The 72089-nt window shown below is 35.9% G+C and overlaps 5 protein-coding genes and 1 non-coding gene across 9 annotated transcripts; 4 read left to right on the top strand and 2 right to left on the bottom strand.

Annotated features, from left to right (window-relative positions):
- Window positions 1–31362: 31362 nt before the first annotated feature.
- Window positions 31363–38983, top strand: LOC113322841 (phototropin-1-like). 2 transcript variants are annotated; one of them, XM_026571004.1, is made up of 22 exons: window positions 31363–31952; window positions 33314–34031; window positions 34135–34317; window positions 34404–34495; window positions 34577–34871; window positions 34965–35193; window positions 35281–35351; window positions 35584–35690; window positions 35791–35945; window positions 36093–36152; window positions 36232–36321; window positions 36468–36544; window positions 36628–36712; window positions 36834–36914; window positions 37027–37130; window positions 37288–37337; window positions 37420–37526; window positions 37607–37729; window positions 37847–37898; window positions 38014–38126; window positions 38267–38407; window positions 38587–38983. In XM_026571004.1, the coding sequence occupies exons 2-22, from the start codon at window positions 33316–33318 to the stop codon at window positions 38695–38697; spliced, it is 3042 nt and encodes a 1013-aa protein (XP_026426789.1). In that variant the 5' UTR covers window positions 31363–31952; window positions 33314–33315; the 3' UTR covers window positions 38698–38983. The 2 variants fall into 2 exon arrangements, with proteins under 2 accessions (XP_026426789.1, XP_026426790.1); XM_026571005.1 differs by lacking the exon at window positions 31363–31952 and having other exon boundaries at window positions 33055–34031.
- Window positions 38984–41441: 2458 nt separating this feature from the next.
- On the top strand, window positions 41442–43826 carry LOC113321990 (thymidine kinase-like). The gene is made up of 4 exons (XM_026569985.1): window positions 41442–41857; window positions 42131–42275; window positions 42856–42977; window positions 43301–43826. Exons 1-4 carry the CDS (start codon window positions 41571–41573, stop codon window positions 43575–43577), a joined length of 831 nt encoding a protein of 276 aa, XP_026425770.1. The 5' UTR covers window positions 41442–41570; the 3' UTR covers window positions 43578–43826.
- A 384-nt stretch (window positions 43827–44210) lies between these two features.
- LOC113324699 (high-affinity nitrate transporter 3.1-like) lies at window positions 44211–44947 on the top strand. Its single transcript, XM_026572994.1, has 2 exons — window positions 44211–44316; window positions 44505–44947. Exons 1-2 carry the CDS (start codon window positions 44211–44213, stop codon window positions 44945–44947), a joined length of 549 nt encoding a protein of 182 aa, XP_026428779.1.
- A 2451-nt stretch (window positions 44948–47398) lies between these two features.
- TRNAA-AGC lies at window positions 47399–47471 on the top strand. Its single transcript has one exon. It is a non-coding gene; the product is annotated as a tRNA-Ala (tRNA).
- Window positions 47472–47661: 190 nt separating this feature from the next.
- Window positions 47662–50007, bottom strand: LOC113321989 (transcription factor IIIA-like). The gene is made up of 6 exons (XM_026569984.1): window positions 49777–50007; window positions 49535–49672; window positions 48732–49023; window positions 48381–48616; window positions 48117–48260; window positions 47662–47993 (listed from the first exon to the last, which is right to left on the bottom strand). The coding sequence occupies exons 1-6, from the start codon at window positions 49918–49920 to the stop codon at window positions 47811–47813; spliced, it is 1137 nt and encodes a 378-aa protein (XP_026425769.1). The 5' UTR covers window positions 49921–50007; the 3' UTR covers window positions 47662–47810.
- An 8401-nt stretch (window positions 50008–58408) lies between these two features.
- Window positions 58409–63303, bottom strand: LOC113322994 (thylakoid membrane protein TERC, chloroplastic-like). 3 transcript variants are annotated; one of them, XM_026571211.1, is made up of 15 exons: window positions 62798–63303; window positions 62635–62715; window positions 62053–62286; window positions 61874–61950; window positions 61385–61472; window positions 61118–61198; window positions 60929–60985; window positions 60647–60728; window positions 60444–60493; window positions 60142–60198; window positions 59930–60008; window positions 59649–59707; window positions 59246–59303; window positions 59027–59143; window positions 58409–58868 (listed from the first exon to the last, which is right to left on the bottom strand). In XM_026571211.1, the coding sequence occupies exons 3-14, from the start codon at window positions 62191–62193 to the stop codon at window positions 59052–59054; spliced, it is 921 nt and encodes a 306-aa protein (XP_026426996.1). In that variant the 5' UTR covers window positions 62194–62286; window positions 62635–62715; window positions 62798–63303; the 3' UTR covers window positions 58409–58868; window positions 59027–59051. The 3 variants fall into 3 exon arrangements, with proteins under 3 accessions (XP_026426996.1, XP_026426994.1, XP_026426995.1); XM_026571209.1 differs by having other exon boundaries at window positions 62053–62204; XM_026571210.1 differs by having other exon boundaries at window positions 58409–58864; window positions 62053–62204.
- Window positions 63304–72089: the final 8786 nt, after the last annotated feature.

Below are 72089 nucleotides of genomic sequence, written 5' to 3'. Positions count from 1 at the left end.
TCCGAATGTACGATGGCCCAAATACTGGCCCCAAAATGGGATTTTTCCTATATCAGAAATTTTGAGATTTTTTCAATATATACATTCGGTAGTGAGTGTTCTTCCGAATACTGTGTGTCTACTTAAATATATTCGGTAGCCAAAAAATTCATTAAACTACCGATTATTAGCAGTTTGTATCCAGGAAGATATGGCCACCAATATTCGGCAGATAATTGTAAAATCTTTCTCCCGAATACTGTCGATGTTCTTGAGAAATGAAGAACACGACTATATTCGGAAGTAAATAAGCATGAATATCGCCCAAATCTGGATAAATAACCGAAAACCCTAGAATTTTTTTTTCTCGATTCGACGAATTAAAGCGAAATAAACCCCAAAAATGATAGATTCTTACCTAATTGGGGCCATTTGAAGTTGACGAAGTGTTTGACTATCGGAATCGCCACCACCGACTACATTGCCGGGTACGCGTTCTTCGTGTTCTTATACAGTTGAAATGAGTAGAATTTTTTGATTTGGTTTTTATACAGTTTTACCAGAAGGGCATTTATGTAACTTCAATATCACATAGGGTACCCCTTAACTAGAGTCTTTGGCTGGGTATAAATTGATGGCCCCTAAATCCTTTCGGGTGGCCCCTAAAAACGCGAGGTTCTACATGACTACCCTGTTTTTTTTATTTTCTTTCTACATGACTATCCTGTTTGGTGACTATTCCCTAAGCAATCTACTTAATATGCTTGCTTCATTCATCCGAATAACACCTTATATGAATGATCAATTTTTTACGCGAACGAAGCGCATCAACATCCTGGTTTCAAATTCTTGAATTTTCTTAAGCAATTTTTTTGTGGTCCATATTAGCTGCGGCTAAATCAAGCACTACTTTAAAAAAATTATTCAATTAAAATTCTATCTCTTTTATTAACTATAAATTTAGATAAATTTGAAAAAGATGTCTTCAAACGGCGACTGGAAAAAAAGAAAACTAATTTCTTTCTCTCGCTAAAAAATACGAAGAAGAAGATCAGCTGATGCGATACGAAAAACTAACAACAAATTTTATCAATTCAATGTCAACAATTGATTTGATTAATTTTTGAAATTGAGTATGTGTTGGTTCTTCATTTGTTACGTTAGGGCTTTCAAATTCGCCATTCCATTCCATTCGCATCCAGTATCCCCATCCTTCCATTTTCGGATTTCAACTTCTACTAGGTATAGGATTGAAGGCGGATAAAAAAAATCAAATTAGCCCGACGGACTATACGCGGGTAGCACCAAATATGTGTCCACCCACCTTCTGCTCATCCCTTAGTATCGTGATAAAACTTTAAGTTGGCTCATATGAAAAACATGAACACGCCTAATATATGAGTGAGCCTCCAAGCATGTTCAGTATGATAACTAGTTCATCTGTTATTGAATTTTACATTCATGTTTCTTTGGGTGATAAATTTCATTCATATAAATATTTCGGAATTAAGAGAAAAATATGAATAACCAGGTACATAGATAATTTATGTGCTTTTTGGATATTTCTAATTTCATAGCACAAGGGTAAGGGTGAGAGACATTGGAGTAAACTAGAGATGTATGAAAAAGAGAATAAAAATGATTATAAAACATGTTTTCTTGGAAAATAAATATAAAATATAAATTCACAAGAATATGTTAAATCGTAGCTCAGGAGAAAATGTAAGTAAATTTGCCCTACTGATGGAGAAACCAAGAATTGATGGAAAGAAAGAAGAAATCTTATTTGTTCAAAGGGATTATTGGCATTCAAATTATAGATGCTCTCTCTTTACGAAATTGGGTTGTTCCAAATAAGGTTTGTTCATAAATTTGTATTAAGTATAAAAATGTGCATCGGTTTTCTAATCTAATTTATTCGGTAACCAGTTATGGTAGTTTTCCAGGGTAATTTAATCGATTCCTGAAATCATCTAACCACTTTAAAATTCTTTTCACAATTTAAACTCGGAGTGAATACTTAGTATTACATATGAATCGGATTATATAGGTAGTCGAATATGCTAGTTTAAAGAGTGTTTGGTGAGTGCAAATGATTCCCTAAGCAATCCACTTGGTATTTGTTTTTGTTCTTGCTTCGTTAATCCGAATAACACCTTTTGAGAATGATCTTTATTACAACCGGCTATATTATATGTTAGTATTACTAGGAAACAAGTGAAGTAATTTGTTACATATATGAAGAGCAACATCATCCTCGGCTTCGAATTTCTGAATCTTGTCAAGCAATTCTTCTGTGGTCGAAATGTTCATATTATATAAGGCTAAATTAATACTCTCTCCATTTCCTAAATTACCCTTATTTATTTACCATAATTGTTTTCAAAAAGACATGTAAAGATAAAAGAAAATATAAAAATATAAATCATATTATTTACTATTTAGATAGATAGTTTTAATGATTTTAAACAAGATCTTATTAAAAATATATTTATAATTAAAATAAAATAATGGTATATTCGAAAGTTTATTGAACAAGTATGACTATAAACAGAAGTATAACATAATTTTGGAATCGGCAAAAATAATATAGAGAACAGAAATTTTGAAACAGAGAGAGTAACTAGTTTAAGATAGATTATTCAATTGAAATCTTATATCTTCAATTAACTATGGATTAAGGTAATTTTTAACATGATGTGCTCGAAGGAAGGACGATTAAAAAGAAAGAAAAGCTAATGTTTTTTCTCTCACCAAAATCTAGTGAAAAAAAGAAGATCGACCGATGCGATGCGACAAAAGAACAGTGAAATTTTATCATAATGGTGTTAACAATCGATTTGATCAAAATACAAAATTGTTCATTTGTTACGTTAAGACTCTTTAAATCCTCCAATCCATTCAATCCAGTCTGGTCATCCTTCCACCCTCATATTTCAAGTGTAGTAGGCGTGGGATTATATACGGTTCAAATCCGCCATTTAAATGGATCGTAAGTGGGTAGCACCAAATCAGTGTCCACCTTTCCGCTGCTCGTCCCTTAATATCACGATAAAACTTGAAATTGGCTCATATGAAAAATATGAATACGCGTAATATATGAGTGGGCCTCCAAGCATGTTCAGTATGATAACTAGTTCACGGGTTATTGAATTTTACATCCACATTTCTATGGTTGATGAATTTCATTCATATAAATACTTTGGAGCTAAGAAAAAAATTTGATTAACCAAATATCTAGATATTTTACATGCTCTTTAGAAATTCTGATTTCACATTACCAGGGTAAAAGGTCTATGACATTGGAGTAAACTAAAGATGCATAAAAAATATAAATAATTACAAAACCTGTTTGTTTGGAAGAAAAATGGTGAATAAAAATACACACCATATACTTTAGCTCTAGAGAAAATATATGAAAAGTTGCAAAGCTTGGAATCAGAAAATATAAATAATTGGCTTGCTCTTAAATGTATGTTGTCTGCTAATTATGGAAATTTCTTCTTTTTTTTTCTGAAGCATATTATGGCAATTTCATAATTCTTTTGTAGTTTAATTAGAGCTGTCAACGGGGCAAGCTAGGGTCAAGCCGGCCCTAGCTTGACAAGCCATAAGAAATTACCACACCATAGGCAATTACCACATATCTACGTTATCTTTAGTATTTTTTTCTATAATCATCCATTTCGAGCTTTTTGAAGTCCCGTAATCTTGATTTGACCACCATGATCTCAGATTCAGATGAAGCAGGTAAACAATAGTATGGTTAGCAACGGATTAGAATAAGAATTTTTTGGTGCCCTCCCATATATTACGGGAACATGATGCACAATATCAGATTATTCGATTGAAATATTATGTTTTTAATTATCCATGAATTAAGGTAATTTTAAATATGATGGGTTCGAAGGACGATTGAGAAAGAAAAGAATAACTAATGTTTTTTCTCTCAATAAAACCTATGAAGAAGAAGAAAATCGACTGATGTGATATAATAAAAGAACAATGAAGCGACGACTAAATTTGATTTGATCAATTTTTAATTAAGTATTTTTCGTTTTTCATTTGTTGTGTTAGGACTTTTCAAATCCCTCAATCCATTTGTATCCGTTCTGGTCATTCACTCACTCTCATATGTCAAGTATGTCAGCATGGGATAATATGTGGAATAGATTTTCAAATCTGAACGGACTATATGCAGGTGGCACCGATTTTGTGTCCACTCGTCCACTACTCATCTCATGTACCATGATAAAACTTTAAATCGGCTTATATGAAAAAACCTGAACATATCTGATATATGAGCGGGATTCCAAGCATGTTCAGTATGATAACTAGTTCATTTGTTATTGAATTTTACATTGACATTTCTTTGGGCGACGAATTTCATTCATATAAATAGTTGGGAATTAAGTGAAGAATAGGAATAACCAAGTACCTAGATATTTTATATGTTCTTTAGAAATTCTATCTTCAAAGCACTAGAGTAAAGGTGAGAGAGACATTGGAGTAAACTATAGATGTATAAAAAAGAGAGTAAAACCAATCATTAAACTTGTTTTATGGAAAGATAAATGGTGAATAAATACAGTTGCCAAGCACGGAGAAATAAAGAATTGATGGAATCAAAGAAGCAATAATATCTCTCCAGGATCAAACACTTTCGGGTTACTGAGGGTTCATCTTTACAAAATTGTGTTGTTCCAAGTAAGGTTTTGTTCATGAATTTGTACTAACATATAAGAAAGTTTTGTAGTCTAGTCTAACCAAATGTGTCAATTGGGATAATTGGACTTTAGTACTTAAGTTATGTCCAACACTAGTGATGTGATTTTCAATTGAGTTGTAGTAAAAATAGGTTCGTTGAGACTTGTGAAAGCAAAAGATTTTAGATTTAATGAAATTTAAAGACAAATAAAACTTAATTCAAGATTATTAGGAATAACCAAGACACTGATTCCACTATCACACGTGAATAAAATATGACAAATAATCCAAAACTCTAATTATCTTTTAAGTCCCTTATTTCTTAATTCACAAATAATCAGGCAAATTCTCAAATATCAATTGTATTCCCTAAGCATAGATTATCAATTGACTAAACAAAGTATAACCTATCAGATTGAATCACAACTAATTAAGAAAATTATGCAAACAATTTAAAACTCTGCAAAAGCAGTGATTGAGTGAGTTATAAATTATAAATTAGAGAAAATAAAATAGTTACCAATTATTCATGCGTAAATAGCTTCCTCGGTGCCTTAGTTGTGGGAGAATTAGCTCATCATCATGTTGGAAACACACTCAAAATTCATTTTTATTGCTCAAAAGGTGTTTACAAAGATGAAATGGAGAAAAACTATTTAACCGGGTTTTATAATAGTTATATTTGTTACAAACTGAAAAGAACGATAGAACAGTATTGTCGCTGATTTTGTAGCTCTCGACCCACGCATGTGTGTCGTTTCCACTGTTGAGAAACGACTACTGTTGCTCGCCTTATGTTCTTGGTGTTCTTCACAGCAGCAGAAATGGTGATTCTTCTGCAACTTGACTTTCATAGCTCTGTAATCTCCCAAACTCTCTGTAACCCTTCTATGATATCCCAGCACCTATTTATAACCCAGCAACAGCAAAATCTCACGTAATAACTTCATATAATTCTCCATTATTCTTCACGACCAGTTTAGGAAATAATTCAGATTTTTCATCTCTACACGCGTTCTGAAGCTTCCAAATTGCCATATTTAACTCCTTCACACTCCAAATAGTTGTTAGGGTCTTCCAAACACGTGCTAACTCCTCTGCTGCTCGCGCAAATCCCTTGATAACCTCTTCCGAGAATAAACTCTCATGTTTTCTTCTCGCGAGTTATCTAGCCAAATTTAGCATATTCCAAATCCCATACCAATCCTGTCTCGACCAAAGGAACATTCCCTAACAGTTTCAGCCATTGAATCTCAAGAAATCACGCCCAAACCACTAACCCTAATTATGTTCTTCCGCTCCAAAACTTTCCCTCCAAAACTTGGAATTTGAATGAAGAAGATGACCTGCCCCTTATCCACGACAGGGGTGCGAATAGCAGGTGGCTCCCTGGGATGCCCCTTAGTAACTGGGTGCCCCTTATCCAGAGAGTCCGCATAGCAAATATCGTCCGGGGGTGTTCCGCATAATTTTCGAGCCGATTTTTCCAAAGATGTTTATTGGCCAAAAATACCTACACACACATAAAACACCATAATTAGTACAAAAATCGAGCACTAACAATAAGACATCGAGGACAATTCAGACACAAAAATATGTCTATCAAATACAATGTTTAATTGAAGAAGAACCCTAATTGACGTTCTTCCCCAAGTTGAGACCCCAACCAAACTGTTGATTGATTTTCATCCCCAAATTGAAACTCCATCCCAACTGTTAATACAGATTGAAGAACTCTGATATGTTACAACCCAATCAACATAATTTATAATCATTCAAAAAATCTTAATTGGGGAAACAGAGATAATTAAACTCTACAATTTCATTGAACTATGGAAACTCAATACAATTAGGCTAATTGAGTGAAACAGACCCAAATTACAAACCATGACGAAAAGACTCAACAAAACCCAATTTGAGAAATCCAGTGAAACCCTAGCAAAATCATCCAAAAAAGATGAATAAACAGGTTACCATCAATAGTTGACACGAGCAAGATTCACCATTACGTGCAATCATCAACTGATAAATTATAAATACCTCCATCTATTGTCCTTGTTTATACCTGTAGAAGAGATTCATCATTAAAATAGTGATGGCGGCAAATCTTCCATACTCGCTGCTAAATATGAGATTTGATAAGACAAAGAAGAAATTCAATAATGAATCATTGGTTAACGGTAACGAAATGGGAAAAATTGTTGTTTCTACTGTGTTGAGACACTAGAGGCGATGGAGATGTTTGTGCTGCTGAAAAATACTAAGAATTTTGGGAAGAAGAAAGTTAAGGACACGGTGAGCCAGTGTTACAAAAGATAAAGTTAAAATAGTATTTAGATAATTTAATTTTTATAGAGTTAAATATGTGTCAACGTCGGGTCCAGATACCAAGCTCTAACATTGAACAAATGTTAGACCAAAGCCTAGTGTTGGACATAACCTAAATACTAAAGTCCAATTATCCCACGGAGGTCAATCATGATGCATTGTGTTATTTTTAATTTTATTTTGAAAAAAACGTATTATAGGTCAATCACCACGTTTCTACTCTTTATCATTGTCATTTCAATAATCATCCATATGGAGGTTTTTGATGTCCCATATTCTTGATCAAACCAATTGAAACTGTTGGCACAATTAAGGTTTTTGACCTCCAGAGTTGCAAGACCAGATTTTTCATATAAATGAGTTTGAAACTGTTGGCAGAATTGGAGCGACTTTACAACCGGATCAACAAAGTTGTATCATAAGAGCTTTGGAGATTGCCGAGGCAGATCAAAGCATTGTTGGCATACCGTTAATAGGTGGGCTATATATCTTTCTGTTTGGTTTTTAACAAATTTACCATGCCGACATGAACATTTCTAACTTAATCATATTTTGTAGCTTGTTTTACTGTATCTGTCAGTTGATTTCCCAACTTCAATACCGCCATAAAAAATCAAATCAGTTAGCCAGATTAGTCAAAGAAAAGAAAAGATGATGGGTTATGGATTAAGTTAATTTTAAACATGATGGGTTCGAAGGACGATTAAGAAAGAAAAGAAAAATTAATGTTCTTTCTATCACTAAAAACTACAAAGAATAAGAAGATCAACGGATGGGATATGATAAAGAACAATAAAATTAACGTTTTGGTTTGATCATTTTGATTTGTTGTGTTACGACTCTTCAAATTCCTCAATCCATTGGCATCCAATCCGGTCACCCATGCACTCTCAGATTCAAGTCCGTCAATATGTGATCATATGCAGATTAAATTTTCAAATCCGGATGGACTGTACGCATGTGGCACCGAATTGTCATCCCTTGGTATCGTGATAAATCTTTAAACTTGTTATATGGAAAAACATGAACATCCCCATATGGAAAAACATGAACATCCCCAACGTATGAGTGCGTGTCCAAACCCTAGTTAGCAATTCGGGATTCGGCAAACGTACGGAACGATAAACGTACGAGTATTATACGGTTTTGTAAAATCCAGATTCGGTCCAAAATTCGGTCAACGGGACGTGATTCGTCGTTAATTCGGAACGGCATACGTACATGTATAATTCGATTTATAAATGTGAGTTCGGCTCTGAAAATTCGGTATCTATATATAACAAATAATTTGTATTTATAAGGTCATAGACCAATTTTTATGCATATGTATGAGTTATTTAAGGAAAAAATAAACTCAATATGATGATATTAATAATATATACAACATTAGTTATCCAAGAGGACGTCATATGGTGGTTTAGATGCTTGGTTAGTGAGTTTGAGATCTCTCTCACCTTCACCTTCAAATCTCTTCAGTCGTTTTTGTTTCATAAAAATTACAACACGTCTAATATTCGGTCGTGTATGTTCGGGAGGCAGTAAAGCCCAAAAAATGGAGTCTTTGAAAAAGCTAAAGAATTTATGGCGAATTAAGCGGACGTATCATTCGGGATAAGTAAAATTCGTGAACGATTCGCGAATAATCCGGGAATGCCACATAATACGCGACTTGGGTTCGGAGTTGCAAACGTACGCGAATAAGACGGTAAAATTCGTGATACGGAAAAATTCGCGAATGATTCGCGAATCATTCGCGAACTTACTAACTAGGGTCCAAACATATTCAATATGATAACAAATTCATATTTTATTGAATTTTACATTCAGATTTCTTTAGGGGATGAATTTCATATAAATACTTCGGAATTAAGAGAAGAACGGGAATAACCAAACATAGTTTATATGCTATTTAGAAGTTTTAATTTCATAGCACATGGGTAAAGGAGAGAGACATTGGAGTAAATTAAAGATGTATAAAATAGAGAGTAAAAATAATTACTAAGCCTGTTCTTTTGGAAGAAAAATTTGAATAAAAATTCACAAAAATATCACGTATCTACGGAAAATGCAAGGATAGTCGGCGTGCATCGAGAAACCTAGAATCGATGGAATCAAAGATACAAGGGCCTGTTCACAGATTTGTACTAAATATAAAAGATATTTGTTGTCTAATCTAATTTATTTGGGCAAGTTTGTCATTTAAAAAATATTTTTACAGGTATTATCATAATCAAACCATACTTAAAAAGTTAGTTGTGATGTGTTAGATTAAAAATATTTTCCAATTTTTTGGCGTAGTTTAATGTGGAAATGAGCTAACAGATTTAAACAAATTCGTTTTACGGAGTCTTGCATTGCATATAATATGGGTTGCTTTTGGAAGAATGCACAGCATAGGCAGGAAACATCCATATGGTATATGTTTGAAGTCCCATATTGTTGATCCGACCAGCATGATCTCAGACTCAGATGAAATAATATGTTATGGTTAACAACGGATTAGAATAAGAATTGTTTGGTGCGCATATTATGGGACAGCAGCATCAGATTCATTCAGAATCCCCCGCCCTCTCCCTCCATGTTACGCAATGTGAACCATCAGTAGTTTTGATGGACCCGACTCCTTTTAACTTAATCAAGATCTTATTATAAAAAAATGAAAGAGAAAGTACATTTTCCACCCCAACATGAAAGCGTGATGTGACCGTGCAGTAGATTGATGGATTTGATTGTGAACGGATAAGATGAGTATCTCTATAATCACGTGGGATATGGGTTCCACCATTGTGACGAAAAATAGCCCGGTTGTCAAGGGAGTGATGAATTTGCTGGATGGGAATTCAACCCCCCCCCGTACAGAATGCAGCCGAAAATGCTTCTATGCTGCTAGCTACCAATCCCACATGGGTGTCCAATGCCCTGTTCACCGGGTAGGATGTCTCTCCAAGTGAGTTTTCTCAAAAAAGAAAGACATATCTCGCCTCCAAGAACATGCAGATCAGTCGGCTCGAGTTATTGGTTGAATCAATTAGCTTAATCATGGTCGATCCTCTCGAGTTATTGGTTCAACTTCAGGCGTCCATCGGTTCAAATAAAGCCGCTAGGCCAAAGTTTGGTCGTCAACGGCTACATTTCTAACCGTTGTCTGACGACTACATTTTTCTTTTCTCTATATAATCTCCTCCCATTTAATTATTAACACACACAACTGCTATCTATTTTATATATTTCGTATATATTTGTCTAACTTTTCCAATATATTATTTATTTTCAATTTTTTAAAATCATTTTTTACCTTAATTTGGAAAATCAGGAAACGCATGCAAATGCACTAATCTTTCTTCAACAACAATAAGTGTTTATGCAGTAGTTGTATCAAATGGATGAAGATTCATAAGATCGAAGAATGATCACCAATCCATGATACCTTTATACACAGGGAAAATATCGTGGGCTCAAGGATGAAGAGCAGTAATAACAAGAAGATATACGTGGAGATTTCTAGAGGAAGGACACCAATTGATTATATGTGATTATTTTTTTATTGATGGATGTGTGTACTCTATTGAGAATTTTCGACGTCATCTCTGTGTGTCGCTGTACCTGGTCATTAGAATTATTGGAGATCTTTGTCGGGTAAACCTAAATATGCACGAAACATACGCGGAACATACAATGCATAATCCTGAACAAAAGGCCATTGCATCCATAAGGATTCTATCTTGTGGGTGTCTATGTGATGAGTACATTCGTATGAAAAAAATAACTGCATACGAAAATCACAATATGTTTTACGAAACAGTAGTAAACCATACTAGAATATCGCTGCTACGGTGGAAAGGCCGATAAAAAAACAAACAAAAAGAAAAACGAAATATCGTTGATTGCATAACGCTTTATATATCATTTTTTTTTGTTGGAATGTTATTTTCGAAGCATATACGTCATTTTAGTGGTTGCATAACCAAACTAATGGATGCATGAACCAAAATATGACTGTATAAACTATTATGCATCCTTTGTGGTGGTTCCATAATTCATTATGCATCTTTTTTTTTGTTGGAATGATATTTGTAAACGTATATTACATCAGTTTCAGAAAAAGAGATACTTTCACAGATTCATTTTTACCTAAAATAGGAAAAATTGAAAAGATGAAAGTATCATTTTTCCTGAGACGGGATAAAAGTATCACTTTTCCTGACACGGGGTGAAAGTATCACTTTTCCAGAAACGGGGTGAAAGTATCATTTTTCCTGACAGGGATTGAAAGTATCATTTTTCCTGACACGGCGCGAAAGTATCATTTCCCTGACACGGAGTGAAGGTATCACTTTTCCTGACACGGCGTGAAGTATCATTTTTCCTGATACGGCACGAAAGTATCATTTTTCCTGACACGTAGCGAAAGTATCACTTTTCCTGATACGGATGGAAAGTATCACTTTTTCTGACAGCGAAAGTATCACTTTTCCTGACATGGGTGAAAGTATCATTTTTCCTGACACAGAGCGAAAGTACCATTTTTCCTGACACGGTGTGAAAATATCATTTTTTCTGACACGAGGTGAAAATATCATTTTTCCTGACAAGGAGTGGAAGTATCATTTTTCCCTATTTATATAATTATTAAATTAAAATCAAGGAGGGGCATCTTGGGTTATTTAACCTGAATAGTCATTCGGTATCATCTTGCGTTGGTTGTCATGATAAGCATGGAATAGTTGACCGACCGACCAGAAGGCTCGAAGGAAGGGAGTCCCTTTTATGGCCACTTTTTTATAAAATGAAGCGTAACACAAATGTGCATTTTGATAAAAAGGATTAGAAATGATTACTGACTCTTCAGGAAAAATGTGAAGAGGGGCTTTCTCGGAATACTGGGTTTCCTTGATTTCATGCGTCAGGTATGGTATGAATGTCCTTATACTTGGAAAGGTCATTGAATAATGGCCATGACACAAAACCAATTGTTGTTCAAGATGCGCGACAACTTCTGGTTCTTGCATATGCCATGTTTTTTATAGACGTCCGTATTCAAATAATTAATATTTTGCATAAATTGTCTTTGTTTGAAGAACTGAAATATGGAACTGCTTCAATTACAAATTTTACTGTCAACGGTAATAACTATAACATAGATATTTCATGTCAATGGAATTTATCCAGATACACGAACACGAAGAGAACCGTGATAAAAGTTATCTTCACATGAAATAGATTGGGTGTAGGAAGGATGTCGAAATGAGCATTTGGAATTTTGAAGAAGAAGTTTCACATGATTTGTGAACCATTTCCTTCATTTAAACCATTAAAAATGAATAATGTTACTCTCACCTACATCATTTTTCCAAAATATAGTAATCAAGAAAAGCCCAAGGGTTACAAGTTAGACAAGTTATCCAAATACAAATTTGAGGCATGATGTTCAACCACGTCAAGGAATACCCGCATGAGAGTATAGAGTGGTAGAAAAGAGAATTTAAATAATAGGTTTATACGTAAGACTAATGGATGATCTCACTGCGTATAATTGAGCTGAATTCAAAAGAAAAAGGATTTATTTTTATTTATTTTTACTTTTTAATTGTTATTTCAATCATTTTGTTCTGATTTAATTTAATTTGTGTATAATGAACAATCCTTTCTTGAGACTGGATTTTTAAGTATTACATTTGAATTAAACACTAGTAAAATTCAAACTAAGATTTATATCAAAACTAAAACTAACTATTACATCAAGAAAAAAACGAACTAAATGTTACACCCAAATTAACACTAATAACTAAATCAGTATAATATCATCATTGGCATCCTCATCCAAGGAATCTTCCTGAACAAAACGACGTCAACTACTCCTTGGTGTTGCAGGTGATGCCTTCGTTGCCTAAAGTTTATCAAATTTGGCTTGCCAGATTTGTACGTAGTTGCGCAGAATCATCCTTGATGTATCCATCCCAGTATTTTTCTCAAGAAAAAAAATTCAACCGCCTTACGATCTTTTCTTATATCTGCAACTATTTTCTTACATTTTATTATTTTTACAATATCAATTTACTTTTGTTTTTTTTTTCCAAAAAGTCTTGAATGTTGAACTATGAAGTTGATTATTGTGTGGCATCTTAAGCTACTTTTCTGTTGTTTTTTTCTCTTTTGACACCCAGTTTATCCCATTTATTAACATAGTCATTAACATTAAGGTTAGAATTACCATATTAGGATCCACCAGTGTTGGGTTAAGGGGTTTGAGTTTTTTTTTCTAGTGAGGAATAAGGAGACCCACACTGTTGAGTTTAATTATAGTTTTTTTTTTTCCTTTGGTACTTGATATCATGTTAACAAATCAAGGTTAAATTTGTTCAACTTTCTAAGGATACTGAAGTTTCGTATTTGAAAACTCGTATTTTTTTTTCGCAATTCCTCTCGAGTTTGCGTTGCTGCAATTTGGAAATTTTATAAATTATTTATTATAACAAACATAACACATTTTGAATATCATTTAAACAAATTCAAATACGAATTACCACATCGACTTCACTTTTACCGTTCATTCTGGAAAAAACCATTCATTTGCATCATCAAAGCTACCCAATTGTTCTTGTCTTTGTTGATTGTATTAAAATGACCTTATAACCCAGCAACATCACGATTTTTTGGATACCCAGTTTCCTGACTAAATTGCTTAAAAATATTTCCTCAAAGCGCGTTATGTTGTTGAATATCGTTGATAAGCGTAAAAACAACGTAAGCGCAAATAGCTTTATCTTCATCCTGACTACTTTGGACAACGAACTTTTTGTGATGAAGCATTTTGTGTTTGTGATAACTGGCCTTTTTTTTTGTATTTTTTTCTTCTGATTTAGGCTCACAAAGAAAACTTTGAGATTAATTTTTTTTGTTTAAGATGTGTGTTGAAGATATGATTTCGGAAGTGAAAAGAGCTAATTTTATATAGAAAAATTAAATTCGTTGGATGAGCCGTTATCGGCCTACTCTTGGGCGATCATCTCAACTTGAGACGATGATCATCGACCTAGCCATGGCCGATCGGCTAAGATTCAACCGCTCATATCAAGTTGAACCGATCGACTCAACTTGCGACGAGATTAGAAAATGCTCAAATAATTTGATATTTGCACATCCAGTTTGTCACTTTCCTTACTCTATTATGGGATGAGAATGGAAAAATTTGCTCATTTGCTTACCCCACTGGACTAGTTCATATAAGAGGATTATGCTTTTCAATATTTACATCCAAAATATATATAATTAAAGAAGAATTTTTATTTAGTGTCGATAACCCTATAGAAAACTTGTTTATATCTTGTTATCAGTGACCGAACTGGAGGATCTCCAGTACATATTTCTAACAGTCATCTAAAAATTATTCTTGATCAGTATTATTTGAAGAGAAAATTATATCCCTCTATAGAATTATTTTATCCCATATAGATTTTCAGTCGTGCTTCTATCCCTGTTTTGTTATGATTATTATGAAATTAAAGTACCTTCCTAGTTTGAGGCCTATATAAATTATTTGAGGTCTATTATTTTCTTCACCCACCTACACTAAAAGGATAAGGGGTTTCTAAACTAGGTACAAGTTCTAAGTTTCCCTCACTATCTTAAGCCTTATCCTTCTAGATTTTAAACCTATTCACATCCTATCAAAACTAAAACTCATTCGAATCATTTCCCTCACAAAGTAAAATTAAAATCTAATTTCATCAATCGATTCTAGCTACATCGATCGTTTTAAAGAAAATTTCATCATATTTTTTTTGGAAAAAAATCAAACTAATCATCGTCGATTGCATCCCATTACTCTTAGTTATAGTTGCGATTGATTTATCCATTCAAATTTTAAAATTACAAACAATCTTGGATTTCTGTATTTAATAATTGGTCGACGTCCATATTGACCGATTCCTATAATAATCGGTTTATGTCCATGACCACATCAACCGATTATTTTGTATGTGTTTTCTAGCTAGAGAACATTTGACCAGAATTGGTTGATTAGGTGCCTATATCGCCTGATTCGGGTATGGAAGAAATACCAAGTTTTCTGTATGTTTTTTTTCACTAGAATCGGATTATGTGAATGTTCAGATAAACCGATTATATATCCTTTGATTTCTTATAAAAACCGATTCTACAGGTTAACCAATTTTTTTCAATTACTACTCGATCGTAGAATGATTACAAAATCATACTTATTGTAAAGGCGAGTGATGTACACTCAATTTAAGTTCAAGTATAAAAAAGTTTACTTGAAATGAAAACAATTTTATACCCAAATTTAAAATGAGTATGATTTTACACCCGATTTGAAAAGGAGTATGATTTTATACTCGAATTGAAAATGATAATGAATTTACTTGTTATGAAAATGAGTATGAATATGTTTGATGTTTTCCAACACCAGTAGATAATTGGTCGATGTGAAGGTTCATATCGACCGATTCTGGGTAAAAAGTAACATTTTTTTGAAGCTACAATCGGTATATGTAGTAATTAGTATCCATCGATTCTGAGTTTTCTTCATGAATGATGAACATCAACTAGAATTGGCCTACGATAGCATAAACATCAAACAGTTCTTAGTTGATGATTTTTAAAAAAAAAAATACAAATTTCACGTTTGGTAATCATTAACATAGTTGATTTCTGATTTAGCAAGATTAAACATTTGTTAATCTATCAAATTAATACTAGTTAATCAGGAAAAAATTAACCGCTAACTAAAATAGTTGGATCATTTTACTTCAAAATATCCTTTTTTGTCTTCTACTTGTAGGTAAAAGTAGCTTTTCTATTGAATAATGACTATGCACCGAGTCTAGTAAGTTAGTGGTTCAGCTTCTCAGTTCTAAGTACTTCAAAAATAGCGACATCCTTCACGTAAGAATTGAAGCCAAGAATTGTTCATATACTTGATATGGAATCACTAAGGCTTACTCATTTTTAGCAGAACTACTTCATGGAAATAAACATTGGTAAAAAGACAAAAAATTGGTTAGATAGATGGATCCCTGGTCTCTCTCATCCTCCAGTTCCAATCAATGAATTTTTTAGATTCTATGAAGAAGTAGCTGAGATTATCAATCCTGGGGATAATACTTGGAACATAACACTTTTGGACCAATTGTTTGAAGCTGATACTTCTTGCAAAATTAAGAGAATGTTTCTAGGCACGGCTAAGGAAGACAAAATGATATGGATGCCTTCAAAAGATGGGAAGTTCTATATAAAGAGCGCTTATAATAAGCTTACTGAATGCAACAGGTAAGTGAATGTTAATGGAAGAATCATTGAACCTGGTATATGGAAAGATTTACGGAATACAAATGTTGCTCACATGATCAATCTATACATCTGGAAATGCATCAGATAAATTAGTCAAACAAGAGTTAAGCCGACTATGTACAATAATGAAGTGGAAACTCAATGTGGTTGTTGTGGTTTGGAAGATGAAACTATGAAACATCTACTGCTGGAATTCAAACATGCTAGAGTTGTATGGAGAGGGGTTACTAGTTGGTTCACAACCAATTCTATCACAGATGAAAGATGGTTATAAACTCTTATGGTGGGCTCATGAGTTATCTGGAAAGACAGATGTGACTCAATTTTTAGGGAGTATATATCTTTTAATCACCATACTCTGTTCATAAAATTCTTTACCACTTAGGATCACATCTGCATGAATATGTATTATTACTTCTTCTACAAGTAATAATAAACCTTCTCACTGGAAGCCACCAGATCAAGGAATTATTAAGATTAATTTAGATGCTTCCTTTGACCATTTATCTAATAAAGTAGGCACATGTCTGATCATTCGTGATATTACATGGGCTTGTGGAGGGATCAAAGAAAGCTACTCAGACGTAGTATTAAATCCAGAAGAGGGGGAGTGTTTGGCAATTTGTGAAGCGCTTGCATGGGTAAAGATGAAAGCTCACAAGAATCCACATTGAAGCAGATGCCAAATTCGTCATTCAATGCATCAGTGGCACAAGTTCTCTCATTCAATGGGAAAATAGGAATCTCTTGAAAGAAATGAAACATCTATCTTCTTGGTTTAATTTATGTATTTTTTCCCTTTATTAGTCGTGATGACAATCAAATAGCAGATGATGTCTCTAAATCAGTCAGAACTTCAGAATTAGGAATTGAGTTGTACGACAACTTTAGTGTCGATATTTGTAGTCTTCTGGCAAAAGACAACAATGCTATTGCAGGCTAAGCAATGAAATTCTCTTTATCAAAAAAAAAAAAATTTGGGGATAATGGAAAGTACTCATAAGTCATAACCATAGACTTCATCCACCTCTCAAGAAAGTCATTAGAATAGACTTCATCAAATTCTCAAGAAAAATGACAGTATGATGGCAATCAACCCATCTAGGCAATTGGGCTATGAAACCGTTTTCTAAATGTAGGAATTACCAATAGGTACTATTATAGTGATACTAGTTAGTGGCAGGTCCACCCACTAAAGCCCAGTAACTAGAGGTCCATAATAAAAAGAAAACATAAAAATTGACCCAATTTTTTAATCCCAGGTCTTGTACACGTGCGGGACAAATCATGTGAAATTTTCAAATACCTAAACTACCCTTCCAATCCTACATATATTTAAGAAGCCTATTTCAAAGTTTCTAAAAAACAATACCAGCGAATTCAGATCCGGTTTCTGCTCTCTTTCTTCTTCTCGCTTTCGGACTAGGGTTTCTGAAGATTTCTTTAGTGATTTTAACAGGTATGTTGCTTAATATTTTCTATTTTCTTCTTTCTGCTACAGTTTCATGGAGATCGGTTGTGTTCTGTTTGTTTTTTATGAATCTTGTTCGTATTTATTCAGTTATTTGGTTAGATTGTTAAGTTTTTAGCTTATTTTAGCTTTCGATTTGATTATCTTCTGTTTTCTTTTCAAAATCAGGTTTGTTTTCACTTTCAGATCGTATTATCCAGCAATACATATATATGACATACTCATTGTTTCTGCTACAGTTTTTGAATCATGTTTAAGATTTGAATTTTGGATCATGGAGATCGGTTGTGTTCTGTTTGTTTTTTATGAATCTTGTTCGTATTTCTTCAGTTATTTGGTTAGATTGTTAAGTTTTTAGCTTATTTTTAGCTTTCGATTTGATTATCTTTCTGTTTTCTTTTCAAAATCAGTTTTGTTTTCACTTTCAGATCGTATTATCCAGCAGTACATATATGACATACTCATTGTTTCTGCTACAGTTTTTGAATCATGTTTAAGATTTGAATTTTGGATCATGGAGATCGGTTGTGTTCTGTTTGTTTTTTATGAATCTTATTCGTATTTATTCAGCTATTTGGTTAGATTGTTAAGTTTTTAGCTTATTTTAGCTTTCGATTTGATTATCTTTCTGTTTTCTTTTCAAAATCAGGTTTGTTTTCACTTTCAGATCGTATTATCCAGCAGTACATATATGACATACTCATTGTTTGTGCTCTTAGATTCTGTTTCTTGCATAGATCTCTCACTTTTTTTAGTTTGACCCATAAGTACGTATGTGAAATACCGTATTACGTGCTTCGATTCTGCTGTTTCTCCCAGATTCTTAATTATTCTTTGTCATGCAGTTGATTTTCTAGTTCATGAATATGCAGTACATATATGGCATATTCATAGAAACTGCTCTTAGAATCTGTTTCTTGCATAGATCTCTCACTTTTTTTAGTTTGACCCATCAGCACGTATGTGAAATACTGTATTTTAATACTGTTACATCTTTGTCACATTTGCAGGTTCAAAACATGCCTGATGCAGAGTGTTCCAATCCAAACACCTACTGCTATGCATACATTTATTATAAGCATCATCATTTTGCTCACCTGGTTACTTTTAAGTCTAGTATTGATGACCTGAAATTTCTTATTTGTGAAAACTGGAGAACCTTGAACCCTTCTGAGATTATCATCACTTATGTTGAGAATGGTGTCAAAGTGCCTGTAATTGCTGACTTTCAACTTCATGGTCTCGCTGCCTTGCATTTTTCAAAGAAATCGGCGTTCTTTGAGCTGCATGTGGATTTTCTTTCTGCTGGTGGATGTAGTTCCTCTACATTCAGCGACGTCGACAACAATACAGAACTGATTAGTGAAGACAGAGATAGTTATGAAACTGATGGAAAAGAAATTGTTAAACCTCTTCTGTCCGATGGGTGGGAGAATGTTTTTGATGATCCGAACAAGCTTTTTCGTGGTGGTGTTGATGCTGTTCGGTTGGCCTGTCAAAAGTATTGTTTGAAGACTGGGTATCGCGTAACAAAGGTGAAGAATGATCGTGAAAGGTTCACAATGAAATGCAGTAAAGTCCCATGCACTTGGATGATCCATGCAGTTGCTATTGATTCTACTTGCGATGTTTTTAGGATAAAAAAGTATGTTGGGAGGCACACTTGTGGAGATGGTGTGAAGTTGAGAAGTCCTAAAGTATCGAACAAGCTGGTACACAACCTTATTCATGACCCGCTTATCAAGCCTCGCGAAATTGAAGATTATATAAAAGTTGGTGCTGGTGTTAATATCAAATATCACCATGCATATCATGGTTTGGAACGGTCACACCATGAAATTTTTTGGAATGATGTAAAGTCTTACTCTTATCTGGTTTGGTGGGTGAATTCATTGAAAGAAACAAATCCTGGCTCTTATGTGGATTTTCAGTTTAACTATGCAACTCAGACATTTGAAAGGTTATTCATTGCAATAGGCGCTTGTATTGAAGGTTATAGACTTTTTCGACCAAGATATGAAGAAGCACTAATGGAAATGGAGTTAATGGGAAGGCCTGGGGTTGTTGAGTATTGCCGCAATATGCCTATGGAACATTGGTCCAACGCGTTCTTCACTGGCTGTAGATTTGGTCAGACTACATCAAGCGTTGTTGAGTCCTTCAATAATTGGATTCGGAAAGACAAGAGGTTGTCTGCCTGCGCCCTCGTTGACATGATCAGGTTTGTGTGTTTTTTTTGTTTGTGTTTTCTTTGTTTTTTGTTCTTTTTTTTTTGTTCAAAATTTATTACAGGTGTTCTTTTTGTTCCATTCATAGGTTACGCATTATGGAGTTGATGAATGAACGTCGCGAAATGAGTCTTTTGATGGACCCAGAGAATCTCACTCCTACCTACGAGGCGTTACTTAAAGAACATATTCAAATTGGTCGAGTTTGGAATGTTACTCAGTCATATGCGTGTGAGTATGAGATTCATTCGCCTAGGTTAGCTTTATCCCATAAAACAACTTTTACTGTACTATAGCATACATGTAGGAGTGAATCATATGTTTTGTTTTTTTGTATTTGTTTGCAGTGCTGCATATATATACTGCTTTTAAGTTATTTGTGCTGAAAAGCTTTTTACGCATCTGCAGGTCTCACACTGTTGATCTGCTGAACAAGACTTGCACCTGCCAAAGATGGCGTGTTTATGGTTTTCCATGCTCTCATGCTACATCAGCTATTTCTGCCAAGGGTGATCGATACGTAGATTATATCGAAGACTACTTCAAAGTTACAAATTTTCAGCAGCTGTATTCAATTGCTATCAGACCAATCCGAAACTATAACAGGCCAGAGCAGTATCTGCCAGAGGATACTATTTTTCCACCCCATCCACGAGTTCCACCAGGTAGGCCAAAGGGAAATCGTATCAAGAATGCATGGGAGAAAGCTAGGAAGTCCGTCCGTTGTTCCAACTGCAAGAAGAAAACTCACCACAACAAGGCAACGTGCACTGTCATTCCTTCATACCCATGAGTTTTAGATTTTCAGTTCTCCCTTATTAGTTCTATTGGTCAAAATGCAGATTCTGTTTTGCGCATCATTTTAAACACTTTTGTTCGCTTTTTTTAGAGTGATGAAATTATGTACTGTTTGATATCTTTCTGGGACAAGGTACTTTGTGCTCATTTAAGACTCTGTTAATGGTACTTTGTACTGCATTATCCACTTTCAATATTATTGGTTTTTCAGGTTGATTTCCAAGTTTGTTCAAGACTTTCTGAGCACAACTATTATGTAATGTGTGTTCAATTAAGACACACCAAACAAAGAGACCAGCTCTGAGATTCATGTTCTCTCCCATCATGATTAACAAATTTAGAGAGTCATATTCTTCAATTGAATCTAATAGCTGGTCTATGTTACATAAGACACACCAAAACACTTCATACTATGGAATTTTACCATCCAACATGTCAACATTTTTATAAAGCCAAACAACTGTACATAGATTAAACACAAACACCATAGTTTCGAGAACAATTGTTATCAAAATAAATAAGAATAATTACTAAACTTTGATATTGTCTAAAACAAACTAGCAAACTCTGAATATGTTCTCTATGATAACTTCTACTATGCAGTCCTAATTCATATAAGCACTGTCTTAAAAACCTTTTGGAGCGTGAATATTCCAGCTCTCCTCAGGAGGAGATGTTGCTGAGAGTATGTCGCATTCTAAAGAGATCCTCTTCTTATGCATTTTGTCCTTTAGTTCTTCTGGGTCTCCCAAGCTCATTCGCACTCCATCAATTACTTCCTCCTTTGCAACTTTCTTCATGATGTGCATGATATATATTGCACAATCTGGATAGTCTCCCTGTTGAGGTGTTGGGTAACTAATCATCTTTACTCTGTGTACAAGTGGAAGGCGCAGGCTCGACAAGCGTTCATTAATTGCTAACAAGCAGTATTCTGCCATAAGATTAGCATTATCGAGACACTCGTTTTTGGATAAAGCTTCCCAAGTGTTGTAGTGGAAGAATTCGCCTTTCTCGCATTCATACACAAGAAGCGTCCAATGCACATTTTGGTGTGACATTGGAATAATAATCTTCCTGGTTCCTTCCTCCATATTCCTGATGGGTAAGAAGACAGCAGTGTTTGCTGCTACTTGATGTACTGGGTCACTTAAATAAAACTGAAAAGGTAGAAAAAAAAGAATTAAATTTATCAGTGTATTAAATATGTACTGAAAATTATAGTGTAAAACACATACATGAAAGCATAATATTTGTTACAACATTAAAAAAAATTGTTTCGTTTTAGTTTCGAAGATATGCTATTCAAATTCTCAATATATAAAACAAATAAGCATGAATTCGGATTCAATGTAAAAAAGTATCAAAGATATGCACTGCACTTTACAAAGACATGATGCATGTTGTTTATCGAGATAAATTGGAAAACATACCCAGCCTGTTGGATCAATGTGGAGTACTGGAATGTACTTTCTCTGTCCATTCACCGGTTGCTCATTATGATATGCTTTTTTCAGTTGGTATTGCCAGTAATTTATAAGATCTCCCTCTAAAGTCCTGTTATGTAGCAGATCTTCAAATATCTCTGCAGATAATATGTGATGACCAATCACAGCAGGACCTTTCCAAGCACTGTTGCTGCAAATTCAAATAATCCAAATCAATTATAAGTTTGATTCTAAACGAAGTACATAAAGTTTTGTTAAAATGAAAGGGACCTATCCAAGAGAGACTCACATTGAGGTAGATTTGTCAAAAAAAGGAGAGAGAAGCGCTCTTTGTTGTGAACTCAAATCCTTATAGAACGGAGATTTCCTTAGGCTCAATAACTTGCGTGCATTCTTCACTTTTTTAGTAAGTTCTTGCATATTTGGATCACCTTTAGATTTTGTCTTTCTCACATTCTATCCATCCTTTTTCTGAACTTTCTCTGTTGGGCAATCTTTTTCAACTGGGTTTTCAGTTCTGGACTTTGTTTTTCGCCTTTTAGGTCCCGACAGTCCTTTGCCACTAGCAAACTCAGGATCAAATATTTTATGTGGGTGGCTCCGAGTTACTGGCTTCTGAGGGGTGTATGTGATTTTTGGAGTAAGTTTCTTCTCCTTGGCTGAGATAGTCGGCTTTTTCTTCTCCTTGTCCATGACTGACGTAGTCGACTTTGCTATTGGTTTGACTTCATTACTCTTTGTAGCCAGCCTATCTTCGAGTCTCTTGTCAAGTGTTACGTCATCTTCCTCTGATGTTTGACTAACTCCAGGTTTGTTATCCTTCAATATACCATAAACGTAAAAAAAAAAAATGAGAGACTAAAAAAGCAAAAAAAAAATGAACAGAATAGAACATATGTATTGTCGGATTCTTTTCAGTACAGAAGTTATGTACTTTTAGTTTCACTGAGTACATAACATATGTACTGTTGGGTTTTCCATGTTACTGAACATATGTAACATAAGTGGTCCATGTTATTGATAAAGTTGTTACTTTTCACTTTTTTGGTAATTATAATTACCTTCTGTAGCTCAGAAAGAAGTTGGAGAGTCTCAGCATATGCATTAGCTTTTTCGGTGCTCATATTCTTCTTCAGTCGAGCTTCCTCTGCCTTTTCAACATCTAAAACTGGATACTTCTATTTGAGAATCGGCAGCATTAGTACATATGCTAAAAGCATCATTAAAAACAAAACATAAATTCATTAAACAGAAGTAGATTTAGGTACTTACAAATATCTCTAATTGTTTAGTAGGTTGTTGCTTTCTGTCATTCTTCATTTTCTTCTTCATTTCTACTTCATTGAATGGAATGGGATCCCAAGGTTTCCTTATTCCCTGCATTTGAAACAAATCAGACTACGAACTATTTGACCAAAAATTGATATACGTACTGCTGGTTATATGTATCAGAAGGATATATGTACTAGGTTTATAACATGTTCATACTTCTTGTTCAGGTTGCTGAAGATCAGCTTTCAAACGAGCTTGTTCAGCTGCAGCTAAAACAATTGCAGAGGCTTCATTAAGTGTAGGTGCAGTATCGATTTGATCTTGCTCATCCGAGGGATCCGTTTGAGCTTGACCTGATGCTCCTCTATCAACTGGAGCTTCATTATGCGCAGGCGCAGCTGCAAGATGGATTTGAGGTGGATCAGGTGCACCTAGATCAATTGCAGGCTGCTGCACCTCTTCTCCATTTTGATCACTTGGTCCTAAACCCAAGTCAAAAGTTGGTCTTGAAACTTGTGATGGAGGATCCAGATCTTTAGCATAAAATTTGTCGAAGATTTGAGAAGATTGCATTTTTTTCCAAGCTTGATAAACTACCAGTCGACGGGTACTCCAGACTAAGAATTCCTAAGGATGGATAAGGATCTCCCATAATTTGAGCTTGTAGATATTTTGAGTACTCACCGGTATAAATACCCTTCCTATGGATGGCTAGGTCAATCAGTTTCTCCATCGGCACGGTATGCAGTTCTTTGAGACTCGGCAGCTCACAAACCAAAGGCATAAACTGCATATTCGGCAACATTTATTCAAGCGATGCACCCTACATAAATGCAATGCCAAACCGTATTATTTTATAGGATGACAAAGTATAAAATTGAACTAACTAGTGTAACGTTCAATTCGCTCACCTGTCTATCTCTAAGAGAACCAATTTTCACTTCAATATTACCTAGAACTTGTGTCGCTGCTGTTTGTTGGAGTTCAGCCTTTTCAGTCTGTTATTCAACATAAGGTGATATGTTTTTAATCAGTATTGCAGATATGTACTTGTGTGTTTTTTCAGTATAGTAGATATGTACTGACAAGTTTTAGTTTTTTACAAACTAAACTAATACTAGAAAGAATATAACTTACCTGTGATGGTTCTGGCATGCTCTTTTCCTCTTGCAGCTCTTTCACCTTTCGCTCCAAATCAGATCTAGCCCAAATTTTAAACTGTGAAACTTCAATATCGAATTGTGTGGGATTTTCTTCAGAGCCCCGCATAACAGGCATTATTGGAGTAGTTGCTGATGGAACGGTGTCATCCAAATCATCATGCCCTTCTTCAGAGCTACTGCTAGATTCTTCTTCAGAGCTACTGCTAGATTCTTCTTCTCCCGAGTTTGGTTGTGGAGGTGGGTAAGCTCTGTGATATATATCATTCAAAAGATCTTCTAGGATACTCACATCAATGGGGAGGCCGTCCTCTTTCCTGCTCTGTAACTCACCCCATTTTTCTGCAATTGTCAGCCTCAAATTTTCATTCTTTACTTCCAAATCCTCGAACTTTTCTTGCCAATCTACTGTCAATGGCACCTCTTCAACTGGAAGCCTTTGAGCAATTTCATTCAACATTTCTTTTTCATACATAGTATATTCATCCTTAAATTCTTTAGAGAACTGGAAAAGTACATATAACACACACATATAACCAGTTTTTGTATCAGTATAACATATATGTACTCAAATAAATAGTGAATATGACACACACACACAATCATTTTGGTCAATCAGAAAACTGCTTTTCTGATAGTGTCCTATCTAAAACAAATCATTTAATATGTATGAAAACATAAATAATTATACTTAAATTCATCAACTTTAATCAGTTTTTTATATATGTACTGGTGCATCATTGTTTCCTAAACCAAAACTACAAGAAGCATAATGAAATAAAACTTATCCTAGTAATATGTATTGTTTTTCTTAAGGACTTAGTGTGTATTGGGAAGCCTCCATATCCTTTGGAAACTCAACAGATATTTATTTGATGTTCCACCTTGCCGCTCTTGGAAGGTATCGATCATCTGGTAACGTCACTGGTTTCACCAAGTGAGTATGCTCCGCATACAACAACTATGACAAAATAACATCAATAGAATCAAATACAGAAACTTAAATGACAGTAGAGTAAATATGTACTTGGGAAAAAAAAAACTTGTACTAGATGATCGATACCAACAAATAGACGACACAACCAGTGATGTCCTCGGGAGTGTTGTAGTTCTGATTGATTTTCTTCTCTAAGAAACTATGTATCAGGTCATGCCAAGATAATTCTTTGACTTCTCGAGATCATCAACTAAACCAAAGTACTTTTCTTTGAGTTTATGAGCATCTTTTGTTGTAAAAAACAAAGTAATACACATAAACAAGCATAATAGCTTAACCATATCTTCAATTGTTTGTTCAGTTTCTACTCTTGGTATCTTGTACACCATATCTTCATCATCTTCACTATCGGGTACTTGTTCATCACTGTCTCCGCCACCTTCAGATTCAGAATTCTTGATTCCAGTATGCTTGAGCAGTTTCAAGATGGCATCTTGTAGCATTGGTCTTGTAACCGTGTTTCTATCACCAAAGTGTCTAATGTAGAATGGTTTCTTCCTCCATCCACCACCTCCCATCAAAAAGGTGTCATCAGTTCTTCTTCCTGCCATTCTTGGCATTCCAAACATTACACCCATTTTTTCTGGTGTCGACGTGATAATGTGTGTTTCACCTCTTCTAACAAACTCAAATGCGAGCTCATTATTGACTGGACCCCTTTTGTAACACTTCAAGTACTTTTTCACTGCACCTTCCAACTTTTCCCAATGACTTTGTGAGTACTTAGTATGCCAGAACATCAAAAACATATGTCCATAAGAAGATTCGGCTATCTTTTCCAATGTGGCTTCACTCAAAGTATATTTACTCGCCTTCATTCTGGCAACCAGGCTATGTAATGCTGTGAAACCAGACCTATACAACTTCCTAACAGATTTTGGCACAACCTTACCTGCAAAATTTAATTGGTTTTATTTCAGTATAACATTTATGGACTACACATTCATCATCTCAGAAACACAATCAATCACTATTGGCCTTATGTACTTCATATCCAAAGATCATTATCACATAAACAAAGAAACTGATGAATTTAGAGTACATAAACACTACAATGTCTCAGTTTTTTAGTTATGTACTACCAATTATGTGCCAGAAACACAAACAGTGGTAAATAGACACATAAACAATGTCACCCATTCACTACTGGACTTATGTACTGCCAAAAAACAACCTAATTAAGAAAAAACCTCAGTATTTGATATATGTACTGGTGGCTCTATGTATCAGAAATAAAATGAAACACATTGCATATCACTTTTGATTCTTATTCTACAGTTTTATAGTTATGTACTGCCAATTCTTAGTGCTAGAAACACAAAGTAGAAGTTGCATGTAAACTCTGATGGGTTTTCATAAATTTTTAATCAGTACTTCAAATATGTACTGGTGGATCTATGTCCCAGAAACACAAAAAACATACTGAAAGTGTTAGAAATAGTACCTTTTTTCTGAATTGGTGCGTTGTTACTCGGTTTTCTTCGTTTTCTTTTTAGTACATCTGGAGATTCATCGTCCGATGAACTTTTTGAAGTTTTTTTCTTCGATTTCGGTGTTTCAACCTTTTTACTCTTTTACCTCTTTGATTTTCGTCTTGAAATTCTTGAATCGTCTTCTGATGTTCTAGGAGCAGTGCTATCATCCATTATTGTTTCTTCTTCTTGGATTGTTCTTGTGATTTTTCTTGTTTTAACCATTATCGGAAGAGAATATAGGTTTTAGGGTTTTTCTCTATTCTTGTGAATCAGAATCGTTGTTTGCAAACTATTCTCTGAATGATTTTTGAGATCTGTTGTCTCAAAAATCTCTAAATGAATTTGGGTTTCTATTCTCTCTGTGAAGAGAAAAATTTTTCTCTTTGAAAATCTCTGAATGTGAAGTCTAAAAACCGCAAGAAGGTGGTTGTACGGGAAATAGAAACCGCAAGAAGGTGATTGATTTCACACGTGAGTAGTACTGGGGTAAGCTGGTCATTTTACTAGTTTCAAATAATTATGGACCTAATGATAAGTCTAAAAACCGGTTGGACCCTACTATAACTAACTTAATGGGCTTAGGACCAACTAGCAAACTTTCCTTTCTAAGTTTGTGTGGTGTGGTGGAGCGAGGAGCAAGTTTGTGTGGTGTGGTGGAGGAGAGATTAGGGTAGCAAAGACAACCAAAAATGCGAAGATGAGTATATGTGGGTTGGCGTCTATATAAGATGGACATTGGGGATTGGAAATTGAGGAGTCTAGTAGGAAGAATGTTGTGGAGGTAGACAGCCATAAGGAGAGAATAAACCCAATATTTGGGAGGAACGGAGGCATGAGACATTAGAGTACGAGTGATATCATTGATTCGGCGAATCATGCGTTCAGCCTTACCATTTTGAGATGATGTGTGAGGACACGAGAAGCGAAAAACCATGCCATTTTTACTAGAAAAGTTGTGAAAAGTGGAATTGTCAAATTCGCGACCCATGTCGCATTGGAATGATTTAATTTGGCGTTCGAATTGAGTTTGAACAAAAGATTGGAATTCCAAAAATTTGGTGAAGACTTGGGATTTTAATTTTAGTGGAAAAACCCATAAATAATTGGTGAAATCATCCAGAAATAGAAGATAATAACGAAATCCCGTATTTATATTCAACGGAGACGTCCATAAATCACTATGAATAATATCAAAAGGAGCAATACTAGTAGACTGAGAGTCATAAAAGGGAAGACGAACATGTTTGCTAATTTGACAAGAGTGACAAAGATTTGGAGAATTATCCTTATTACATTGAATAAAAGATTTTGTGCGTAAAGTATCGAGGACAGCTTTGCCAGGGTGGCCGAGGCGACTATGCCAAACGGTAGGTGAGCATACGGCAAGAGAATATTGGTGAGGTGGTGGCGAAAAAGAGGATTGCACGGCGGAGGTGGTGATGGGATAGAGCTCCCCAGAACTATCACATCGGAGAATAGTCTTCCTCGAACTCAAGTTCTTCACAGAAAAACCATAAGGATCAAATTCAACAGACACATGATTATCAGTGGTAAATTTTCGAACAGAGATTAAGTTTTTGATGATGGAAGGGACGACAAGGGTGTCGTTGAGGTGAAGGGTGTGAGTTGGAAGATTTATGTACTTAGAGCCACTAGCAGTTACCGGAATGCTATTGCCATTTCCCACCAAGATAGAACGAACATTACTAGAATTAAAACTTTTTGTAATGTACCTGGATCCGAGGTGATGTGAGAGGTTGCTCCGGTGTCCATATAGAAATCATCATCAGGTGTCTGAATGCTCATAGAGCTGTAGGCTTCGACGATATCTGACGGTTGTAGGTAGTCTGTGGTCGGAGCAATGTAGGCTTGCGGTGATCGACCGGCTGTAGGATGGCGACCACGGCCCCGTCCTCTACCACGGTTCTGGCGACCTCGTCCGCGGCTGGCAGGTGAAGCAGCATTCCAGGGAGAAGCCCAGTAGGGAGTAGCCGGATATGGGCCAGGTGCAGCAACGTTCCAGGGAGTAGCCGGATAAGCCCAGTGTGGGTAAGGAGGAAATGGGCTTGCTGGGTTGGGCAGTACTGGGCTTCTGTTCGATTCAGTAGGGAGCTGCGGGTGAGAAAGCACTGGGCCTGTTGGATTTGGAAGCAACGGCGCTGTGTGATCCAGACTTTGTTGATGACGCTGTGCAACAACAGGAAGGTGATGGGAGGTGTGCGGTGTTCCGGAAGCAAGGGCAGCATGAGTATTTGATGTAGATTGATGTTCACGGCGAATCTCTTCAGTGCGTAGTTGAGATCGAGCAGTGTCAAACGATGGCATCGATTGTTGAATGAAAGAGGCAACAGTATTATATTCCTCCGGAAGTCCATTGACAAGCTGGATAACTAGTCGTTTTTCATCCATTGGAAACTCGAGGTCACTCAATCGACTGGAGAGTGCCTGTAGCTTATCACAATAATCATCAACGTTGTTACATTCAATAAATCTTAGATTGACAAACTTACTTTCAAGGCTGGCAGCGCGGTTTCCTTTGTTGTCTTGGAAGAGACGTTTGAGATGATCCCATAAATCCTTCGCAGTTTTTCCAGTTTTGAGAACAGTCAGCATCAGATCTTTGGTCATGGTGGAGAACATCCATTGACGGCATAGGGCGTCAAGCTGTAGGATGGTGGCATCGTCAAGATCTGGTGTGGGGGAAGAACTATCTATAAGAAAAAGGAGGTTGTGCGCTTGAAGATGAAGTTGAAATAGGAGAACCCATGAAGAGTATTCGTCTTGTTTGATATCTAGTGTAACAGGGATCAAAACTTTGATGTTGGAAACGGCGAAAGCCGGATGTAAGGTGTTTTTATTACTCGGTAAGGATCGATTGTTTGCCATTGATGATTATTGGTGTTGTTGGTGTTTTTAGAGGAAGAAGAAGGAGGACCGTTTTTGGCCTCGTGATACCATATCGGATGTTAATTAATCCGTTGGTTATTCTTATTCCATAAAATCATATAAATAGAGTTACAGGAAAATCTGGGAGACTTTATTGCATATCGTATATTCTCCCAGATAAATAAGATAACAGAAATATATTGTCTATTATCTATGTTCATTGTTTGCTTCACTTAGCCGAACCGTTTTTTTTTCTTTTGCCTCTTTTACCTTCAAGCTCGGCCACCGGCAATTTTTACATAATGCGTCAAAAAGGCAACATCCCTCTAAATGAAAATTTTATCGATCTTACTTTTGAAAGACGAATATTATAATCCTACAGAGAAATCATCAAACACTTAATTGAATTTAGTTTCAGTGATTGGTGTACGACACATACCAAACGAGTGTCTGAAATCCATCCCCACGAAATAAATAGTGAACATGCACAACAACCCCCTTCGGGGTGCTGAGAAATAAATGCTATCTATACGTGCGTTGATATATTCCTGCAATACTAATTTCTAAACATATTGTTGCCCAGCCTAGCTTGAGCACTGAGCCACCGATAGGTCAACATCCAACCCACATGGTTCAACCTCAAGGTCCCCAACCCTGTCTATATACAGCGACAATATCTGGACCACGTTGATCAGTCGTTCGTTGAGTCTTCATTACTCAGAGTTCCACTTCCACACCATCAGCTCTTCTCTTGGAAGCAAAAAAAGAAAATCAACACTCATGTAGAACGTGTGCGTTTTAATGGATATAAAACCAGAACCACAGAATTTAACAAGAACTCATATATATATATATATATGTAAATGACCAAGCGGAAATGATTGTCAAAGACAATTGAACGTGGTAGATATGCAAGACACTATTTGTATAGGAAAAATTTGTACGTGGATTGAAAATGCGTGAGTAATCTGCATGGTATTTTTCATTTTGGATCCTAAACCCTAGAATCATGGTATTCACCCTAATAGATTCTCCGTCCCCAAAATCTATGATATCCAGTGGCCAGGCACGCCGGACTACAAGCAATTCACGAGCCAAGCACGATCGTGCATGAAAGGCACAAAAATATGAGATAAGCACAGATAATGCACTGAAAACATAAAGACAGATAAAAACATACAAGACATGGAGATATCAGAAGCATTTGTCTGCAGCAGCAACTGCTTGGTGGGGACTAGCTAGCTAACTAAAGTCTCTCTCTGTGCAATTTGATTTTTACTCACAGTTGACAGCTAAAATCACTCAAACCTTAGATAATACTCCATAGAGTATAAGTTACTCTGAAACGGACCAACAGCTACTGATCAGCTAAAAAGAGAAGAATACCAACTACTACTATCTATCCATCATCCAAGTGAATTATTGAACTGATCACAGAGGGTAGTAATACTGACACAGGTGGGACTTGCATCAAACCTTGAATTACATGTTAATTCATACAAGGAGTGAAGGTTAATTGTGATACAGGCAGGATTGATATAAAATCAAAAGAGAAATCGGTGGAGAGATCGATGATAATACGTATGATTGATCAAATTTGCTTTGTAGGAAAGAGAGACCTGGCCATGTGATATTGAGTGTACAGGGATGGGAGCCTTATGGATGTCGTTCTTCAATCATTCTCTCTAGTTATATCTCTTAAACTTTTCGCCATTAAAGCAGACACAGCAGCAGCCACAACGACAGCACCATTCCTCTTCATCATCATCATCATCATCAAGTACTCTCTCCTCCTTAACTACTGCTGCAAGTTAACTGAACTGCCAACAACAACAACTGAAAGAGAAAATCAAGAACACGTACAGCTGAGAACTGTTTCAAATCTCTCCATCAGGTGATCATATATCCAATCTTCTTTTAACTTTTCAAGTTCTTTTTTTCTCTTCAGAATTCCGGGTAGTAATTTCTAGTGTTCACTAATTTTTTTTAGTAATTCATTCAAGTTAGTAATTTCACTAAATTAACAGTGTAATAATGTGGCTGATCCTCGCCATAAAATTTCCGGCAGTCGTTTATAGTTTGATCGATCACCGAGCTAACAGTTACTTGTTGATGGAATTTTGTGGGATATTTATCTTCGTGCTAGTAATAGGCTAAAGGCCACTGCCCCATAGTAGTACTAACTAACTAGTACTATTCCGTTACAGAGTTAGGAATATGTGAAGATTCTGTTTAGAGATTCCGTTATCATGCCTTATAGGGCACCCTATATGTCTCATTTTCTCAATTGATAGTGACAAAGCCTTAGAACAGGAACAAAAAGAAAATCAAAATTTATTTTTGTTTTTGAGTGAACCGAAAATGAAAACACTTTGAGTCGACGAGACTTGCATATTTATATTTTTCCTAGTCAATAATACAGTAATGAATTATGTTACCTTTACCGAGAGAAATCTTTATCTTCCAAAATAACTTTGAATTTTGGTTGTGAATGCTACGGACGGATAAACACTAGCCTAAAAAACTGCTACGTCAGCACAAAATTTCTCAGTTGGTATGAGAAACTGATGCACCTGTGGCTAATTGGAGACCTCAAAATTAATCATATACTTCTGATATTTTTTGGTGATGAAATCCAAGGTCAATAATAGATGAAAGCTATTTCCATCTCAAACTTGACACCCATAAGATTTTTGTGGTATGTGCATGCATGTCATGTCAATATGCCATTGAATGAATGACCCTATTCGGCCATACTTCTGAAAACCAACCACTTTAAGAATGGTACAAATTTTCATTTATCTGATAGGCAAAATCAATGTCCTTGGAGAAAAAGTATCCCCCCCCCCCCCCCCCCCCCCCCTAGAAATGACCCCAGTGTCTTTAGTAGACACTGACTGACTGACCCCTCTTTTCTCTATCTAAATCATCAATGGAATGGAATTTAGTTGTTAGTGGTGGCTATCCCCTCTTACGCACGGTGGGGTTCTGAAAATTGTGGTGGCGTTTGTCAAAATGCCATAACTACTGTCTAGTCATATTTCATACAATTTCTGTTCATTTTGCTGGACCTAATTCTAGTTAAAAACCAAAACCTAACCTCATCATTACTGCTTTAATCAGCCTCTGGTTTTTGCTTGTCACACATGCATTGTCTTTGACACTGCAAGTTTAGTCATAAAGCAGCACCTGAATAAACTGAATGGATTCGTCTAAAATGTTAAGATTCTAAGGTTTGGTGGTTGCTGAATGCAGAGATGGATCCATTTGAGAGTCAATCGGCCGGGAAACAATCTTATCGCAGGGACTCTCGCGACTCGCTGGAAGTCTTCAATCCATCTAGCACACCCCCTTCCAAAACGACTACCAGCGCTGCACCGACGTCCCGGCCAAATCCGGCTTGGCAAAATTGGGGAGCAACACAGGGTAAGGATGCACCAGATAGTAAGAATCAATTATCAAAATCGAGCAGTACTAAAACAGATGAAAGTACTTCTTGGATGGCTCTAAAAAATCCAACACCACCGCAGCTGCCATTACCACCGCTCATCGAAAAAACCATATCTTCCACCAAAAAAGCAGTTCCAGATAGTGATCACAGTCAGAAAAACACAGAGAAAGATGTTCCTTTGAGCAAGGAAACTGGTGCAGCTGCACAAAGAGCAGCAGAATGGGGATTAGTGTTGAAAACTGACGATGAGACGGGTAAACCACAAGGTGTTGGAGTCAGAACTTCAGGTGGAGAAAGACTACCATCGTCCAGGAAAAACTCTACGAATTCGGAGGATTCCGACGGAGGTGTCGGGAGAGGAATGCCAAGAGTTTCTGAGGATCTAAAAGATGCTTTGTCAACCTTTCAACAAACTTTTGTGGTTTCTGATGCCACCAAACCTGATTATCCTATACTGTATGCAAGTGCCGGTTTCTTTAAGATGACCGGTTATACCTCCAGAGAAGTCATTGGCAGAAACTGGTATGCATCTCTCTTTAACTGGCATAACTGTCCCTTCGCCGGTGAATTTTCTAGTTTGGCTTTAAGAATTTCATTGCTGAACTTCGATTGTTACACGATGCAGCCGATTTATGCAAGGCGCAGGAACGGATCCACAGGATGTAATGAAGATAAGAGAGGCGCTAGAAGCTGGAAACACTTACTGTGGAAGATTGATGAATTACAAGAAGGATGGATCCCCATTTTGGAATCTACTTACAATTGCTCCTATCAAAGACGACGATGGCAAAGTTCTCAAGTTCATTGGGTGAGTGAACCGAGCTTGTTAATTTAAAGAAACACAGGTGAATTCCTTACGGACAATAAATAATCGAATAATTATGTTCTTAACAGAATGCAAGTCGAAGTTAGCAAACACACTGAAGGAGCCAAAGAGAAGACGGTTCGACCCAATGGATTGCCTGAATCATTGATCAAATATGACGGTACATTAGTTTCCGTTCAAATTTTGTTTTAGAGCAGAATTAGAAGAAAATTATTTAAATCTTGGTTAATTGATTTTGCAGCTAGACAGCAGGAATCAGCAACAAGTTCAGTGACCGAGTTAGTACTAGCTGTTAAAGACCCACGCGCGCTTTCTGAATCAACAAACAGGCCATTTAGGAAATCAGAAGGCGGTGGTACCGGTGCAAATGGACGACCTAGATCATCAGAAGCTCTCAATCCTCCAGGAAGAAGAAACTCTGAAAATGTAGCACCTCATAGACGTAATTCACATGGCAATATGCGAAATTCAATGCAACGGATAAGCGAAATCCCTGAAAAGAAACCAAGAAAGTCCGGGTTACGTTCTTTCATGGGGTACTCAAACATTTTCCTAGCCAAACACTTAACCAATATCGAAGCGGAAAAGATTACCAGCAGTATTCACCATTTTCAATTTTTTGTTTATAGGTTCAAGGGAAAAGGACACTCAAATGCTGAGGAAAATGGAAATATGGCATTTGCATTGGAGGAAGAGGATGATAGTGAAGATGATGCTGATTACGATGGAAGACCTGAGAGTATGGATGATAAAGTGAGAAAGAAGGAAATGAGGAAGGGTATTGATCTCGCGACAACACTTGAACGTATAGAGAAAAACTTCGTCATCACTGATCCTAGATTGCCCGACAATCCCATTGTATGTTTTCATTCAACACTAGTCTATTCGATTCGTGCTTAATATTATTCCTTTGTTTCTGATAATTTGGTTTCGTAAATGTTTCAGATCTTCGCTTCAGACAGTTTCTTAGAGCTCACGGAGTACAGCCGTGAAGAAATCTTGGGCAGAAACTGCAGGTAACGAATCTGCTGTCTTAGAATCATCCCTTAACTAAAACCTATCGTCTAATAACAACCACCTCAAAAATTCGGTAACGGTTTAAGAACCACGTGGATACACACACGTGTCGTGAACTGGCGGGAAGGACACGCCGTATACCCAAATCCAAAATTTTCTTAGCATATTTTCTTGATTAAGTGCAACAACTGATTACATTGAAATCCACTGTGACCATGCCTAATTTAACAGGTTTCTTCAAGGTCCTGAAACTGATATGGCGACAGTCAAAAAGATCAGGAATGCTATCGATACCCAAACAGATGTTACTGTACAGCTTATCAACTACACCAAAACTGGTACTGATTTTTTATTTTATTCAATTTTCTGCCGTATCATTTAGTCTTGATCTCAAAAAAAAATTACTGATTTGGTGTAATAATGTTTCAATTCATGCAGGGAAAAAGTTTTGGAATTTGTTTCATTTGCAGCCTATGAGAGACCAAAAGGGAGAAGTGCAGTATTTCATTGGAGTCCAACTTGATGGGAGTGAACATGTTGAGCCACTTGCCAATTGTATCCCAGAGTCTACCGCAAAGGAAAGTACAAAAGTGGTACGTATCTACTCTTTCCAGACATTCTCATTTGAAATCCGTAGTTTGCAATTTTAGAAACAACACAAATAGATTGGATGGATGCATCCGAAATTTCAATTCGGTTGGTGGTTTTGAGAATGTATTGCCGGTTATGTTTATGGTCAGGTGAAAGAAACGGCAGAAAATGTTGATGAAGCAGTGCGGGAACTCCCGGATGCTAACATGGTAAGTCTACAAAGAAAAAACCAATTAGAAGAAACCAGTGTCTAGGATTCTCACATTTGTTTTTATTGGATATACTTAGAAACCGGAGGATCTATGGATGAATCATTCAAAGATAGTCCTGCCGAAGCCCCACAGGAGAGAGAGCTCATCATGGAAAGCTATTCGAAAGGTATATGTGATCTTCAAATTCTTCTGCCTTCTACTTCAGTTGTGGATTGTGGAAAGATCCACTTTATGTTGATACTGTAAACCAGGAACTTGGAAGCAGCATCTGCGAGACTGACTAGATTGCTTCCACAAATTTTATTTCTTCAGATTCTGGAGACCGGAGAATCGATAGGCTTACATCATTTTAGGCCTGTAAAACCCTTAGGCTCTGGTGATACCGGAAGGTTTGTAGATTTTTATTCCCATAATAAGATAGGTGTACCATGGCGTTTTATAAAACTAAAAATACTCATCTATTGTGTATCAGTGTTCATTTGGTGGAATTGATTGGAACTGGAGAATACTTTGCGATGAAGGCTATGGATAAGGGTATTATGCTCAACCGTAACAAGGTATTATTGAACTATGACTTCTTAATATACATAGAGTTTCTTATTTTATTTTTCATTTTGTTTGCATCTTCATGCCTTCCCTTTATTTTGCTAAACTACTTCTTTCGTTTCTGCATTACAGGTGCATAGGGCTTGTGCAGAAAGAGAAATTCTCGACTTGCTGGACCACCCTTTTCTTCCTGCATTATACGCTTCTTTTCAGGTTCAATACTTCGACTGTTGGTACGGTGTCTGTAGGATGTTTTGAGATAACAAACTTACAATTGTTTGCAATTTCTTGGTGCTCATGTTTTATATCATTTGCCTTTTTTCAGACTAAGACACATATTTGTCTGATAACTGATTACTGCCCTGGCGGTGAGCTTTTCCTACTTTTAGACAGACAACCAACGAAGGTCCTTAAGGAAGATGCAGTAAGGTATTGCTTTACTTTGCGTTAATGGAGCATAATGTGCCAATCCCGCGTACTTGGTTTCATGCCCTGATTGTATTATTAGTGCTAAACAAACGATTTCTTATTACTTTTACTCCCTTAACAAAAGAAATTAACATCAAAAAATTTATATTGGGCGCAGATTCTACGCCACGGAAGTAGTTATTGCTTTGGAATACCTTCACTGCCAAGGTGACATGTTAATCATCCCTGACTTAACCAAAATTTCTTGTAACAGTATCAACATATCTCTTATGCCATTTTTGAATTTCAGGTATCATATACAGGGATTTGAAACCGGAAAATATCTTACTCCAGGGCAATGGACATGTAGCATTAACGGATTTTGATCTCTCATGTTTGACTTCTTGCAAGCCAGAGGTGTTTATATAAACATGGTACTTGTTCAAGTAGGTTGTATAGTTATTGAATAAACTAATATTAGTACCTACTAAATGCAGCTTTTGATTCGAAGTAACAACGATAAGAAAAAGCAAAACAAAGGACAATTGCCTCCAATCTTTATGGCTGAACCGATACGAGCTTCGAATTCTTTTGTTGGCACCGAGGAATACATAGCACCGGTTCGTGTTTATCTAAATATTGCAACGTTACCCAACAAGTAGTTGTATTTTACTTCTCTTGTGCAGAAAACCTAAATAAATAGACTGATTTATACTGACGATTTTATAATTTTTCAGGAAATTATCACTGGAGCTGGTCATACAAGTGCAGTTGATTGGTGGGCTCTTGGTAAGAATTTTTGGCTGCAAGAAAATACTTTAACTTCTTCCATTTTAGAGTGTCCTTTGATTTCTTCTGCATATGATTTCTCAAACTTTTCCTTGCACGACTATGTACCCTGTAGGCATTCTTCTATATGAAATGCTTTATGGATATACACCATTCAGAGGAAAGACGAGGCAAAAGACATTTGCTAACATTCTTCACAAGGATCTTAAATTCCCATCAAGTATTCCGGTGGGACATTCTATCCCAATTGATTATTTTCTTGTCAGATGGGTATACATATTCCAGCATGAAAGGAATTTCAGTAACTTGTTTAAGGATCATAATATAAAAATCTGCAGCATTTACACTAGATTTCAATGTTTGTGCAGGTAAGTTTCCATGCAAAGCAGTTAATGTACCGCTTATTGCATAGAGATCCCAAGAATAGATTGGGTTCGCGTGAAGGTGCAAACGAAATCAAGAACCATCCATTTTTCCGTGATGCCAATTGGGCTCTTGTGCGTTGCACGGTAAGCTACCACGAATCTTTCGTTTACCCAAAAAAATAATTTAACATTCCAAGGACATCTACTTGACGGAGATCTAAATTAACTTGAAGTTCTAGGTTGAATGAATTTTTGAACATGGTATGGAATGCAATTCCTAAGGTTGATACTTGTTTTTGTTTTGTGGTTGTATTAATGTTCAGAACCCACCGGATCTTGATACTCCCACCCCAATCACGACAACCGAAGATGCTGAAAAGGAAATCAAAGTTGTTGATCCTCAACTTATGGATTTACAAACAAATATCTTTTAGATGCATCCTGGGATCTACTTCGAATGCACTAAATGGTCCATTTAACTATCTGAAACATGGATGAACCAACAAGTAGTTCACTTCATCCAGTCTCACTATTTTGATTTTGCTTCTTTTGTCCTCCAAGTGGGTGAAGCCAGAATTTTTCATTGTTATTTTGCTTTCTTCTTTACATTGTTACTGTGTGTAGTTTTTTACATTGTTCGGTCTTCTGTAATTTGTATCTTCATTGGTGTGATACCTTGAATTTTTGGTTAAAGTAAATAAATTTTCCTTTGCGTCCGCAGTTATTTTTAAAAAATTTGATAGATAAATAACTTGGTGCTCGCGGGTTTCCAAATCAAGTCAACGCGTCTCCAAAGAGACATTCCCACTTTCCTATATGTAAGGCCACGTAGGATTTATTCAATTTTTAATAAAAGTCCTCCTTCAATGGGAATGTTGGGATTAAATGTTCAGATGATGTGTACGGTAATTACACAGACATCCTTTAACTAATCCTCTGGTTTTAAAGCATCTCCAATCGGCTGTGATGTGCATCCTACGTGGTTGGTATAAGAAGACATCCTAAAGTCTAATTTTTCCATGATTTTAGGAATATGAGAAAAATAGTCCCCAACCATAAATAATTTTACATTGGTTAAGAACTTTTTAAACTCTTGATTTTAAAATCAAATATTTGATCCATCTGTTGATAACCATAAATATGTGACTAGGATGTTTATATCCTCTAAAACTCGAGGATGAGTTTGAGGTGTTGTTGTAACTACCTTCCACATCACCTTCACATTTAATCCTCACATCCCCATTGGAAAAGGATTTTGGTTAAAAACTCTATAAATCCTATGTGGCCTAGTTAAGAGCAAGTCTTATGGTGGAATTCAAACTATTTCAAGTGTGGAAAAACCATGAAATGTCAAGTCTAGTGGCTTCCAAGTTGGGGTCTTCCACAGAAAATCCAAGCAAGGTTCCACGGTTTCGTGGAAGGGTTCGTGGAATCCATCTAAACGCCAATAAGAATAACGTTAAACGCAATTAAGAATGGAGCTAAAAAAATGCAATTAAGAATTGCGTTTTTTTTTATCCGTAGATTTAAAATGAGTTGCTGAAATCTAACGGCTGGAGAAAAAGCTCCATTCTTAATTGCGTTTTTTTAGCTCCATTAAGAATAGCGTTTCTACTATTCCACCATTACACTTGCGCTTCCATCCACAGTTCCAAATGCTGAGGTGGCGTGGAAGATGGATGGATTCCACCATAAGACTTGCTCTAATAAGAATTTAAGAATGTCCCACTGGAGATGCTCTTAGAGGTTCTTTTAAATGTGAAGATCCTAATAAGCGACATCTATGGTTATTAATCAAAGATCAAATATTTGATTTTAAGATCAGGGGTTTTAAATGTTCCCTACCAACGGAAAAAAGTTCACGGTTGAAGATAATCGTTTAACCATGTCAGTTTAATCCTTTGGGAAGACGCCTTTACTGTTTGGTACATAATTATTTAAAAATATAAAACAGGCAAAAATACCCTCTCGTGCTAATTTTTACTTATTTTCTTGTAGCAGTCCATTCTGTGTGATGAACCATCAAATTTCATTCTTACAAATGAAAAACTAATAAAAACCAAATTAAATCACATATGAATGAACTTCATTATTTCATTAAAATTCTACAAAATTTTTGTTATTAAGAACAAAAAGTCAGAATTCATTTTTGGAATGAACTCTTGATAAAAACCTATATAAACCAGAGTTCATTTCTGGAATGAACTCCTGATAAAAACCTATATAAACCACAATTCATTTCTGTAATGAACTCTTGATAAAAACCTATATAAACCACAGTTCATTTCTGGAATGAACTCCTGATAAAAACCTATATGAATCAGAGTTCATTTCTGGAATGAACTGCAGTAGCATCATCTTCATCATCTTCAACAGAAGCAGCAAACATCATCGTCTTTAACAGCAGCAGAATTTTATCTTTAACACAAGCAGCAAAATCAAGATCAAAATCTTCAACATCAAAATCAAAAAAATACATCCAAATACCATAAAAATCTTCATAGTATATTCATCGTCTACATCATCTTCAACAGAAGCAGCAGCAGCAGAGAAGAAAGAAACACAAAATCATCGCCGTCTTCATCATCTCCATCTTCTTCAACGGCAGCAGCAGGAAGAAGCAGCAGCAGCAGAGAAGAAAGAAACACAAAATCATCGCCGTCTTCATCATCTCCATCTTCTTCAACGGCAGCAGCAGGAACAAATGACGAAGAAACACAAAACTCCGTCGTTTTCAGCATATTCAACATCAAGAGTAGCTACATATAAAAAAAAGCCAAAAAATTATCATCCTTCTTCATCGTTTTCATGAGCATCAACAAGAAAAAGTAAAAAAATAAATGGAGAGAGAAATAAGATTTGAAAAAGGAGGAGAGAGAAAGTAAAATATGAAATAAAATATTTTCTATTGACTTTTTCTATATATATGGTCCCAAAAGGGTATTTCTTCACAAACATGTGACAAAAAAAAAAGATGGGGTGGCACCTAACGAGTCAGATCACAGATGCACAAATATGTTAATCGGTCAAAATCAGTTCAACTGGGTCTGATACTATAAATGCATCACGTTGACCACAAATATGTTAATCGGTAAAAATCAGTTCAGCGGAGTCGGGTACTATAAATGCATCACGTTGACAGCTGTGGACACACATTTTCAACTTTACCTAATCTTCCCTCCAAAACAAAAATTTTAATTTAATAAAATCTGAAAAATCCCTCCAAAAATTTCTAAATTTTCAAAAGTCACTCAAAACTTAAAAATTTCCGAAATTGTTCAGTACCAAGCACGTTTCCCTCTCAAAAATGTTATTTATTCCCACATTGAATTCCATTTTCTTCACAAATCTTCCCTCACAATTCTCTACCCAGTCTCCTTCTCAAACCCCTTTTCCCATCAGATCTCTTTCTTCCTTTCAAACCCCTGAATTTCTTCCTCTAAGAAGAAAACCCTTTTCTGTTTCTTCCCCTAATTCTCTAATGGAGGGTTCTAAATTATCTTCTGGTGAAGTTCATGTAATTATTGGCCCTATGTTTGCTGGGAAAACCACTGCTCTTCTTAGAAGGATGTTGTCTGAGAAAGATATCGGAAGGTTTGATTTTTTTTACAGATCTGCTTGAATTGTTGATTTGGGGCGGTTTTGATGTTGTTAGAACCTAGATCTGATGGTTAATTTGTATAAAATTGCAGTTCTCTGTGTATTTTCCCTAAACCTAATTGTTGCTTTTGCTATGGCTCTCTATATGTTTGTGTATTTGCCAATTTGGGAAAACATGAGATCTTAACATTGAGATTGTTGTGTATTATGGAGTCTCGCCGCGTATGTAATTGTAACCTGAATTTGCTATAAATTTGTTTAATTCAGGAACGTGGCGGTTGTCAAATCAAGCAAGGATACGAGGTATGGACTGGACTCTATTGTGACACATGATGGGAAAAAATTACCATGCTGGGCTATGCCGGATTTGTCATCATTCAGAGCAAAGCTTGGAGATGAGGCTTATGAGAAGGTATATTGTAGGTTGACTGGGAACTAAAATTATGATTTCATTGGTATGCTCAAACAAGTCAAATTTAGGTGTATAAATAAGAGATTGTAGTAGCAGATAGACTAATACGTTACAATTCAGTATGTCAAAAAGATGCCCTGTGCTCAGTCTTTCGTGCGCCTCATAACTGTATATGTGGGAGTTGTTAGTTATCTCCAGGTTGCGTAAACATCTGTAACAAGTGTAGGTTTGCCACCGAGGAAGATTATTTAGCATAGATATGGCTGTGAATCTGTTATAATTGATTTGTTTTCCACAGAACAGTTTTCTTTTGATGAAACATGTAGCTTATAGATGCCTTTCTGTTCTCTTAGTGAACATTACTTGGATTTGGGCACTAAGATTCTTATAGGCGTGACCGCTAATCTGTTATAATTGGTCTATTTTCCTCAAGAACGGCTTTATTCTGATGAAACCTGTAGCTTTAGATGCATTTCAGTTGTCTTAGTGAACATTACTTGAATTGGGGCACTAAGATTTTTATACTCATGTTCAATTGACTTTGCTTTCTTAAAATCTGACTATTGGTATGTGGTTTCAGCTGGATGTGATAGGGATTGACGAAGCTCAATTCTTTGATGACCTTTATGATTTCTGCTCTAAGGCAGCTGATCATGATGGGAAGACCATAATTGTTGCAGGACTTGATGGGGATTACTTGAGGTATTTCTTAATATCATTTCAGTTCATATGCATGAGTAATCTATTGGCTAGAAAACTGAAACCCTCAAAACCAATAGTCTGGAGTAAAAGAAGTGTTTCATTGGGGATTTCAAGAAATAGAAATGGTTTTAATTGCATAAACAGAAAGTAAATATCATCCAAAGAAAACAAGTCTTGCTTGCAACGTTTTCTTCGTGAAGCTACTAACAAATGTATTTGTTGCTTGTATGTTTCAGTTTCTCTGTAGTCTAAAGCATCAATCCCTGGTTTAAACTTGCGCCTCTGTGACCCTTTTATTGATTAAATTCCAATGCTTGTGGCAGGAGGAGATTTGGTTCTGTTCTTGATATTGTACCACTGGCTGACACTGTAACTAAACTAACAGCTCGATGTGAGCTCTGTGGAAAACGGGCTTTCTTTACCTTGAGGAAGACAGGGGACACTCAGACAGAACTTGTTGCTGGATCAGACGTCTACAAGCCAGTATGTCGACAACATTATGTTGATAGTCCAGTAGTAATTGAAGCTGCTAGGATTGTCCTCGACTCTCTAAAGGTTCAGTCTGATCCACATGTCGAACCAGTTCCACTAGCTTGTTAATCTGTTCTAGGACTCCTTATAGCTGTTTGTAGTTTAGTTTCTGTTTTCCTTTCCTATGGTCTATGAGAATGCAGCTTGTATTGTGCTTCATATGTATATAATCTGGTGTGTGGTAAGTCAAGAGTTTTACGTAATCCCATGTCTCATATTGTGGCTGAGATTTACAAGGCTAAGAGTGGAGGCATCAAGAATGTTTGGGTTTCATTTGGTTAACAGTCTAATAGTAATATGTCACTTGCTTGCCTAACTGTTTCTTCCTTTTTCCATCTCAATTTTACAAATCAAACCCAATTATTCACCCGATGTACTGTTTCTTTTGTAACCTCAATCAAATCTTCTCATAAGACTCAAAATTACCCTGGTGAATAGAGTCGGAGATTAGAGATTAAACTTTGCATTCTGATTAATTTTTAAGTAATAGGTGGCAAACACGTCTTACCGGTTCTGTTACCGTACAGTTGGGAAATTTGGCCAGTAAAACTTGATGACCAAAAATTTACATTTTCAAGTGCTTACTTGATTGTGTACTCGAAATGCTTCTTATAATTTTATTGCATTTTACTGCTCAATTATGTTCACCAGAAAACCTTTTCAAGTGCATCAAAAACCCATTTCAAGTGGCACCTCCAAGAGATGAAGAAAATTTCTCTTTTTGCTAATAGTTTTTGGCTCTTGAACTCTTGGCACAACTATGCTTCGTTTGGGGATAGGTTTGCTCTTTGGGGAACAAGAAATCAAGGTAATGGTATTCGACATGGGGGGGTAACCTATTACGCAACCAAAACCTCATGTTACGAGAATTTACGGGGAACATTCGATGTTTCTTTAGGTTCTGGTTGTTAGTCTAGCAAAAAAATAAAAAAAGGTTCTTGTTACAAACACATTAAAATTATCCCTGAGCTTAACAATTCTCTTATATGCTTGCAGTGATGAAAGCTGGAGTAGATACGATTACAGTGTCGTGGGGATTGAACCAAAGTTCAACTACTGGCACAGATGCTGAATTTAAGAAGATCAAGGTGCAGCTATGTTTTGCTCCAATCCTCATCGTTGAGACAGAGGAGGAACTTCTTAAAGACAAAACTTGCCAATTCCTCATCGTTGCAAAGCCCTACATAGCTGGTGAAGAGAACTTCACGTGGACAATCAAAAGAAACATTCCTTCTGCTACATATTTCGTGAGAGCATATGCCTTCAGTTCCGAAGATCATGAAGTTGCCTTCGGTCAAAGCACAGACGCCAACTTGTTCACAATTCAAGCCATTACTGGAAGACATGCTTCGATCGACATTTGTGCTGGCGTCTTCTCTGCTTTCTGCGTGGTTACTTTGTTTGTGTTCTTCTTCTTGGAGAAGAGGAAGAAGGCTTAAAAGAGATGAAAAATAAGTAAATAACCCTGGAATTTGATTAGTTTCGAGTTCCTTCCTCTCTTTCTAGGTCTTTATTCTGTTTCCAAGTCAATTCTGTTTATCTTTTTATATGATTCAATTTTTTCAAGCAAATTCGAAATTTAGTTTACCATGATAGACATACCTCTTAATCAGCTTCTGGTTCAGTTGATTTGGTTTTCCTCTTCTTGCATGATGCAAAACTGCTGGGACCAACTTCTATGGACATGCGCTTTGTCCTGCAAATCAAGAGAGCCGTTAGTTAGTAAAGCTGGCAGCAAATGGGAATACCAGGAAAAAGTTGGGGAAGTTTTAAGTTCAACATATACGGCATAGAGACTTCTGAAAACACTGGACCACTCTCTTCATCATTTTCTTATCAATTAAACCGACAAATCATTTAGACAACATAAAACATAAGAAAAACACTTTCCAGCCAAGTGGTCATGTTACACAAAGAACGATGGCATACTGAATGATCCAATTCCATATGTTAATTCAAGGTTGTAAAGGTCTACATGTGCGTGTGCGTGTGTGGTTATGGATGTAGCTGTACATTTTATAAACTAAATTTGGTCATTTAACCAGTTAAAACAACAAACAAAGTGGATAAACACCATAAAACTTGACTAGCTTAACCAAAAATTTACAAACAAATACTGGAGAAGCAACCAGAACAGCACATCTATCACCTTTCATCAGTGTACATAATAATTTCACCTACATACAAACTTAAGTTCACAAGTCACGAGTTTGTTGTTAGCTCACAACAAGTGCAAAGTAACAGTATATCCCACGTTTACAGATTGTGCAGTCAAAATGGTGAAGGGCCAGCTACCCAAATAATGTACTATTAACAACAACCACAGGCACAAAAATGCCACCTATAAGTTGCGTCACACAGGTAACGACTATAGTTGTACCATTTTGAACTGCTTCTTATAAATGATTTTTGATATCCGGAATCACATACAAAAATCACGTGTAGGTTATTGTATTAGCTCACGGTAAGTGCACAGTATCCAATGCTTACAGTTCCAGGGATTATTATTAAAACAATGCATCGGTAACAACAAGCACAGGCATCAAAATGAAATTCAATAATGTTAACAAATTTACCTGTATCATAGCCCAATTCAACTCCTTCATCAGAATCCTGGTCCATTATAAAAATCCCACCTACTACCAGGAGGAGGCATCCAGAAGTCGAGCTCTTCAGGCTCACTGTTAGCCTTGGGTACCTTTCTTTGGCCTTTCTTTGTTTCTACTTCTTTCAAATCCTTCATTTCTTTACCCCCGTTCGACGTTATCTTTCCAGTTTCCTTTTCCTCTGCCAATAAAATTACACAATTCAGCAACATAAACAATAACTTGATACAAACAGATGAAGGTAGACACTACAAACCTAAAACATTAAGAAATTTTCTCCCACTGATATGCTTCCACATGTGTTCATCAGAATTGCTCACAGTAACTCCCATTAACTTTGACCTGCAAAATCAACATCCAAGAATTAAACAATAAATTTACAAACCAGTGGCAGTTCTAGAATCAAACCCCACGACTCAAATACTAATTTTCACATAAGTAAGTTTTTGGTTGTGTAATTAACAACTTAGGATGAATACTAGTGAGACTGGGCATTTTTGTGGCCAACAAAATTGTATTCCAGATTTCAAGGAACTAACTGGGGAACATAAATATGTAGCTAATATGATAAACTTTCATATGACTGCTGTCATTGGCATCTTACATTTTCTGGATTCATAGAGTTCAAAGGAAAAAACCAAATCAAGTAGTAGACTCATTTTCTGTATTCCCATTCAATTAAGGAATACATTTGAAGACCCGCCTAAAACTTTCTCAAATGACATGCAACAGCAATAGTCATTACACTTGCTTCATCCCAGGACATCGAATGGGTAGTAGCAACTAGCACATCATAATATTTATTTAGGCAACTCGACAAGGAACTTTAACTAAGTGTTAAAATCAGTGTTAGATAATGGTTGGAGATTGGAACAGGACATGGAATTGAATCAGAATATCGGTTCAAATATCTGGTTGTAAAGACTAGACATATATACAAGCTTCCACTACCTATTCAATTAGAGCTCTATGGTACTAGAATCGAACAAAATTAAACTAACAATTCAAGAACTGTAGTAAGGGATTAAGCAGACAACATAATTGAGTACACTAATAATTAACAAAAACCCATGATTCACTAAACCAAATTTACAAACCCTGAAAACCCCTAAAATTTTGAAATGGAGGGATTTAACTTACTTGTTGGAGGGATCTTGGTTAAACATATTGACTGGTGATTTCTTCAGAGATAAAGAAGGTTCTCATATGATTCTGAAAACGCTCAACCTAAGAAGTTATAACCTTAACTATTATTTCTACAAAAATGTATAATCTGCAATAAAAGGGGATGTAGCTCAGATGGTAGAGCGCTCGCTTAGCATGCGAGAGGTACGGGGATCGATACCCCGCATCTCCACCTCGATATGTTTTTTTTTCTGTTGTACATGATACTGAATCATCTGACCGACCTTGGTTGAAGCCTATGCCAAGTAAATCTCTAGAAAACGGCAATAACATGGCTTTTCCCCAATTTGTTCAAAATATAATCTGGTGGCCAAGAAAAAAAAAGATGTTTCTAGTACTATCACATGAGAATGAGATTGAGATTGTGGTAAATTACTTCTAGTTATTACAATATGATGATTTCGAAATGTTTGTTTTTACTTTTTACATATAAACTCTTGAGACAGCACACTACACCAATGCCTCATAATCAAATAAAAGCTATACGGCTCTTAAACAGCAACTAACTGGCTTAACAGTCACCCTCTGCAGATAGTAACCAGGCAAGGTATTCGGGAGCATGGTTCAAGACTGAATCAGTGTGACTGGGTGGAACAACACGCTTTCGTAGTAAAGTTTCTACAGTCGGGCAAGTCCTCTTCCGCCCTCCCCTTGGTCTAGTTTGTAATTGCTCATCTGCCTCCTCAAAATCCCCCTACATTAGATACATAAAATATGAGACTTCGATACAGCAGACTTCACAATTCTTAAGACATTCCACATATTTAACTTAAAAGGATTTAGTGATGCAGTGATGCAACATTCACATAAGACTTACATGGACATAAATATGACAACCAGATTTCTCATGGTTATCCCTAACGTGCTTGAAAGCAAATCTCTGACCGCAACCAGGGAACTGGCAAGCAAATGGTCGAAGCTCAAGGTGTACAGACTTCACATGCTGATTGAGATTTGATTTCTGCAGATCGATATACAGAATTACATTACATGTGAATAATTGACATAGAATTGCAGCAAAACTTCAGAAAACAAATGAAAACACCCCAAAAGAAAACAAATGAACATGTGGGTATCTTACATTTGCAAATGTGCATTCACAGTCCTTGAAGCTACACTTTATCCTTTCAGATGAGCCTTCATTTTCATGTCCACGCATATGCCGCTTCATATTTTTCTTCAATTGCTTTGTCCCACAAACCTCGCACAGGACATGTTGGTGGCAGGATTGGACATGAGCCTTAAGGCAATCATTATTGGCAAAGTACTTCATACAACCAGGTTCACAGCAGATTGCCTCCACAGACTCCAATTTCACTGTAGTCATTAATCACAAAATATTAGAATGCCAGTTTTTATCATCTATTCAAAGGCAAAATAAAATTAGACGCAGAAGACTTTTAGACTTGTATGCAGCTTGAATGAAACTTGCCATGAGACTCTTCATGTTTCCTCAGTTTTGATGCATACTTGAACACCTTCCCACATCCAACTTCTTGGCAAATATGCTGTGTTTGACCTTGACTATCAGAAGAAGAAGTATCTTCATCCTCATGAATATCCTCTACGTGACGCTTCATGTTGGCTTTGTACGCGAATCTCTTGTTGCAGCCTTCTACAGGACACGAGAATAGTTTCCCTTGGTGCTGGAGCAAGTGGCGATTCAAATGATCTTTCCGTCTATAGCTCGAGTGACAATCATCAACAGGACAAGTAAATGGCCTCTGCAAAGAGTTGAAAGAAGATAAATACTGGGTTTTAATCTTGTTATTAAGAGTGGACAATCATACTTCAATTGCTAACTTAAGTTTATGATGAAAGAACAAAAATAAGACCTCAAACCTCAATAAAATCAAGCAGCGTGAACCGAGCCTCACTTGATGGAGCTTCACAGGTGGTCCCCCAACCTGCTACTAGTCCAGTCAAGTTCTCTTTGCATTTGGGAGTTTCTCACAACAATGCTTCACACCGTATATACATCAACAAGTATGTTGACCATTAATAAATCTATAACCTGCAAGATCACTTTCTTTTAAAACACTTGTAGATCATAAATATCAACATACCCAACAGAACCAGAGTGACTAACATAGCACAAAGTGGCCAGCAAAAACACACCACAGAATGAATCACTGATGCAGTGATACTTAATAATTCAGTAAATACTTGAACTAACAGATTTTTAGGTGAAGTTGCAGCAAATAAACCAAATTAAGATCGCGCTTTCTACAATACCTCAAGAGAATGGCTCAGCATATGTTGTTTCAAGTGAGCCGGCTTTTGAAAACTAGCACCACACTCTTGACAAGTATTATTGCTTGATTTTGCCTCTTCTTGTTCATCAATTCCATCCATATTCATTTCAGTCTCTTTCTGCAATAAACACAAATACAACAATAAGCTCAGGAGTTGTTCTTCAAGTCAATTTTATAACTATACAAACTTAAAAAGTAATCGATCTAGAGTTCCTTCACAACCTTGTGGTGAGTTTGGAGATGAGATGCGATGAGAGACTTCTTAGATCTGCAAATCCCACAAAATTCACAGTAAAAACGTCTGATATCTCTTGGCTTTTCTTTCTTTTCTACAACTCCACCTTGTTCTTCTTCCATCTTCTCCATAGCGTTGATCTACTGCTCTCAGTGTCTCGCTCTATTTCTAGGGTTTATTTCACCTGCGGCGGGGGTTGAAAATGCGGACGGGACTAGATGCAGAAATTCAAAGGACCAAGATAAAGCAACAAGGTAGGTTATATTTGTATACATTTGGATCTGATCTGATTTGGGGCTTTACCCGACCGAGTCGGATGTCAAGCCCATTGTTTATTTATTTTGTTATTTGCAATGCTTACTCGAGATCTGACTCGAGAATATTTGACTCAGGTATATTTTTGTAACGGACCAATTCCTATGGCAACAGTCAAATTGAAAACTTTGTTGAGCCAGGTATGGCCAAACACGTTTCTTCACTATGGGAAAAGAAGTGGACCGTTGATTATCAAACACCAGGTCAAAGAACAGGTGCCAGCGTGTGTAGCACAAACCCGGCTTTGGAACCACAACCACGGGCGTTTGAAGCAAAAACGCCAACGGATAGTTTTTTGAAAATTCAAAGTTCACTTTTTTATTTCTATAAATTACCATCATCTTCGAGCAATTCACTCGCACCAAAATTCACTTCTCTTGAATTTTCTCTTTCAAATCTATTTCAATTTCTTAGTTTACTGTTGGTGAAATGGCTGAAAAGGCGATCGCACTTTTTTGCGATGCAAAACTTGAAGCTGTTGTTTCTAAGATATGTGGGAGTTTTAAAAAGATCGAAAATTGTAAGAGGGAAGTGCAAGTTTTTGAAGTTGCTCCAAGAAATATTTCGCTAAAAGGCAAAGAAGAGCTCCAGTTTTTAAAATTAACAACAAAAAGTTCAAAACCAAAGGCGAAACTGTCAACAACGCGTTGAATGGAAGATACGTCAGATCTTATACTAATATAAAGAAAAGACGCATTTGTTTGGTGAAGCCTTATTTTTGGTGAAGCTTTTTCCCTATTACCAATATAACCTCTAGAATAAAGTTCTTAAGATAAAAAAGACGAGCTACGGGAGGTAATAGTTAAAGAACGCTAAGGGTTTGTTTGTTGAAAGTTGTTTTAAAAAAAAAAAGAACGCTAAGGGTGAATTTATAATATGGTAACTTAGTGGTGCTAGCTTCGAATCCCGTTGATCACCATTTTATCGATTTTTATACTATTTGCCTCTCTTTCTAATTCGACATCCTTCGTAAAAGGGGTCAAAAAATGCGGATTCGAACCTAATCCACAATTTATAGGAAATTACATCAAACCTAATCTAATTTAGGTTATAGGTACGTTAATTTGACTTCTTCTTACTTACGAAAGCTCTTTGCTTATGAAATTGTAGATTCCTCTAATTGTCTTAGTGATTACGTTTGGTAACAATTTACTTCAATATTTCGGCTCTCTCGACTTCCACAGTTGTGTTGTTTTATAATTTCCCTGAATTCTTATTCACCATTCGGAATTATCACGGGAAAAATATATATAGTAGCAGTGGAAATATGGTTTACATAAAAAAGTTTGATATGAGTGGAAGTATGAAAACAGATTTTCCAAAATCTGTCATAAATAAAAATTAATTTTGTGAACAGTAGTTGTTTGTGTAAATGCCTAACAGGATCATTGTTTAATTTTAGCTCACTTTCTCATTAAGTCATTCTTGATTCTAATTCACGGTGTAAATTTATAAAAAAAAAATTGGTTCAGTTTTTAGTTTGAATTATTCGTTAATATTTGTTTAAAATTTCTCACATCTTGAGTTTTTATTTGCAGGGGAGGAACCATATGTTTGTTTATTGTGTAAAGAAATGCTTTGACTACAACCACATGTCATATTAAAAGCATTTGATAAAGATATTAACATGTTCAATACGAGTACCATTGATATAGAATTTGATTACTTTTGTGCCTAAGGAATCCTTGTTGTGTTAATATTTTTCATGCATTTCGTTTGGATAAATAAGTCGTAACTTAGATAGTTGTGGAGAGTTGAGTAAGGTCATGATACTAGGTTGCATAATGAATTATAGAACAAATTTATGTAGTTTACTGAATTTTTATTCCTACAATCTGTAAACATAACATCATATGACAAGTTATGAATGTTGAGTTGCGTACTTGATAGGTTGATATATTGGCGTCATAAAATGGTGTATATAGAAGTATCACGGGAAAACTAGATATAGTAGGAATGCAAATATGGTTTACATAAAAAAAGATTGATATGAGTGGGAAGTATGAAAACAGATTCTCCAAAATCTGTCATAAATAAACATTAAGTTTGTGAACAATAGCTGTTTGTGTAAATGCCTAACAGGATCATTGTTTAATTTTAGCTCACTTTCTCATTAAGTCATTCTCTATTCTAATTCACGGTGTAAATTTATAAAAAAAAATTGGTTCACTTTTTAGTTTGAATTATTCGTTAATATTTGTTTAAAATTTCTCACATCTTGAGTTTTTATTTGCAGGGGAGGAACCATATGTTTGTTTATTGTCTATAGAAATGCTTTGACTACAACCGTATGTCATATTAAAATCATTTGATAAAGCTATTAACATGTTCAATACGAGTACCGTTGATATAGAATTTGATTACTTTTGTGCCTAAGGAATCATTGTTGTGTTAATATTTTTCATGCATTTCGTTTCGATGAATAAGTCGTAACTTAGATAGTTGTGGAGATTTAACTAAGGTCATGATACTAGGTTGCATAATGAATTACACAACAAGTTTATGTAGTTTACTGAATTTGTATTCCTACAATCTATAAACATAACAACATATGACAAGTTATGAATGCTGAGCTGCGTACTTGATAGGTTGATATATTAGCGTCATAAAATGGTGTATATAGAAGTATCACGGGAAAATTAGATATAGTAGCAGTGGAAATATGGTTTACATAAAAAAGATTGATATGAGTGGGTAGTATGAAAACAGGTTTTCCAAAATCTGTCATAAATAAACATTAAGTTTATGAACAATAGATATTTGTGTAAATGCATAACACGATCATTGTTTAATTTTAGCTCACTTTCTCGTTAAGTCATTCTCGATTCTAATTCACGGTGTAAATTTATAAAAAAAAAAATTGGTTCACTTTTTAGTTTGAATTATCGTTAATATTTGTTTAAAATTTCTCACATCTTGAGTTTTTATTTGCAGGGGAGGAACCATATGTTTGTTTATTGCGTATAGAAATGATTTCACTACAACCGCATGTCATATTACAAGCATTTGATAAAGATATTAACATGTTCAATACGAGTACCGTTGATATAGAATTTGATTACTTTTGTGCCAAAGGAATCACTGTTGTGTTAACATTTTTCATGCATTTCGTTTCGACGAATAAGTCGTAACTTAGATAGTTGTGGAAAGTTAAGTAAGTTGATGATACTAGGTTGCATAATGAATTACACAACACAATTATGTAGTTTACTGAATTTTTATTCCTACAATCTGTATACATAACAACATATGACAAGTTATGAATGCTGAGCTGCGTACTTGCTAGGTTGATACTATTGGCGTCATAAAATAGTGTATATAGAATATAGTAGCACGAAGTAAATTTGGCGTACATCATAGGCCGGTGACATGAACATAGTTTCCTTTTAAGTCATAGCCTTAGATTGTTAGGTGTAAGTGACCTACCTTAAAAAAAATGTCGCACATCATAGGAAGAAAGGTGACATGAACATATGTAGTTAAATTTGTCTATATTCAATGTCTTCTTTTCGTTTCAAATGGACCGACTATCTAGATTCGTTCATTCATATCGGTAGTTGAATATGATCTATAGAAGCTCAGTAGTAAGAAAATATGGCTTATAAATGTACACCATATTTTTCAGGGAGACTGCAGGTACTCAGAGTTTTACGCATTCTCCCTTCTTCTCTGACTCTGGATCTCTCGCGTAGGTTAGGTCAGGTTAGCGGTTTATTTACATAATTAACCGAGTCATATATATAGTTGGGACTTGTTCTATGATGAGTAGATTTTTGTATGTTATTAGCGGTTCCAATAATTAGGAAGAACATTTGGGAATTGGTTAATCAAGGATACCGCGTCTTAAGTGAAGTGTGTGTATTTCTCATGTACATGTGTGCATAGACAGTTACTATATTAGTAGTAAATACACTGACTGACCACTAATCGACACTGATAAGGAATTGACATTATTGACTTTTTACAGTATTTTTGGTTTTCCATTTTGGTCCACTTGCTTCAAAAACACAAAAATCTTAAAATTATTGGGTACTTCATTTGGTAAGTACTCTCAGGTTTTACAAGTTTTTTTTTTGTTTAATTATGTGCTTTTACAACATCCCTTCTTGTTATGTTTGGTATCACGGAATTTAGCGCTTGCATCCGTGTTTGATGATTTTTGATCTTTGCCACATAAATAAATATATTTCAACATTATAGTTAGATGCCTCTAAGGCATAACTCTCACTTGGATTCTTATTAGACTTCACCTTCATAATATTTAAATTTTCCTATTGTTAAAGAACTCTGAAACTGGCATTTTTTGAGTTGGTCGCAGAGATTTGATATTGTGATTGGTTTGGTTGAACTCTACCGACAAAGAAGCAGATAAAGATGCAAAAGGTATAGTACTCTAAATCGTGTTGGTCGAGAAATTTTTAGAACAAGAAATGATTTATTGTAATTGGATTTTATACTGGCAGGTGGTTTTCAATTGATTTCATATTCAACATTAGGTAGGCTAAAACTCAATATTGGTTCTCAGAAGCCTTCACAACATGGTTTTGCGGAGGACAATGATTTCCAATGGGATAACATGACTGCAACCGGCTATGTTTTTACTTTTACATCTTTATTACATTTGTGTAAGCCCATAACAGCGTCGTCCATATTGTTGTCAATTCAACTAGGATGTAATATGATATGGAGTAGTTTTGGAATGTTGAATCTTATGTAAGAGAACATATTTTTCTTATATATATAGTTAAAAAATGTTCACTGAATAACATTTTTTACAAGTTTTGGAATGGAATAGCAGGTGCATCGCGCGTGCGTGTTATACTAGTGAAGATAAACAGGAGGCCAAAGCTTGTACTTGATTTTTATTGAAGTTGTTTTATTTTATTATTGTCTAAGTTTATATCTTGTAAAAGAATTGGCAGTAATATCAATGAATGAAAATATTTAGATTTTAAAATAGATTTCCACTTCATAGTAAGAGATATTTATTACAATTTAAACTTGCATATAACATCAAACTATATCAAATCCAGCGACATTATCTTTGTAAAGTTCATAGCATTCAAAATGCTTAAACTCTCTTCCGGTTTCTTCAGTAAACTTGGTCTGAACATCGATTTTCTTTAAAACAGATAAACAACAAGTTAAGACATTTATGATGCAGTTGATCAGTGAAGACAAAGGTAAGATACACACAAGCTCTTCGTTGGATAATCCAGAATTGCTACAGTCAACAATCCACAAAACCTATGTATAATGTTTGACTTCCTTAGTGATGAATGCAATTATAAATTCTAGGATCTTACTGTTTCTTATGGTTTCGTTCCGCAATGCTAAAAAATGACCCAATATTCTTTCCTAGAAATAGTCATTGTTCATTGGTCTCATCATACGATGTGACCAACATCGAACAAGAGTAACATCTTCTTCCATTGTAAAGACCGGTAGAGGCATTCGAGTGTAGTAACGATGTGCTTTGAGATGTACCATCTTTAAGAATTTGAAACACGCTTCATAACGAAAAGGTTTACCATGAGCTTCCTCCCAATTATCAAGAGATGTTTGGATCACTTCATCTTCAGTTACACCGATGAACTTTTCTTCCCTTACCAGACCAAGAAATGGCTGGACTGCAAGATTAATAGATTGAAAATGAGCATACAATCGACGAACATCTCGGTTTCCCGGGATCCCTGTCAGTGAGACGAACATTGTAAAAACGTTCTCCCAAAAAGAACCGTCTTGAAAGCCCATACTAACGATTACCCTACGAAAAAAATATGCTTTGAATATAGTTATATCCTCTTCTTCAGTAGACTTGGGACCACGATTTCTAACAGACATTTGTACAGGGTGAGAGAGATTAAGAGTTTTGGAAAGAAAAAAGAAGAAGAAGATGTGAATTTGGAGATGGGAAGAATGGAATTTATAGCGCGAGAAAGAAAACCGAGCCATTGGAAATTTAGCCGTTGGTATTTGTAGTAAAACCGCACGGATTTACTACAACGGCCCGTTTGAATTACCATAGGAGTTGGCGTTTTGTAGTAAAACCACGCGACTTTACTACAACCGCCTGTTTGAATTACCAATGCCTTTTTTTTTGTTATAAATACAACACTAGGTTTCATTCTCAACCAAACCAATAGATTTCTTTCTTAAGCCAACAACATCCATCATGTTTTCTAAAGTCAAAGCAAAGCAAATATTATGTGTCGAAGTAAAAGAGGTTTGTCCATTATGTTTCATGAATAACCACAGTCTTATTCAATGTCCTTGAATGTATTCAAAGTGTCCGCGTGAAAGTTGTTCACGCATCATAATGGTGATTGAATCCCAACCGGAAAAGCTCAGGTATTTACAATGTCAAGATCCCAACTGTCAAGAGGAAACACATATGCTAGATGATGCTATGAAGATTAAAGAAGAAGAGGAAAAGTTTGCAACACTCTGTAAAACTTCAAACTTAAATCCAAATTGAAGAAGAAGTTATTACACTGCAAGCATTGTGGATATGGAGATCACCAATACAAACATTGTCCACAGAGAATCAGTGGATGCTCAAAGCCCGGTTGCAAGACTTTTATGCGTTTCTGCACTTATCTGAAGAAGACACATATGGAAGGCATTTCTGGAAATGTCCTAGGTATTTTTTGGTGGAGTGGGCAGATTGAAGTTGAAGGACAAATCGGTTCACTATGGTATTATGTTATTTACTTTGTTGTTTATTTTGTGTTATTATGATTATCTAAACCAACCATGTGGATGTCTTAATATTTGCACCATCAATATCATAACTAATTTAGTTTTTTCTAGGATTAAACATTGCACCATCAATATCATAAATAAAAACATACTGCATTAGATTAAACAACCACATCATACATGAGAATAAAATAAATACATTAGATTAAAACAACTACTACATTAGCAACAATTCTTGTCTGGCGGTGGAATTCCTAGGGCGATGTAGGGATCGTATCTATTGAGCACCCTAAGAATGTTGAGACAAGCTTGGAAGTCGAAAGGACGTCCGTCTTGAGATACTGCCCACATCGCTAGTGTTCTGGGTTCCATTTTATGTACAGCTTCACCGTTGAGTTTATTTTGTGATTCTCCACTAGGACAACGACGAATTCCGATACATTACAACTAATTAAACTAAAACGATACGACAATACGTGAGAATCACGCCCATAAATGTTCTTCGTTTCAGCGAAGAACATTCTATAAACTTTCTCCCAAAAACAAAACGTCGATTCGGCTACATTCCCATCGACATTATCTTGTGTATGAAAAACAAAGGCTCTACAAATAGCTAATCCTCTTTTTGAATCTAACACCACAAACTCTGGGAGGCATTTTTGTAGATTTTTTATTTTTTTTTGATATGCGAAAGCCGAACCCATGCCCCTACCTGAACCCAGCCAGTTGGACTGGCCCACTGCCAGACCCAACACCGCTCAACTCACTATACAACTAATCTACTACAAACCTTTACGGTGGCGGAGATTGAACCCCTGACTTCCTCCTTACTGGAGTTGATGGGATACCACTGAGCTATGCTTTTGTAGATGATTTGAGAGTGCAGAATGTGTGAATTTAGAGTTAAAATAAGGAATATTTATAGAACTCAAAATTATAGCCGTTGGATCACAAGATTTTTCAGCAGTTCAGATTTATCCGTTAGCGGTTTTGGGAAAAACGCGGCGCTTTAAACAGAGACGCTGGCATGTGATGAAATAACGGGCGGTTGTGAGATACACGCCAGCGTTTTTGGTTCACACGCCAGCGAGTGTACCACGATCGCCCGGCCATCCATCGTGCGCGCGCCTGTTCTTCCATCTCACTCAACAAACCAACAATTTGTTGGTTGGTTCGTCTGATTTTCATGTTTGTTAGGTCCATAGTGGGATCAAAATGAACAAATCTTTGTTTTGTTGAGTACATATGAACTACTCTTATAGGACACATACTTGATTCAAAAAGTCTTTTCTACCTCATTTAATAATTTTTTAGTCGTAAATAATGAGTCAGATTCGGTCTTTTTACGTGAAGGAAACTGGCATAATTCAGTGTTCCTTGCCGATGGATCAGCTGCAAAAATTTGTTGTTGTGAGCAGCTGCCTGTGGCTTGGGGCTGCAAGGAGAGTTCTGTTCTGCAGTTGTTTACAGTCAATTTCATTTTTACGTCGCGCCTTTGAATGGAGCCGAATATACCAGGACTTCCTCAGCAGCTGAGAAAGTTCTGGTACCTATGAATGGATGGAGCAATTCCAAATGTAAACAAAACAAGAAAAAGCAACTGCAAAGTGCACAACCTCATTTACATTTAATTCGGAAGAGGCGTGAATAATAGACATTTGGGTTTAGGTTTCATCATCATTTCTCTACAGCTTCAGCGACGAACCCCTGTGCGGATTACATTTGGTTTCACTACTAAAGAATGAGATGCTAGTGCATCTAATATGTGCATACTAACACTGCCTATATATGAGCAAAATAGAGTACATGTGTTGTTTTCAGTGACTCAAAAAAATATAATATCCTAAGTGGTCATCTGCACAACGAGCAGTTGGGTTTGACCATCAGAATGTTTTTACAAGTCAGCTAACTGGAACTCTGCGGCTGAGAAAGTCCTGGTATCTTCGCGACATAACTGCCACTCACAAAAAGTTGCTTTGCTTTTCAGGATGGATAGGTGGCTACTGTATGCTACTTCCCTAAGGTCACTTTGTTTTCCATCAAAATCGAATTAAGTATCTGCCTGCATAGAGATGATAGATAAATCAAAAGAGGAAGAGGAGAAGGAGAAGGAAAAGGATGGTGGGATGAGCACTTAACACCTGCCCCAGCTAGACAATAAAATGTATTGCAACAGAAGAAAGGAGTTTTATGTTGAGATAGAGAAGACAGATTATTCACCTGCTGTATTGTTTCTTTTATAACCTCAATCAGATCTTTTCATAAGACTCAACGCTACCCCGGCACTTAGGCAAGTAGCCACGAAACCAAGAGAAACCTCAGTTGAAACATGAAATCCTACATAAAAAACGTGACAGTTAAATACTCTTTTTCTGGAAGATCTAAAATACAGCCAGAGGTAAGAGAAAATAGGTAAATTGTGGCCACACGAGAACCTACCGAAGAAATCTGAAATCATCTTACACCCAATAAAGCCAAGAACAGTTGCAATGGCAGGCTGAAAAGCAAAAAGCAAAAAAGTCGGTGTTACATTCTGGTCCAGTTCTTTGCAAGTCCTCGTAACCCCTTCCAGACCATTTGTAACGACAAAATCCAACCCTTGGGCCAATTAATTCACCCTTGTTTATGGTGTATTATTTAGTCAAGCCTCTCTAACAAGCCTATCTATACCGCTTAACTCAAAATTATAACTTCAAACCAAGTCTACAAAGCACTGCAAACGCGAGCAGTGAACCAGGAAAAGTTGTCACATATGCACATGATAAGTATGGTATCGTGAACATTAACACTGCAAGCCAATTGCCATGAAAATCAGTTGCAGGCTGCAGCAACTCCATGTTACCTGTAAATACTCCAGCTCAGACATACTTTCAGAGACAAGTGTGTATAGTGACCTCAAACCTACATGGAATGAGCAAAATGATCAGACATAAATTGTGTGTTCTGTGTTACCCAAAATTAAATACAACGGAGGGTCAATGCTTAATTTACACTACAAAAACCATCTCTGGCTCAAGTTTAGCAGAGAAAAACAAACTTCCTAAGAAGGGCCAAGGGACCTGAATGTACACTATCTATCACACTATAATACAGATTGAAAGACACAGAAAGAGTAGAAATTACCCAAGATGGCAAATAAATTAGAAGAGAAAACTATCACAGGATCTCTTGTAACTCCAAAAACTGCTGGTATCGAGTCAACCTTAAAAGAAGAAAAATAGAAAAAAATAAAATAAGGCATCTTTAGCTTCACTTGTTGATATGAAGAACCAATATATTAAATTATGAAAGAGAGATGCTGTATTATATATGGGTGAAAATGGATTAATACTCACAGCAAATGCAATATCGCTGAGTTCAATAACAGCAACTACGAGGAGTAACGGCGTAGCCTGCCCACAATGATTAGTTAAAATTTCAGGTGAGAAATCATGTATACACTTATTACTACGAGAAGAAAAGTAGTAAATGATGCAACTTAAACCCAAATGTGTAATTTATATGAATTAATGTATTAGATCAGCAATATCAGTTCAAGTATAATGTCATTTCGTACTATGAACATGTGGGTTTAAGTAGCGCCATTACCAGGATGCATGACTAAGAAACTAACTATAACCTCAACAACATGACTTACTTTCCATGCATCATTCTGAAACGTGAAGAATTTATTTCCATCATAACTAGCTGTAAGACAAGAAATGAAACGGGAGAATAATTAGTATCCTATTGCACACTTAAGATTTTGGACCATAAGCACCAACATACAAAAAATATAGCCTAACGGTTCCAGGCCTATGCAGACGTGGTTACGTGAGAAGTAACTAAGGGTATACTTACATGTGACTGGGATAACTTTTTGGCACGTCTTTACAATAAAATTGTCAGACAGATCCGAGTCATCCTCTCCTCCAGCAAATAGCTATACGAAATAAACAAACAAGAAAGATAAAATGTTAAGCCCCCATGCATATTATCAATTTCAACTGGTCCGGATGCTTTACATCAGCATAAGTATAACGACGGTTCAACACATAAATCAGAAAAGGACAAGAGAGAACAATTATGTGGCAGATTTGAAGTTAAGGTGTTAAGTCAGCTTTCCCAGCAGACAAACCGCACCTTGTATGCTGAAAATAGAAGTATCCCAGCAAGAAGTAAGTTCACAGCCTCGAACTTCTAAAACACCAAACAAGTGGTATGTCAGTAGACAATTCATACACAACAACAAAAGAAGCAAAGATCAATTTTGATAAACGAAAAAAATGTGAGTACTAGTGAGTGTTATATCTTAGTTTGGAAACTAGCTACCTGGAGGGTGGCTGTTCCAAGAAGAATCAGTGACAAGCGAAATATAACTGCACCAGCAATACCATATGAAAGCACCCGACTCTGTAGTTCAACAATATAGAAATCTATCATCACAAATTTAAACATTGCTATATCAGCAAGAAGCAAAATCTACTAGGACATCTATCAATACATTTTGGAACTAACAACCAAGCAAGTACAAGTCGCAGAATGTCAGACTTGAGAATTCTGTGAATGCTAAAAGTAACCTACGTATCAATACAGCACCTGATACTCAGTTGGTACTTTAAAGTATTTGAAAATCAATACAAAAACGAATAGGTTGTCCACCGACAAACTTTGCTCCAACAGATACCTGAAAAACCATGCACCGGCACATTAATTACAATCTTGAGGGTTGAAGAAGAGTAGTCATTCAAGTCCAAACAAAGGGTTTCCAGTTTTGTTATTGCTGTCTCTACTCTCAGCGTATATGATAGAGTGATAAGCAGACAGCAAGGAACGCAAGTGAGTAAAGGATCAAAAAAATGATTTGGAGAAGGTGAGAGTCCCCACAATTCTACCAAACATGAAATTATGGAACTTTACATGAACATTTACACTAACCTTTCTTGTCCTCGTCTAATTATATTATATCACTACAATTACAAGAAGATGGATAACAGTCATGCTGATATCATCAAAGATTTTGTTCAAATCAGACTAACATGTAACATGAGCAAAATGTATTCACACAGATCCAAGTCATTTACATACCCTGCAAAAAACTCAGATGCCTTCCCAGCTCCTTCTTTAAAACCCAAACCAACTCCAAATACAATTGCAGTGCATACCTGCAAAAGAAAAAAGATTACACTATTTAAACTTGAGAATTCGAATAATGAAAAAGCTAAATGAGTTGTTGGTGGCAATAAGTTACAAGGTTGACCACTGACCCAGAAAGCTACAGTTCTGATAGAAGCCGCTCGCCCATGCTTGGTCTCCTCAATGTTCTCATATTCAACGCCACCAGGAAGGGAAATGTAAGATTCATTGTTAGCAGTATCGACGCGATCAGATGATAGAGAAGTGGTCATTTTTGTTTCTTCTGCAGATCCATTTCACCATGACATTATATTCAAACAGACTATAGAGAATCTGCAGAATCTGAAATGTTTTCTTGCATGTCTCTGACACAGATAATAAGTAATTGTAATTAGAATGTTGAATTACCCACAACATTCACTAAATTCATAAGGATTTGTTTTCACAATTCTCCTAAATTCGTATCCACCAATGTAAGATATGGTACTTCTCTATATAGACATTCATACCACCTCTAGAATCCTAATTGAGATTTGTAATCAAATTAAAAATACGAAAATTAGAAGTCAAATTCTTATTTTTATCAACATCTTTATCACATCATTAGTCATTACCAAAAAACAAATATATAAGTCATCACAAATTATGTTAGCTGGCAAGTTACACCTACTAAAACTATCAATAAACAGTAATAAACAAAAAAAAAAATTTACCTGAAGCAAAGAGATCTTCTTCTTGTTGAGTCTTCTTAGAACACAAAACTGGTGAAAATCGGATTTCTCTAAAATGCCCCCCTAAACAATTCAAAATAACACTTAGATTACTCAAATCAATCCCAATTTGGATTCAATAATGATGAAAAGTAGAGATTATTACCTGAATACAATAAGGCATTCCTAACAAGATACTTCTGATTGAGTTGAGATTTGAAATGGATTGATCTAGAGGATGTGAGTTGTATTTTAGGTTGTTGTTCTTGAAATTGAAGTATTGAAGAAACCCTAAATTTGAATGGAGATTGTTGATGATAGATACAACAATTAGGGATCACAGATGTGAAGACTGACATTGCTGGGGGAGGTGTTGTGTTTTTTAAAGGGTTTTATTTTTAATGGTAGAGAATTGAATGATGAGAGTGTTTTGATTATATTATCTTATCTCTTCTACACTCTCTTCCCACTATTTTTTGTCTCTGAACTCGAATTATTCATTTTTCTTCTGAGGTAGTAATACACGAATATAACGGTTATTGACCGAAATTAGAAACAAAATAGATATTCGTTACCGTTACATACCTTTTTTTTCTTTTTTCTGTTGATAGGAAGAAAATTTTATTGAAAAATCAAGAAGGCTATGCGCAGGAGTAGTTGAGCTTAAAATAATGCATGCTTCAAAAAAAAAAAAAAAAAAATAGTAGTTGAACTTCTCATAAATAACCTCTTAGATATGATATGAGAAATGAATATTTATAATAAAAAATTCAAACGGAGGTGTTAGATATAGCCGTTGAATGGTTATGTGGAGCTGCCAAACAAAAGTCGCCCGGTTGGAAGAGCAACGCCAACCACTTAGGTAGAGATGCGTGGTTGAGCTGAACCCGCAGGCGATCAATAAAGAACCACACGGCTCACAAGGAAGCGTGCGTATTTGCCTGTTTGTCCATCCGTTTTTCAGTTTTGTTCGTCTCATAAGAATTGCCCTAAATGATTAAATTTGCTCCCAATATAGGAGTAGGGAGATGGTATTTCACTCTGAACACATTCACACACTAATTAAGATGAATTGGTGCGGTGAAAATCCTTTGTATACTAAACACACACTAATTAGGATGAATTGGTGCAGTGAAAATCCTTTGTATATTAAACACTTGCCCCATAATCTCTTTTTTTTAATAAGTCTTTTTTATTTTATATTTAATCTCTTTCTTATCGGTCTATTACATATAGGGCTGCACATGGGCGGGTATAAGCTAAAACCAACCTCGCACCCACAGATTGCGGGTTTTTTTTTCATAACCAACTCCGCACCCATAAACAGCGGGCGGGTTTTGTTACCCGCCCGCTACGGGTTGGGCGGGTATGGGTTTAAACGGGTTTAAACCCGCTTTATATTCAAGTATTTAGAGTAACTTCTATTCTCCTTGATTAAGTGAGAAAAAAAAAACCAAAACCCCCAAAATATTCATATCTAGGAAGTTCACAGATGAAGATTAAGTGTTGAATCTGTTGATTTTTCGATTGTTGTCGATTTCTGGTGAAGATTCGAAGTTGTTGTTGTCGATTTCTGGTGAAGTTTTCTGGTAATTGTCGTTCGTAGGTGAAGAAGAAGAACTGAGGAGGAAGAAGAGGAGAGGTCGAACAGAGAGAAGAGTGTAGAAAGTGAATGAGGGTTATCAGTTATCCTATCTACTAGTATTAGGGTTTCATAATGGACGACTAGGATTAGTTTTATCTAATGGTATATAATCTGCGGGTTTTTTGGGCGGGTATGGGCGGGTATTAGCTTAAACCAACCTCGCACCCACAGACAGCGGTTTTTTTTTTCATAACCAACCCCGCACCCACAACGGGCGGGTATGGATTAAAAACCCACGGATTTAACGGGTACGGGTGGGTTTGGGTATCGTGGGCGGGTCTTGTGCAGCCCTAATTACATATGTTATCTCATGGTGGAAAAAAACACCCTTCCCGACCCTCTCTATTTCAATGGGATACGGTGTTTTTAACATTTTATCACGTAACACTTGCTTTTAACATGCACATCTATTTTACTCAATTGTTATTACATAAAGATGAATAGAATCTATCCCAAAATAGTTTCCCATGATGGTGTGACTTTGGTGTACCCTCTTCTAAGTTATCTAGACGTTTGATAGTATCTACTACCAAAAACTACGACCCAGGACCTTATGTACGAGAACCTACACAAACAAGAAAGAGAAGGAAAAAAGAAAATCACCTTCTTTCTCAGTGACTGGCTTCTTTAGCTTTCAAACTCGTGTCACTCGGCTCTTAGCTCATTCTCTAGCAACAAATTCTTCTCATATGCCTCCTAATAAGAAGCGATGATATAACCTAGTAATTATGACCCTACATGTCCAAAAGAATTAGAGTGGTTATAAGTAAAGTTAATATTAAACGAAATGACAGACATCGGTCTAGTGCAAGTACCACCATTTTCATGGCCCGATGGAAGTCAAAACCTTGAGGAACAACTTTCAACATCCCGGCATGAAAAATATAACCAAAGAAAGAGGAGGACATAGCTCCAAGAAATTTACAGGAAGGACCCATAAAGACCAGAGATGTCTTACCTGCATAATGTTCCACTTCGTAATTTAGTGGTTGCTTGTCCCGAGCATCCCATCACTCCAACGTGCATCAATCTTAGCCTCTTCATCTAGGGCCAACGTTTCAACATCTTCTTTCGAGTCTTCTTCTAAGACCTCTTTTTCCTCGAAGATAATCTTCGTCATCAGAGTCGTCTAACATGACAACATGGATCTCCATCTCATTTTTTGTATCTACCAACAAAAATGAGCACATTCTGAAATACCAAACATCTATTTCTATCAATCTTGATTTTAACAGTTGAAAATCCGTCAATTTTTTACGGTTGATTTTTAAAGTGGTAAATGGTGGAGTTATACATTTCAGAATGTGCTCGTTTTTTGTGGGTATGTAGGTATTTGTATGACGAGCATATCCCCAAAGTATTAGCTTCAAATATACTACCATTTGGTTTTTGCAAAAACGATTAGTATCCAAAGTGTGAAATAATGTGAAAATAAAAGTGTGAGTGGATCCTAGAAAAAGTCAAAGCCTTTCTAGGGGTGTATTCAGTCTATATTTTTATAGATGATTGAGAATCTGTATAAGTCTGTGGTATTCAAACTAGAACTATGTAGATTTATACAAATCTAAGGCATTCAAAATCATGAATATTTAATTCTACAATTAGATAATTCAAGATTCCTAAAAAATATTTGGTATTCAATTTATTTTATGCTTTCATGATCTAAGATTTTTGTGAATTTTTGATCTGATTTGGAAAAAAAAACATCTTTTTTTTACCTCTCCAAATCTCTAACTATCGGAAGAAAATTTCATGGATTCTTGAGAGAACATATATCTATCACGAACATAACACTTGAGATAACCTATCTATCGAGAATAATATCAGTTTCCCTCATTTGGTGAGACATCTACAAATAAACTTCAGTCTTACCACTTTTTCAGTACCCATAGTTATATACTATTATAATAGTTCAAGTCATATCATTTTTTCCCTGATAAATCATCAAAACATATTTTTCTTTTTCAATTTTCCCGTTTTTATAATAAATATCAATCAAAGAAGTACCCATGTATTCATCTTCATCAAAACTTACTTTTATAGCAAATCCATGATCTTGAATAACTTGTTTTACCTCTTTCAACTATGTGCATGCTAGAAACACAATCAATTGGAAAACCGTGACAATAAATTCCAATTAGACATTTTATTAGCTAACCGCGTTTCATATAGACAACCTAATTTTTGAACTTTTTTATTCTGTACAAATATCTAAAAGATTCCACTTTAATCCATGGATATATAGTGAAACCTTATAAATCCATATAATTCATGTTAAACAAGAATCCATACTTATCCATAAAACATGTGATCGAATACACCCCTGTAAATTAGTTTGTTGGTATTTCTGGTAATATTGAACTATTGAAAGGGGTAGCAAAATAATTTTGTTTCCTAAAATCTAGCTAGATAAAGAAGCATGTTTCCTATTTACTCTTTACAATCAACGTTTTTTTTTTTTTTTTGTCTTCTTTTATTCTTTCAAATCAGAAAATAAAAAGAGAAATAAAAAGAATTAGGGAATTATTATTCCTTTAAAATAATACAAGGTAACCAGGTAATTCATTAGTTTTTTTAACTGATTTTTAATTCACTAATCATGCTATCTTGATTAATTATTTTATTCTTTTTTTTAGTTAAAATTAAATTTAGGGGACAAAGTGAATCAATCAATCAATACTTATTATATATACAACTCATGAGTTTAAAATGAAGGGACACAATTCATGTAGCAAAGCGCAAAGTAACGGGTTTAAATTTAATGGACACAACTGATGTAGAAAAATATATAATGGGTTTTATGTTTTTCAAAAAAAAAATCACATTTATTTAATGTATCACATGAGACACATCTTTATAATTAAGTTAGTACTCCTTCCGTTTCTAATTAATATGTTGGTTTTGTTTTTAAAGAAAATTAAGGAAATTAAAAGAACTAATTATTGAAAGTGGTCCTCATGACACTTGTCAATAAAATAAGTGAAGTGAAATGGTCCCCATGACACTTGTCAGCAAAGAAATAAAGTGAAATGGTCCACATGACACTTGTCATCAAAAGAAGTTAAGAGAAAAGTGGTCCCAGAAAACTAAAGTAACATTTGACTTTCCCAATTAGGAAACCAGCCTATTTTTTGAAACATCTATTTATAGAAACCAGCCTATTATTTAGGAACAGAGGGAGTATTATTTAAGTGATCCAAAAAGTCTTATTATTTTTACAAATTGATTATTTCAGTCCTACGTCTACTAACATTTTTATAATTTTCAGGAGCACATACAATTGGTAAATCACATTGAAGCACAATTGCCACAAGGCTAAGGCGAGTTGAAGACCCTAGTCTTGACCCGGAATTTTCCAAAACATTACGGGAGATTTGCAGCCAAGGACCAAACAATGTATCCTTTGGGACACCGAGTTTGACAATAATTAGGCCTGTCAATGGAAGAATATCCGTCGGATATTTAGAAATCCGATATCCGACATGTTAAGCACTACCGGATATTCGATATCCGATAATATCCTATAGGATATCAAAATCAGATATCGATTCCGGTAGGCTAAGCTGTCGGATATCCGATAAATATCCGATAGTATCCGGTTATAACAAAAAAGTTTAAAAACCCTTGTAAAACATTTTCATAATTGACACTTATGGGATATTTATCCGACAATATCCGATAATATCCGATACTAGACTCGAAATTAGGATAAATTACAAATAAGTTCCTATACTATCGGATATCGGATATTAACATTTCGGATGGGGTCTAATCCATTTCCGATATGTTAAGGAAGAAATATCCGACAAAATATCCGATTCGATATCCGATATCCGATAAAACGGATAAAATCCTATAGGATCTCGAATACTCGGAAACGGATACCGGATATCGGACAAATATTGACAGGCCTAACAATAATTACTACGGGATAATTCTGTCACATCAAGGAGTTTTGAGATCCAATGTTGTTCTTCTAGAAGATGATGAATATGTGAATTTGTAGGCTTACTGAGTCGTGGGAAGGCTATTTTCTGCAGAAATTTGGTGCTTTCATGCAGAAAATGAGCGGTATAGGAATACTGGTTGATTCTAACGGATGAGTCAGAACCACTGCCGAAAGGCTACTTATATCAATATTTATTCTCATTAAAGATGCAACATTTAAGCCAAAGATTCATAGTGTAGTTCCGTGAATGAAACTAAATGTTGTTACATTTTCTGCTTAGTAAATGGTGGTATGGATAGACATGGTGTTTTTGTATCAGTGGTTACCTGAACCTTAATAATTGCTTGAACTTAGCCTCTTGATTATATACATATATGTATATATTTGTATCAGTGGTTACCTGAATCTTAACAATTGCTTGAACTTAGCCTCTTGATTATATATATATATATACTAGGTATCATCACGTCCTACTACTGGGCTCAACCTTTTTCGATTATTTTTGTTGTTTGGTCGGCCGATTAATATTCTCTCACAAAATTTTAGTCATTAACAAAATTAATTAGATTTGAACTGTCAAATTGGCAGGCAAGCCCCAGTCGTGGCACCTTAAACATGTCTTAATATTTTGTTGGTCGTGTCAAATTAATCGGGGCTTGCACCCCTGGCCGTGGCCCCTTAAGCATACCGTAGTGTTTTGTTAGTCGTGTCAAATTAGCCGGGGTTACGACCACGGTCGTGGATTAACAAATCCAGAATTAAATGTGGTTCCTGCATTAAAATTAGGTTATAATTAGCTTTGTCCGGGCACCAAGAATGAAAAATAACAGTCCCCAATCATACGAACATGTTTAATTAGGGGAAAAAACGGTTCAGTCCAAAATCTCCCTCAAAAGTGCGGATTAGTCCACCCCGATCCGACTAGGAACAGATTAGTCCAAAGTTAATTTGAAAATGTGTAAAGACGTTGTTATCCTTCGCACGCGTCTCACCACATCTAGCAATGGATTGTGAGGACGATATACATCTCCCTTTCTCTTTATTGGGAAGGATATCTTGGTTCTTGTCCCTCTTTGATCCCCTTGCCTTTTGGATCTGCTTTTATCACAACTCGTTTGGTTTTACCCTCGGCAGTGAATTCAGGATCTAGTTTTATTTTTGCATTTCTCTTTTGTGGTGTCTTAGACAACTTGCCAGCGGCTTGTGTCTTCAACATCTCTGCTTTCTTTATCCTCCCTGCTCTTGTCCTCACTGGAGTCGTCTTCTCTACTTCTACCTCTTGGATGCTAAAAAATTCATTAGGATTTTGTTTAATGAACTGCACTGCTTCTTCAATGATCCTTTCTCGTACATCTTCATTGGGTAATGATTTTTGCGACGACTCTTCTTTTGGATCTTCTTGGCTCCATAATGAAAAGCTTGGACAATCGTGGCGGATCAGGGTTGCCATATTTTCCTTCACTTCAGATGGTGCCTTTATGTAACAACCTTTTTCAAGCTTTACGAACACAGTTTCAGAAAAATTATCTAGAAGGTCCTCAATTGATGTATAAGTCTCATTTTGTGATTCTTCTCCTTGTGTGAGTAAAAAGACTTCTTTAGGATCCAACTGACATATGGATTCAGCTGCAATTATAGTAGCTTCATAAATTTCAGCTGTTTGAGTGCCATCCATCACATTCTGGTCATCAAGGTTCACTTGGTCTTGTTTATCTTCATTGATTACACTTGTCTTTGGCATATAAGTACTGAAAAATGAAATTTTTATGAGAATTTTCAATGGTGTACAGAGTTTTACACCAATGTACAGGTATGTAAACAAATTCAGAAGAAGTCATAAAGGTGTACATCCTTGTACACACATACTGGAAACAAAAATAAATAAAAATATATAAGCTGAGATCATTTTCTTTATACCTTTGCTTGTTAGCAGCTTCACACCCAGCTACTTTGTCAATTTCATCAGTTTGAGCAGTATCCTGGTCATTAAGGTTCATATGCTCTTCTTGACCTTCAGGGATTTCAACTTCCTTTGGCAAAAGAGTGCTGAAAAAAATGCAATTTTTTTAGAAAATGAGAAATCACTAAGGTGTACATATTGATACACACACAGAAGAAATCACTAAGGTGTACATATTGGTACACATATACAGAAAATGAGAAGAAATGCGAGCTACACATATACCTCGGCTTGTTACCAGTTTCAGACTCAACTCCCTGGCTTGTTCCATCCTTGCCATCCTCTTCTTCATTTGCCTCATTGGTCTTTGGTGAAGGAGTGCTAAAAAGATTCAAGTTTTGAGAAAAGGTATTAGCTTTCACACACTGGTGTACGACTATGTACACACATAAAAAAGAAATGACTTGAAAATTTAAAAAAAGTGATGGTGTACCTTTGCTTTTCAGGAGTTTCAGATAGAACTTCATTCCTTTCAGATTCAGTTTCATGCTCGTCATCACCACCTTTGCTACCCTCTTTGTCATTGTCATGATCATGCATATCACCACCCTTGCTACCCTCCTTGTCATTGTCATCACCATCATCATCATCATTATCATCATCATTATCATCATGCATATCACCATCTTCATTTTGATCCTCATTTTCATTGTCATCACCATCATCATCATCTTCCTTGTGCTCCTCCTCAACCTTGTCATCCTCCTCCTCATCCTCCTCAATCTCATCATCTTCCTTGTGCTCCTCCCCATCCTCCTCCTCATCAATCTCCTCATCCTCCTCAGTTTCAAGCTGTATTTCCTTTGCACATTTAAAGATTTCATCCAAAGTGTAATTACGAAAATCATTAACTTCTCTTTCTGTCAAGCTCATTAGACCAACTTCATTAACTTTTAGTCTTTTCTCTTCAATGAAACTAAGAAGACTTTCTTGCTTATCCAGAACTTCAGTAAGCTCCTCATCCAACTCATTTTTTCGCATATCTGAAATGCGCACCTTTTCCTTCACATCATCTATGTTATTTTCTTGTTTCTGCCTCAAATACTCATCCAAAAGCAATCGCTCTTCATTAGTATAAGCCTTCACCCATCCTGGTTGCATCTGAAAACATGCCAAAGTATTAACATTGATCACAGGTGTACAATTTTTTACACATGTTGTAAGAGTGTACATTGTTGTACACAAGACAAATTTCTTAAAATATATCAACAATGTACAATCCTGTACACCTTATTAAAGGTGTATATCAATGTACATATACTATTCTAAGAAAGTTTTTTGAGATACCTTTTTCATGGCATCATTCAGGTCTTTCTCCATTGTATTACTGACGTCGCTGATGATCCACCTAAGAATCCTTGGCACACCTTCCTCATTGCTTGGCTTCATGATTTTGTTGTGTTCAGCAAACCAATGATGCATTAACAAATAGGTGAATAATTAGAAATGTAAGAGAAAGGAACAAACACAATGAACAGAATTATTTAAAATGGTGAATGGATATATCAGGTGTACAACTGTGAACTCACCAACAGATAAAGAACACAACCATTAACTTTAAGTGGTGAATCCTGATTTTTTTTAATGCTCAACATGAGATACTCATGTATATGAACTGGCCATCAAGTTCTCTTCATCCTATCCAAATACTCAAAAAAGTGTGCAAACTGGTTCTTGCTAATCATACTTCCGTTTTCCTGGGTAAAAAAGACCGTGATACACAAGTACATAGTAAACAATACCACTAAGTCTTCAACATTTCTTTCAATCTCCATTTTCGACTTTGGTTTTAGATTCATGATACGTACGATTTCCTACTCCACATCTTTTTTTCCCAGCTCAGTTCGTTTCTTAAGAGTCAATATGTTTATCAGCGGACCGTATTTTTTTTCAGCTGCAGTTTT

Source organism: Papaver somniferum, chromosome 11, assembly GCF_003573695.1.
Source record: "Papaver somniferum cultivar HN1 chromosome 11, ASM357369v1, whole genome shotgun sequence".
NCBI classification, from domain to species: Eukaryota; Viridiplantae; Streptophyta; class Magnoliopsida; order Ranunculales; family Papaveraceae; genus Papaver; species Papaver somniferum.
The sequence above is the reverse complement of the archived record's forward strand: the minus strand, read 5'-3'. Positions and strand labels throughout refer to the sequence as shown.

Coding starts and splice junctions, on each gene's coding strand:
- LOC113321990 (XM_026569985.1), top strand. CDS start 41,571: ATGTTATTTATTCCCACATTGAATTCCATTTTCTTCACAAATCTTCCC. Junction 42,276..42,855: donor GAGATGAGGCTTATGAGAAG/GTATATTGTAGG, acceptor ATGTGGTTTCAG/CTGGATGTGATAGGGATTGA. Junction 42,978..43,300: donor CTTGATGGGGATTACTTGAG/GTATTTCTTAAT, acceptor TGCTTGTGGCAG/GAGGAGATTTGGTTCTGTTC.
- LOC113322994 (XM_026571209.1), bottom strand. CDS start 62,990: ATGTCAGTCTTCACATCTGTGATCCCTAATTGTTGTATCTATCATCAA. Junction 60,494..60,646: donor AAAAGTTATCCCAGTCACAT/GTAAGTATACCC, acceptor CTTGTCTTACAG/CTAGTTATGATGGAAATAAA. Junction 59,304..59,648: donor CTGAGCTGGAGTATTTACAG/GTAACATGGAGT, acceptor TTTGCTTTTCAG/CCTGCCATTGCAACTGTTCT.
- LOC113321989 (XM_026569984.1), bottom strand. CDS start 49,920: ATGGAGAAGATGGAAGAAGAACAAGGTGGAGTTGTAGAAAAGAAAGAA. Junction 49,673..49,776: donor ATCTCCAAACTCACCACAAG/GTTGTGAAGGAA, acceptor TGTTTATTGCAG/AAAGAGACTGAAATGAATAT. Junction 48,261..48,380: donor GTGAATGCACATTTGCAAAT/GTAAGATACCCA, acceptor ATCGATCTGCAG/AAATCAAATCTCAATCAGCA.
- LOC113322841 (XM_026571004.1), top strand. CDS start 33,316: ATGGATCCATTTGAGAGTCAATCGGCCGGGAAACAATCTTATCGCAGG. Junction 36,713..36,833: donor TTATGCTCAACCGTAACAAG/GTATTATTGAAC, acceptor TCTGCATTACAG/GTGCATAGGGCTTGTGCAGA. Junction 38,408..38,586: donor GGGCTCTTGTGCGTTGCACG/GTAAGCTACCAC, acceptor ATTAATGTTCAG/AACCCACCGGATCTTGATAC.
- LOC113324699 (XM_026572994.1), top strand. CDS start 44,211: ATGAAGAAAATTTCTCTTTTTGCTAATAGTTTTTGGCTCTTGAACTCT. Junction 44,317..44,504: donor TTGGGGAACAAGAAATCAAG/GTAATGGTATTC, acceptor ATATGCTTGCAG/TGATGAAAGCTGGAGTAGAT.